The sequence below is a fragment of the Choloepus didactylus genome, chromosome 20 (genome assembly GCF_015220235.1).
Source record: "Choloepus didactylus isolate mChoDid1 chromosome 20, mChoDid1.pri, whole genome shotgun sequence".
Classification (NCBI taxonomy): Eukaryota; Metazoa; Chordata; class Mammalia; order Pilosa; family Megalonychidae; genus Choloepus; species Choloepus didactylus.
Window position 1 is genome coordinate 47,318,268 of NC_051326.1, and position 72,089 is coordinate 47,390,356.

Below are 72,089 nucleotides of genomic sequence, written 5' to 3' on the forward strand. Positions count from 1 at the left end.
TGCAGCAATAGAAAACCAATACATGTACTAAAACTTAAATTATTTACTGTAATTTCCTTAGCAAAATTCTAGAAAATTGTTGCAATCAAAATAGAAGCTATATATTAGATAGAGCTTTAACAACTTGCTTTGTTAATTTTTGATTATTTTTATGGCTCAATTGGCCATGTGGATAATAGCACTGGTTCAAGAATGACTCTATTGTTCCCTAGAAAAACTTCAAGACTCTAAACTTGATTTTACTTCTTCTACCCTACTGATAGACAAGTCCTTCTTGTTTTTCCTTCCTAATACTTCATGCTCAATTTTTTGATATGTGTATTTTCTAGCTAGGATTGAAAGAAAGTATATTACACAATTTTAAACATGTTTGCAATTTAGGTAAAAAGTACCTCAAAATAAGTACAGATTATAGACTTCATGCACTACAACATATGTGAGTGTATATGTAAGTGGGGAAATGGACAATAGTTACAGAATTAGGGAAATTGAGTTCACATAGGTAGAATATTTCAACAATGGCTTACTATATGGTATTCTATGAGGGTCTCTGAAAATGTGTAGATTTCAATTCCTTATATTTCCTGGTTTAAATAATTAATCATTAATCAATACAATTTATTGAAAATGAGTAAGGCAGATATAAGAGCACACTCTTGGCATCAGGTGGAGAGATGCATTCTTCCATTACTAGCTATGTGATTTTTGTCAACTTACCTCTCTATTAGTTGGGATTCTCTGAATGAGAAAAAAACAATTTAAAAGGTAATATAAGGATGATAATAATAGCTACCTTATTGATTTTTATATATTATATAAATGAGGTGTTCTATATAAATAAATTTAGTATTGAACTTGGCATATAATTAAATTTTTGCTACAATTAAGTGTTTTATATAAAGATCTATTTTTCCATCAATTTTTGTACAGGAATTATCAAGTTGTGAAAAGACTTAAATGACTGATTATTTTATAAAACAAAACACAAAAATACAAACCAGGAATCACATTTAAAAACAAATAAACAAAAACAAAAAGCACATGGACTAATAAAAGAACCACTGGATTGAAGTTTGAACTTACCAGTGGGGAGTAATTAAGCAATAAATAGCTACTTTATGTGTTCATTTAACAAACATTTATTAAGCACCTCAAATTTACTGGGCATCATGCAATTTGAAGTTACAAAGATGGAAAATTGCAACCCTACCCCTGACATGATCACAACCTTTGGGGAGAGGAAAACATGCTGAGTCTCATTCCCACTGAGGGTGAGTTCTATAGAAGCAGTGAGTAACAACACTGGGGGGGGGGGGGGTAGGGAGGATGAAGGGGAGAGGAGGCTCAAGATGTAGCAGCATTCCTGCAATATTAATAAAAAAATTTATTTTCCTAAATGCCAGTTTGCAGATTGTGATCCATGTTGCATTAAAAATAAATTTATCAGCAGCCAATTCTTTGCTATGCATGCTTTCCTGGTAAGGTATAAAGTTTCTTTGAGGCAACAAGTATGTCACATTCCTTCAATGATATCATACCAGGTATTTTTTCTTTTCCAGGCAGGAACAATTTATTAAATGAAACTGATTTCAAAGGAGAATATAACAAACACAGTAATTTTAGTTGAAGACTACTTTTGTTACATAAATTATATTAGGGGATGAGGGAAGGTTACTTTTTATGTTATTTAATGAGATTTTTATTGTTAGGTGACTATAGCCTCAAAAGAAACTAATTTCTTAAAAGAGGAAAAAGCACACGACTCTCTGAGGGACTATTGACATTTTGCCTAATTAATGAGACCAAAGATCAAGGAAAGGCACCAGTCAATAACAACATCTAGGTATTAAGCATCTACGAATGTGGGGAGCCATCCTAGGCAGCTTATAGACTACTAATATGTTTGACTATTGCCTATTCTTTGCTATTACATTGGTCTTCTGAGGTCTCTTATCATTTTCTCCACTTTATAGATGTACACGCCACAGCTCAGAAAGGTGATGGGATTGTCCTCGGGGAAACAGTGAGTGGGAAGCCTGAACCCTTGCTCGTTACAATACAACCCCTTGACAGATTATGTGCTATCTTAGAATTGCTCCTCCACTTAACAAACCATCCTGATACTCCATTGAAGTACTCAACCTTTCCTCAGTGGATAGGTGGTTACTCATTTTTATTTATGTGTATTTTTTCTTTGGATAAGATAGATCCATTTTTCAGGGTTAACAATCTAAATGCACTGTCTAATCCTTATTTAATTTGTGAATGTTTTTATTTACATCTCACTTTTCAAAAGAAGCTAATATTATAGTATCTTCAGTAGAGAGAGATGTCATTTTACCTTGTCTCAAAGTTTATGTTTTCAATATTATAATTTGTCCTTGGTTGAGGTAAGGGTCAAGTTACCCAAGAAATGGCTTCTGTGTGGTTGAAATAAGAAGGTGCCAACCAGCTAGCAATAGGGGAGGGACATCTGCATTGATGCAGCCGTGGTTGACGCCCTGGTCTAATGGCTGAGGTCCTGGACGCCTCAACCACAAACTAATTTCTCCACATATTTTAAAGTCAGTATTATAATTATGCTGGCTGTTATGTCTTTTCTGCCCTGGTTCATGAGGGATATTTATGAAGACTGAGAAAGAGAACCTACTGTTACTAGCTCAGAGTCCATTCCCTGTCTCAATCTCAATAGGTCTGTTACCTGCTTTGTAACTCCGTATCATCTAGTTTCAAAGATAGCACAGGATTCATCATCATAAGCATTACTATTATTTCCAAAAAAAAAAGTAAGTATAGATTATATTCACAAGATGTTAAGACTGCAGGGTGAAAGAAATGTACAATGATCCACTATCTCAAAGCATCTACAGTCAGGCTGGGGCAACGTTGAGTCCAAAGGAGTTTTTAAGAAAGATAAACCTGTCAGTGCTTCATAGGAGGGATTGAGGTCATGGAATGGAAACAGAATTAAAAAGAGCTGGAGTTGTCTGGGAAACTGGAAAGAGAGAAGAGATGGCAGAGCGCCTACCATGGGCTAAACACTGTGCTTAATGCTGTAGGGACACAAAAGCATGGGAAACATGGTCACTGACACACAGGAGTGCAGACTGCATGCTGTGCTTTCCAATCAGAAGAGGGAGCAGATGTGCACACAACAAAAACAGCACAAAGGGATGTCTTATAAAATTATCACATGAAATATAAAGGCAACATGGTCACAAGAGGACACGTGCGGTGAGAGCTGGGAAGTAGAGGACGCCTGGGTAGAGGTGTTGGGGCTTGAAGAAGACGATGAAGGTCATCAGGGACCCAGGGAGGGTAAGGAAATGATGAGAACCTGGGAAAAGCCACTGCAGGGTTGTGAGTTGAGACAGCTACGTACAAAGCCATTTTTAAGAAGATAAATCTGGCAGGAAGGATTGGGGTCAGGGGAATGAAAGCAGTGTAGAGAATTCGAATCACCCAGGGAGAAAAAAGGAAGAACATATGGCAGAGATGTTAAACAGAAAAGATGGGCCTTGGCTGATTGATAGCGCCCTGGGGAAACTGGAGGTAGTAGGAGGTGATGTAGGAGATATGCTTATTTAGGATAGAAACACTCCATTGAAAAAGAGAAACTAAAATTTGAAATATTTTTGGAAATGAGTAAAATAATAGCAAATGTTTTGTATGTCCTTGGCACTTAGACTTTTTACTTCTGCCTACGCAGTGTTGAAAGTTTTCCCAGTTGTGGATAACACCTGAACTACATCATTTCTCCTGACCAGAGAACTCGAGAATGTTGATCATTCTGTTACTTCAGTTTAAAGTTTTGGTAAATATTTTTCTATAACTTTATTTCTCAGCTGTGGAGAAAGCTACTTAGCCAGTTAACCAGCTGACTTGCTCACTTTTTCTATTTTCATTTTCCTTTTCAATTCATTCTTTGTTCTTTATTTTTAAATCTAGCAAGATTATTTATTGAATATAGAAAAAATTCATCAATGTACATCAATAAACACTATATATATTAGATGAATTTAGACTTTGTAATTTCTAAAAGTTATTTTTATCAATTTTACTATTTTTAAAATGATTTTTATATAAAAAGAAAAGCACATATATACATTAAAAAATAATAATAAATAAATACCCATGGACCTACCATCTAGTCTAGGAATTAGAACATTAGCAGTACTTTTGAAAAACCCCTGCCCTGTGGGACTCCCCATGAACACATCCTTGTCCCTTGTCCCCGGGAAATAAGTGATATTCTGAATCTTGTATTTATTTTTACTTGCTTTTCTTTATAATTTTACCACATATGCATGTATCTCTAGAGCATATAGTGCTTAATTTTTCTTGTTTTAACTTTATGTGAATGAAAGCTCAAGCATGGGTCCTTCTGTGTCCTTCATTTTTCTTAGTCACATTTGTTTTTGCCATCAACAATGCTGAAACACATAACTGAATAGTATTACACTTTATGGAATAGAATTCATCCATTTTATGCTGACGGACATTTGGTTTACTTCCATTCAGGGACATTATGAACAATGCTGCTATGAACATTTTTTATAGAGCTTCTGTAGGATATACACCTAGAAGTGGAATTTCTCCATCAAAGGATACGCATATGTTTAACACCACAAGGACACGTTAAGTTTTCCAAAGCACAGTATCAATGTACACTTACAATGGAATTAGATTAAATTTCCCATTGTCTATATCTCTACAGATTTCATGTTATGAGACTTGTTGACAGTCTGGTGGGCATGAGATAAACCTCAAAGGATTAACTTGCATTTCTCTAACAATTAGGTTCAATAACTTACCTTTTGTTTATTAACCATTTAGTTGTCCTCTTTCAAGAAATGCCTCTTGAGCGTTTTGCCTATTTTTGTATAGGGTTGTCATTTACTTATGGATTCATAAAAGTTATTTATATACTCAGACAAGGAATCATTTTGCTAGTTATATGCATTGCCAATCTTTTCTCAGTTTTTGCCATTTCAATATCTTTAAGACATTTTTCAAAAATAGAAATTCATAATTTTAATGTAGTCAACTTTATCAATTTTTCCATTATTGTTGATGGATTTTTCATATTGTTTAGAAAATTTCTCCTTTACACCAATGTCAAAAAGCTATTCTGTTGTTTTTTTCTCTAACAGGTTTGGATGTGTTAACTTTCACATGCAAGTCCCTTCTCCTTAGAGTTAATATTTAGGTATAGTATGAGGTAGAGCTCCCTACTCATTTTCCCCATATGAGTAGTTAATTGTCCCAATGCCTTATAAAAAAGCATTGTCCTTTCACCCCTGTAATGCTAGTCTGTTCATGCATTAGTTTTTCATACATGCCTGGATCAATTTCTGGGTGTGATATTCTGTTACTTTGGTTCTTTTGATTCTCTTCACCAATACTACACTGTGGTAATTGCTAAAGATTTATAATTAGTCTTGATATCTGTTAGCACACATACCCCAACTTTATTTTTCTTAAAGACCTTTTGCCAATGTCAGACATTTGTATTCACTTAATATTTAGTATCAATTCATGAACTTTCAGTAAGTCTCCCTTTTGTTTCATATTAGCATTGACTTGAATCTATAGCTCAATTTAGAAATGACTTAATTGTGCTATTAGGTCTTCCTATCCATTCATGAGGTATTTTATCTATTTACTTAAGTCATCTTTATGTCTTTTTACAACAGTTTTACAATTTTCTTCATAAAAATCTTGCACAATTTTTTTTCAGATTAATTTCTAGGCACTTGACATATTGGTTGATACTATTAAAGACAACTTTTTAAAAATTTACCTTTTCTGTGTACTTTCGGTGTATTGACATTGACCAATGTACATTGAATGTATAACAGCAGTCTTACTAAACTTATTAATATTAATCATTTCTCCATGTAGTATTTTTAAGATCTCTACGCAGATGACATTATTTCTAATTAGAGGAAGTGCTTTTTTTAAAAAAAAAAGCTTTTCTAATCCTTATAACTTTTTCTTTTTTACTTACCTTACTGTATAGTAGTATTTTTCTTTTAGTAAGAATCTGCTTGAAGTACAATCCTTCTCTTTTTTTTCATAAAATGTCCTTATTCAAACATCATTCTCAAAAGACACTTTCGCTGAAATAAATTTTTATTCGACAAAAATTTTCCTCAGGAACTTGAAGGTATCATTTCACTGTCTTCTAGCTTCTGTTGTTGCTATTGAGAAGTCAGCTGCTTACCTAACTGCTGTGCCCTTTTCAATTTTTGCTTTGTGTTCATGCTCAAGTCCACTGATGGCTCCATTCCTTTACTTTACTACTTGTATCCACCTTTACAATTTCTTATTACAATTTTAATGGAGACTTGGATGGAGGAAAAAACAAGTGTTCAGCATATCCATTTAGAACTGGAACCCTCCAAATAGCTATGCAACCATCCTGATATTTATAAAAATAAAAACCTAATGTACTCAAGCATCTTTCCACATGATGTTTTCCCCATGCATATGCATTCAACCACATTGATTATTAAACCGTCTACTTACTTCAACATATTCTCTAATCTGAGTCTACCAATTTTAGCTCTTCTCAGCTTTGTATCTCTTGCTCACTAACTCATTGTTTTGAGTTTGTTTTTATAAAGATGAACAATATCTTTTGAAAAGCTTAAAAATTATTAAACTTTATATAAAAGGATGCACGTAGTTTTTTTTGCAGACTGGTTTCAGGCCATAATAAAACTTCCATAAATTAGTGGTACTGCCAAATCTTCTAAATTATTAAGATCAGATGTTTTCCATGCATCTCATCAGCTACTAAATACACTTGTCTAATGTTATTTAGGAACTATGTTCACTTGAAACTTATCTATCAACTAGGAAACAGGGAGTTATATAATTGATAAATTTTTATTTCAGAAGATCAATAACCTGAAAACCCAGGTTCTACTCCTAGCTCTTCTATTTAGTGACTATATGACCTTGAGAAAATTTAAACTCTCCAGACTTCAGTTTCACCATGCAAAAAATGGAAATGATGTTACCTACTTGACAGGGTCATTGTAAGAATTAGATAGTGCCTTGCATGGAGATATATAAAATAAGTGTTTTTTCAAAGAATGGATAGTGGATTTTAAAGTATATTTTAAATTGTAAAGGTACTATATAATTGTAAGATAATATACTATATTTACAATTCATCATTATTTCTTTGTAATGTCAGTTTTCAAAATTAAACCACAAATTCATTTTTCTCTTTCTTTAGTTTATTTATCTAATGTAAGTACTATAGCCCCAAGTAAAATGGTGAAGTAGGTGAAGTATGCTTGCTCCTCATAGTTGTTGAGAGTTTAAAATAACATAGTTTTCTGAAATGCAAACTATAATGTATGATATGTAGTATGTTCATATCTTTTGTTTGCAAGGGAGTAAATCCCACTCAATCATGGGATGTTAGTGATATAGATATGGTTGTACTCATGGAATCTATTTCTAAGAAGTATAACTGGGTAACTCGGAAACTGGAAAGTCATCAGGGAGTGTCATGGATTGAATTATACCCCTAAAAAATACATGTTGAAGTACTAACTCCTGGTTCTGTGAATGGGAACTTATTTGTGTTAGGATCATTGAAGATGCTATTAATTAAGATGAGGCCAAATTGGATTAGGGTGGGATTTAACCCAAAATGAATTTCTAAAACACAGGAAATTTGGACTTTTGGTAGGAGGTTGCCATGTGACAGTGGCAGAGATTGAGTTATGAATTGCCAGCAAGCCATTACCAGATGATAGAGACTTCAGAGAAGCATGATCCTGCTGACACCTTGATTTTGGACTCCAACCTCCAAAACTGGGAGACAATAAGTTCCTGTTGTATAAGCTAACTACCTTGTGGCACTTTGTTACAGCAGTCCTGGCAAACTAAGACAATAAGTGATAGTCTTCTTTTTTTCTCTGGTATTGCAGATCTTTCATCTCCAGTTTGCGTATGGCAAATTCCTTTTCTGGTCCCAGAACATTTTCCTCTGTGAGACTTTTAGATTTTTCTCCCAAATGACTTTGGCTTACATGGAATTGTTATTCCACAGCTGCAATTCTGGTCCTGAGTTGGCATAACTTTTTACTTCCGTTACCTAATACTGTCTGACTGGGTCTCTGTCAAAATTCTGTACAGAAAACTATGACCCAGTTTTGTTTCTATACCTACTTCTTTTTAAGTCAGCTGTAGACAGAGAGGTGATATTGCATGGACTCCTAAACCAAACCCTTCTTTAAGAAATGTGGATAGAGTCAGAGTCTTTGAGAGGTCCTGCTAAGGAGGCAATAACAAGCACTTGCAGTTCTCATTTTGTTATCTTTAATCCTGACTATCTCCTCTTCCTCTTTGCTCCTAAGTGCAGGATAATGTTTATGTCTGTGCTACTCAAACCCTATTAATGTGAGAGAAGGCAGCATCAAGTGGTAAAACAGAAAGGGCATGGGATTTGGATTCAGATAGATTTGGGCAAATCCTAATATTTCCATGCATTCCTGGTGGGGATTTTAGAATTCATTTTATTTAGTGGAAGGATCTATTTCCTCATCTGAAATATGGAGATAAAATAATCTTATAGAGTTGTTTTTGTGATAAATTAAAACATTCATTCAAAAATATTTATTCAGAACCATTAGATGTAAGACACTATTTCACACACTGAGACACATTTGTGAGCAAGGCAATGAGAGTCTCTGCTCTCGTGAAGCTTACCTTCTTGTGGGACATTCAGAAAAAAAATGCAAGTGAACAAAACAGTAAATCAAAAGATTTATAGTTTATATGATTTCTATAAAATCATGTAAAATCGGCTTTCAGGATGGGAATGGGCATGGTGGGGATATTTTAGATGAGAGGCTTGAGAAGTTCTCTCAGTTAAGCAGAGACTGAAGTCAGTACAAAGCAGTGTATTGGGAACATACTTGTTCTGTCAATGCTGGTGTGGGTGAGGTAAACTGAGTAAATTAGAACTGTAAAAAGTGTGATGAGAGGCCAGAGGCCAGATCACAAAGGATGTTATAAACTATGGCACAGACTTTGGACTATCCTAAATATTATGGGAAACTATTAACAAATTTTGAGCAGGTAAAGGACGTTATGTGATTTATCTAAATGTAATATTTGATTCATATAGCAGAACATGTATATTATATATGGAAGTTAGAAACACAATAAGAATGAACATCCTTGACAACTGTCACAACTGGAACATTATCAATACAATTGAAATACCTGGATACTCCTCCCCTTCTTCATTCCCTGCTATCTTCTCACCAGAGGAATCCAGTATAATTAATCACACAGAAGAGATCAAGTGTGATAAACTGTATTTTCCAAACTCAAGTTGGCAACAAGAATCTCTCTCATCACAATGCTCTCTTTACAGTGAGATTTTGACATACCTGCCGTCAACTGGCAAGGCCATGTCCATTCTCCTTGTACCCAGGCAGTCTTTGTGAATGTCTCCGTGAATAAAATTGGCAGAATTAATGCTGCATGATTTGCAAGAATAGACTAGAAAAGGCCATGCAGCTTCTGCATTTACCTTGAGATATTTACTCTTATATGCCAGCCAACATGACGTGAGGCAACCCAAGAAACCATGGAAAGACCTGTGTGGAATGCAACCAAGGCCCCTGACCCACAGCTCTAGCAAAATTTCTCATTTGATCAGCTGCACAAACTTGACAGACACGTGAGCTCAATATATGTTGAAAGTGGATCCTTCTGCTGCCAGTGAGCTAACACCAAATGTGGAGCAAAGACAAGCTCTCTCCACTGAGCTTTGCCCAAACTGCAGATCTGTTGTTGTTTTAAGCTACTATGTTATGAAATTGTTTGTTCCATAGCACTAGTAAATGAAACAGGTTTAGGTGTCAGGAGTGTGGCACTGCCTTAACACAACTTAATATATGTGGCATGAGCCTTGAGACTGGGTTCATGGGGAATCTTGAGGGGCTTTGAGGAAAGTGTTAATGTTTCTGATTTTAAAGAATATGCTGCTTAATTTTTACCCCTAGGAATGATGCACTTTATTTTTATATTTCATCTTGTAGATATTCTTTATTACATTATGAAAGTTTCCTTCTATGACTGGTTCATTGATAGTTTCCAGTTTGGTTGGATGGTTTTATTCTTGAATTAATGGGTTTTGAATTTTATCAAATATTTTACTGAATCAGTTGAGATATTCACAATCCCAGGTTAAACCCAACTTGGTTATGTTGTATCATCTTTTCAATACACTGCTAGGTTCATTTTCTTTGTAATTAATGTAGGGATTTTCTATCTATATTCTAATAATTGTTGCTATGTAGTTTCTTACTAGTGCTACCCTTGTCTGGTTTCAGAATCAAATTTATAATGGTATAGAAGAATGAAATGTTTTTTTGTTTTTCTAAAATTACTTTTTCCTCCATTTCTGCCCTGCCTTTTTTTTTTTCTTGTTTCATTTCTTTCTCTCTGATGCTTGGTAGTTATATATTTCATTCATGTTCTTTCAGTGGCTACTCAATAAAGCTCAAAGTTAATTGATATCTTTAGACTCCTATCAAACAACATAAAGAATAAAGACATTAGAACTCTTTAGCTCTGTTCATACCCCTCCTGAATTACATGATATTGTAATATGTTAATATATCTTTCTTTATACTTCTTAAATGCTCATTATTGTTGTAATTAACATCATTATGATTTTATGCAATGTTTGTTTACATTTATCTATGAAGTAATCAACTACTTTTCTTCTAGAACCTTCTTACATATTTTACCTTATTCTTGGAAATTAAAGATATAAAGGACATCATTTAGTAGTTTATTATGGGAAGTCTATGTGTATTAAACTGTCTCAGTTTTTGTTCATCTGAAAATGACTTTAATTTGACCTTATTCCTCAAAGACACTTTCTCAGGACACACATCTAGGTTGACAATTATTTTCTATGGGCACTTTTAAGAAAATTTTTCTACTATCTCTTAACTTCTAGTGTTGCTTTTAGAGGTATATAGTCAGCCTGCCAGTCTTACTAGATGTTTTCTATGTTTCTTTCATTTTAAACATCTTACCTTTATCATGGTAATTCTGTAGTTTTACTGTGTTTTATCCTGAAATAACTGTTTTATATTTATTGTTTGGTTGCCATTTTGCTTTAGTAATCAGCTCTGAAAATCTTTTTACTCCTTTATATTCAAAAAATGCTTCTCTCTTATTCTTTATATTGTCTCCTATTGGAAATAAGTTAGATACATATTGGATCTTCTCATTTAATCAAATGAGTTCCTTAAACTCAATTACAGCTTTCATTGTTTTGTCTCTTTCTTTCTCTTTTTCCAGTTCACCAATTCTCCTTGAAGCTGTATCAAATATCTTATTTACATCATCCAATGATCTTATAATTTCAAAATTTTATTTATTTTTATTTGGTTCTATTTCAAATCTTCCTGGTCATTTTCATATTCTTTTTTTTTATTTTTTAGAATTTCAGCTTTTTTAAACATTTCATATTTACTACTTTCTATGTTTTATATGATAATTTCAAAATCTGAGTCATTAAGTCCTTAAATAAGTTGTTTTTTTTTCTGCTGACTCTTATTTGCTGTGGTTCATTCCCTTGTAAGTATGTTTTATTTTGTTTTGTTTACTATAAAGTCACATGTTTCTGAACTAAAATATATGGAAATTATAATGTTCTAAATTGAGGAAGCTTTCCTTTATTGACACTGTAACTTTTCTTTTTTAAGAAATCCAAACCATGACAAAGTTTGGTTTTCCTTAGTCTCTTTTGAAGGTCTAAGCTCAATGTGAAATATCTGACCCACCTACCAACTATGCTACTGGTAGAAGGTTGAGTTCCTGTCATGGCACCAAAAACCTTACCTACCCACATTGCAGCCCTGCTTTGGGCATCTGGATGTTACTTCTGCTCACAGCTCCTTATTTTGGTTTCAGCTTGTGATTTGTGAGCTTGTTAATTTTGTTTGTTTGTTTGTTTGATTGTTTTTGGCTGTGGAGTTTCCTTTATTTACTACTAAGCCAAATCAAAATAGGATCTAGAGGCGGGGCAAGATGGCAGACTGGTGAGCTGTATGTTTTAGTTACTCCTCCAGGAAAGTAGGTAAAAAGCCAGGAACTGCATGGACTGGACACCACAGAGCAATCTGTCTTTGGGCATACTTCATACAACACTCATGAAAACGTGGAACTGCTGAGATCAGCGAAATCTGTAAGTTTTTGCGGCCAGGGGACCCGCGCCCCTCCCTGCCAGGCTCAGTCCCGGGGGAGGAGGGGCTGTCAGCTCCAGGAAGGAGAAGGGAGAATTGCAGTGGCTGCTCTTACCGGAAACTCATTCTACTGATTCAAACTCCAACCATAGATAGACTGAGGCCAGACACCAGAGACTCTGAGAGCAGCCAGCCCAGCAGAGAGGAGACAGGCGTAGAAAAAAAACAACACGAAAAACTCCAAAATAAAAGCAGAGGATTTTTGGAGTTCTGGTGAACACAGAAAGGAGAAGGGCGGAGATCAGGCCTTGAGGCGCATATGCAAATCCCGAAGCAAGGCTGATCTCTCTGCCCTGGGCACTTTTCCTTAATGGCCCTGGTTGCTTTGTCTATTAGCATTTCAATAACCCATTAGATCTCTGAGGAGGGCCGTTTTTTTTTTTTTTAAATCCTTTTTGCTTTTTCTAAAACAATTACTCTAAGAAGCTCAATACAGAAAGCTTCAAAGAATTGAAATTTGGGCACGTCAAGTCAAGAGCAGAACTAAGAGAGCTCTGAGACAAAAGGCAATAATCCAGTGGCAGAGAAAATTCACTAAACAACACAACTTCCCAAGAAAAGGGGGGTGTCCGCTCACAGCCACCACCCTGGTGGACAGGAAACACTCCTGCCCATCGCCAGCCCCATAGCCCAGAGCTGCCCCAGACAACCCAGTGTGACGGAAGTGCTTCAAATAACAGGCACACACCACAAAACTGGGCGTGGACATTAGCCTTCCCTGCAACCTCAGCTGAATGTCCCAGAGCTGGGAAGGGGGAGCAGTGTGAATTAACAGAGCCCCATTCAGCCATCATTTGAGCAGACTGGGAGCCTCCCAACACAGCCCAGCAGCCCAGAACTGCCCTGGGGGGACGGCACTCACCTGCGACATAGCACAGTCATCCCTCAACAGAGGACCCGGGGTGCACAGCCTGGAAGAGGGGCCCACTTGCAAGTCTCAGGAGCCATACGCCAATACCAAAGACTTGTGGGTCAGTGGCAGAGACAAACTGTGGCAGGACTGAACTGAAGGATTAGACTATTGCAGTAGCTTTAAAACTCTAGGATCATCAGGGAGATTTGATTGTTAGGGCCACCCCCCCCTCCCCGACTGCCCAGAAACACGCCCCACATACAGGGCAGGCAACACCAACTACACACGCAAGCTTGGGACACCAATTGGGCCCCACAAGACTCACTCCCCCACTCACCAAAAAGGCTAAGCAGGGGAGATCTGGCTTGTGGAGAACAGGTGGCTCGTGGACGCCACCTGCTGGTTAGTTAGGGAAAGTGTACTCCACGAAGCTGTAGATCTGATAAATTAGAGATAAGGACTTCAACTGGTCTACAAACCCTAAAAGAACCCTATCAAGGTCAGCAAATGCCACGAGGCCAAAAACAACAGAAAATTATAAAGCATATGAAAAAACCAGACGATATGGATAACCCAAGCCCAAGCACCCAAATCAAAAGACCAGAAGAGACACACCTAGAGCAGCTACTCAAAGAACTAAAGATGAACAATGAGACCCTAGTACGGGATATGAAGGAAATCAAGAAGACCCTAGAAGAGCATAAAGAAGACATTGCAAGACTAAATAAAAAAATGGATGATCTTATGGAAATTAAAGAAACTGTTGACCAAATTAAAAAGATTCTGGACACTCATAGTACAAGACTAGAGGAAGTTGAACAACGAATCAGTGACCTGGAAGATGACAGAATGGAAAATGAAAGCATAAAAGAAAGAATGGGGAAAAAAATTGAAAAACTCGAAATGGACCTCAGGGATATGATAGATAATATGAAACGTCCGAATATAAGACTCATTGGTGTCCCAGAAGGGGAAGAAAAGGGTAAAGGTCTAGGAAGAGTATTCAAAGAAATTGTTGGGGAAAACTTCCCAAATCTTCTAAACAACATAAATACACAAATCATAAATGCTCAGCGAACTCCAAATAGAATAAATCCAAAAAAACCCACTCCGAGACATATACTGATCACACTGTCAAACATAGAAGAGAAGGAGCAAGTTCTGAAAGCAGCAAGAGAAAAGCAATTCACCACATACAAAGGAAACAGCATAAGACTAAGTAGTGACTACTCAGCAGCCACCATGGAGGCGAGAAGGCAGTGGCACGATATATTTAAAATTCTGAGTGAGAGGAATTTCCAGCCAAGAATACTTTATCCAGCAAAGCTCTCCTTCAAATTTGAGGGAGAGCTTAAATTTTTCACAGACAAAGAAATGCTGAGAGAATTTGCTAACAAGAGACCTGCCCTACTGGAGATACTAAAGGGAGCCCTACAGACAGAGAAACAAAGACAGGACAGAGAGACTTGGAGAAAGGTTCAGTACTAAAGAGATTCGGTATGGGTACAATAAAGGATATTAATAGAGAGAGGGAAAAATATGGCAAACATAATCCAAAGGATAAGATCGCCGATTCAAGAAATGCCTTCACGGTTTTAACGTTGAATGTAAATGGATTAAACTCCCCAATTAAAAGATATAGATTCGCAGAATGGATCAAAAAAAATGAACCATCAATATGTTGCATACAAAAGACTCATCTTAGACACAGGGACACAAAGAAACTGAAAGTGAAAGGATGGAAAAAAATATTTCATGCAAGCTACAGCCAAAAGAAAGCAGGTGTAGAAATATTAATCTCAGATAAAATAGACTTCAAATGCAGGGATGTTTTGAGAGACAAAGAAGGCCACTACATACTAATAAAAGGGGCAATTCAGCAAGAAGAAATAACAATCGTAAATGTCTATGCACCCAATCAAGGTGCCACAAAATACATGAGAGAAACATTGGCAAAACTAAAGGAAGCAATTGATGTTTCCACAATAATTGTGGGAGACTTCAACACATCACTCTCTCCTATAGATAGATCAACCAGACAGAAGACCAATAAGGAAATTGAAAACCTAAACAATCTGATAAATGAATTAGATTTAACAGACATCTACAGGACATTACATCCCAAATCAACAGGATACACATACTTTTCTAGTGCTCACGGAACTTTCTCCAGAATAGATCATATGCTGGGACATAAAACAAGCCTCAATAAATTTAAAAAGATTGAAATTATTCAAAGCACATTCTCTGACCACAATGGAATACAATTAGAAGTCAATAACCATCAGAGACTTAGAAAATTCACAAATACCTGGAGGTTAAACAACACACTCCTAAACAATCAGTGGGTTAAAGAAGAAATAGCAAGAGAAATTGCTAAATATATAGAGACGAATGAAAATGAGAACACAACATACCAAAACCTATGGGATGCAGCAAAAGCAGTGCTAAGGGGGAAATTTATAGCACTAAACGCATATATTAAAAAGGAAGAAAGAGCCAAAATCAAAGAACTAATGGATCAACTGAAGAAGCTAGAAAATGAACAGCAAACCAATCCTAAACCAAGTACAAGAAAAGAAATAACAAGGATTAAAGCAGAAATAAATGACATAGAGAACAAAAAAACAATAGAAAGGATAAATATCACCAAAAGTTGGTTCTTTGAGAAGATCAACAAGATTGACAAGCCCCTAGCTAGACTGACAAAATCAAAAAGAGAGAAGACCCATATAAACAAAATAATGAATGAAAAAGGTGACATAACTGCAGATCCTGAAGAAATTAAAAAAATTATAAGAGGATATTATGAACAACTGTATGGCAACAAACTGGATAATGTAGAAGAAATGGACAATTTCCTGGAAACATATGAACAACCTAGACTGACCAGAGAAGAAATAGAAGACCTCAACCAACCCATCACAAGCAAAGAGATCCAATCAGTCATCAAAAATCTTCCCACAAATAAATGCCCAGGGCCAGATGGCTTCACAGGGGAATTCTACCAAACTTTCCAGAAAGAACTGACACCAATCTTACTCAAACTCTTTCAAAACATTGAAAAAAATGGAACATTACCTAATTCATTTTATGAAGCTAACATCAATCTAATACCAAAACCAGGCAAAGATGCTACAAAAAAGGAAAACTACCGGCCAATCTCCCTAATGAATATAGATGCAAAAATCCTCAACAAAATACTTGCAAATCGAATCCAAAGACACATTAAAAAAATCATACACCATGACCAAGTGGGGTTCATTCCAGGCATGCAAGGATGGTTCAACATAAGAAAAACAATCAATGTATTACAACACATTAAAAACTCGAAAGGGAAAAATCAATTGATCATCTCAATAGATGCTGAAAAAGCATTTGACAAAATCCAACATCCCTTTTTGATAAAAACACTTCAAAAGGTAGGAATTGAAGGAAACTTCCTCAACATGATAAAGAGCATATATGAAAAACCCACAGCCAGCATAGTACTCAATGGTGAGAGACTGAAAGCCTTCCCTCTAAGATCAGGAACAAGACAAGGATGCCCGCTGTCACCACTGTTATTCAACATTGTGCTGGAAGTGCTAGCCAGGGCAATCCGGCAAGACAAAGAAATAAAAGGCATCCAAATTGGAAAAGAAGAAGTAAAACTGTCATTGTTTGCAGATGATATGATCTTATATCTAGAAAACCCTGAGAAATCAACGATACACCTACTAGAGCTAATAAACAAATTTAGCAAAGTAGCGGGATACAAGATTAATGCACATAAGTCAGTAATGTTTCTATATGCTAGAAATGAACAAACTGAAGAGACACTCAAGAAAAAGATACCATTTTCAATAGCAACTAAAAAATCAAGTACCTAGGAATAAACTTAACCAAAGATGTAAAAGACCTATACAAAGAAAACTACATAACTCTACTAAAAGAAATAGAAGGGGACCTTAAAAGATGGAAAAATATTCCATGTTCATGGATAGGAAGGCTAAATGTCATTAAGATGTCAATTCTACCCAAACTCATCTACAGATTCAATGCAATCCCAATCAAAATTCCAACAACCTACTTTGCAGACTTGGAAAAGCTAGTTATCAAATTTATTTGGAAAGGGAAGATGCCTCGAATTGCTAAAGACACTTTAAAAAAGAAAAACGAAGTGGGAGGACTTACACTCCCTGACTTTGAAGCTTATTATAAAGCCACAGTTGCCAAAACAGCATGGTACTGGCACAAAGATAGACATATAGATCAATGGAATCGAATTGAGAATTCAGAGATAGACCCTCAGATCTATGGCCGACTGATCTTTGATAAGGCCCCCAAAGTCACCGAACTGAGCCATAATGGTCTTTTCAACAAATGGGGCTGGGAGAGTTGGATATCCATATCCAAAAGAATGAAAGAGGACCCCTACCTCACCCCCTACACAAAAATTAACTCAAAATGGACCAAAGATCTCAATATAAAAGAAAGTACCATTAAACTCCTAGAAGATAATGTAGGAAAACATCTTCAAGACCTTGTATTAGGAGGCCACTTCCTAGACTTTACACCCAAAGCACAAGCAACAAAAGAGAAAATAGATAAATGGGAACTCCTCAAGCTTAGAAGTTTCTGCACCTCAAAGGAATTTCTCAAAAAGGTAAAGAGGCAGCCAACTCAATGGGAAAAAATTTTTGGAAACCATGTATCTGACAAAAGACTGATATCTTGCATATACAAAGAAATCCTACAACTCAATGACAATAGTACAGACAGCCCAATTATAAAATGGGCAAAAGATATGAAAAGACAGTTCTCTGAAGAGGAAATACAAATGGCCAAGAAACACATGAAAAAATGTTCAGCTTCACTAGCTATTAGAGAGATGCAAATTAAGACCACAATGAGATACCATCTAACACCGGTTAGAATGGCTGCCATTAAACAAACAGGAAACTACAAATGCTGGAGGGGATGTGGAGAAATTGGGACTCTTATTCATTGTTGGTGGGACTGTATAATGGTTCAGCCACTCTGGAAGTCAGTCTGGCAGTTCCTTAGAAAACTAGAGATAGAGCTACCATTCGATCCAGCGATTGCACTTCTCGGGATATACCCGGAAGATCGGAAAGCAGTGACACGAACAGATATCTGCACGCCAATGTTCATAGCAGCATTATTCACAATTGCCAAGAGATGGAAACAACCCAAATGTCCATCAACAGATGAGTGGATAAATAAAATGTGGTATATACACACGATGGAATACTACGCGGCAGTAAGAAGGAATGATCTGGTGAAACATATGACAACATGGATGAACCTTGAAGACATAATGCTGAGCGAAATAAGCCAGGCACAAAAAGAGAAATATTATATGCTACCACTAATGTGAACTTTGAAAAATGTAAAACAAATGGTTTATAATGTAGAATGTAGGGGAACTAGCAGTAGAGAGCAATTAAGGAAGGGGGAACAATAATCCAAGAAGAACAGATAAGCTGTTTGACGTTCTGGGGATGCCCAGAGGTGACTATGGTCTGTTAATTTCTGATGGATGTAGTAGGAACAAGTTCACTGAAATGTTGCTATAGTATGTAACTTTCTTGGGGTAAAGTAGGAACATGTTGGAAGTTAAGCAGTTATCTTAGGTTAGTTGTCTTTTTCTTACTCCCTTGCTATGGTCTCTTTGAAATGTTCTTTTATTGTATGTTTGTTTTCTTTTTAACTTTTTTTTTCATACAGTTGATTTGAAAAAAGAAGGGAAAGTTAAAAAAAAAAAAAAAAGAAAAAAGACAAACAAGGAAAAAAAAAAAAAAAAAAAAAAAAAAAGAGGTAGTGCCCCCTTGAGGAGCCTGTGGAGAATGCAGGGGTATTCGCCTACCCCACCTCCATGGTTGCTAACATGACCACAGACATAGGGGACTGGTGGTTTGATGGGTTGAGCCCTCTACCATAAGTTTTACCCTTGGGAAGACGGTTGCTGCAAAGGAGAGGCTAGGCCTCCCTGTATTTGTGCCTAAGAGTCTCCTCCTGAATGCCTCTTTGTTGCTCAGATGTGGCCCTCTCTCTCTGGCTAAGCCAACTTGAAAGGTGAAATCACTGCCCTCCCCCCTACGTGGGATCAGACACCCAGGGAAGTGAATCTCCCTGGCAACGTGGAATATGACTCCCGGGGAGGAATGTAGACCCGGCATCGTGGGATGGAGAACATCTTCTTGACCAAAAGGGGGATGTGAAAGGAAATGAAATAAGCTTCAGTGGCAGAGAGATTCCAAAACGAGCCGAGAGATCACTCTGGTGGGCACTCTTACGCACACTTTAGACAACCTTTTTTAGGTTCTAAAGAATTGGGGTAGCTGGTGGTGGATACCTGAAACTATTAAACTACAACCCAGAACCCATGAATCTCGAAGACAGTTGTATAAAAATGTAGCTTATGAGGGGTGACAGTGGGATTGGGAATGCCATAAGGACCAAACTCCACTTTGTCTAGTTTATGGATCGATGTGTAGAAAAGTAGGGGAAGCAAACAAACAGACAAAGGTACCTAGTGTTCTTTTTTACTTCAATTGCTCTTTTTCACTCTAATTATTATTCTTGTTATTTTTGTGTGTGTGCTAATGAAGGTGTCAGGGATTGATTTAGGTGATGAATGTACAACTATGTAATGGTACTGTAAACAATCGAAAGTACAATTTGTTTTGTATGACTGCGTGGTATGTGAATATATCTCAATAAAATGATGATTAAAAAAAAAAAAAAAAAAAAAAAAATAGGATCTAGTTATATTTGACCAGAAAGGCCATTCAGATTATTCTAGTCCAAAATTGTCAAGCCAGAAGCAAAAGCTTGATTTACTGTATGGAAAATAACTATGTTGTACAAGAGAGGAGACTTTTCCAGAAGTTCAGGCTTGATATGATCAAGTTTGACAAGGAGCTTGACTAGGGTAATGACAGAAGACAAGGAGAAAATTGTTCAGACTCACATCATTTGAAGTACAATCAAAATAACATCCTGAATGTGAAAGAGAATAATCAAAGATAACAATAGAAGTTTGGCATGAATACTTGGATGAATAGCAGTGCCACTTCCTGAAATGGAAATGATGAAGAGGAGATCTGAGACTGACCATGTATTTTGCAAGACAAATATCTAGATAAAGTTGAAATGAAAGGTTTCATTAGAGTGGTAAGAATGAAAACTTCATTGGGACAATTTAAAAGAGTGTTGGAGGGGTGAGTGCCTAGAAAAAACATACAGAACTCTTTACAGGGATTTTGCTGTTAAGAGAAGCAGAAAAATGGGGTGATAACTAGAAGGAATATGGTGACAAAGATTTTTTTTAAGGCTTAGAAATATACACATTTATGAATGTGGAAGATAATTGTCTAGTAGAAAAGAAAGAAAAATCAGCAATAATTCTGGAGGAGAAAATTGCAGAAAGAATGTTCTCAAATAGGCAGAAGTAGAGATGTTGGCTTTAAGTAGAATTGTGAGTTCACGCACTGTAATAAGAATGGCATCAAATATAGGAACAAGACAAAGTAGGTTAGTAGATCTGGGGATGCACAGAGAAGAAGGTTCATTTTATTTTAAGAAGCAAGGTTATTGTCCAGAAATGAGGAGAAAGAAAAATCGTTGGCAGGTCAGGTAATCAAAGTAAGGAATAGTCATTTAGGAAAGTAGGAGAGAGGTTTATTTATGTATATGATTGCCAGTCAGTGTTCACTTGAACCCTGTGATCATTAATTTGAAGTGAAAGCAGTAAGCTCTACTGAGAGTTTTAATCAGTTGCATTTAGTTGCTTGTCTACCATAATCAAATGGTAGGAAATTTTGGTTTAAACAACTTTGGTATTGCAGTTACTATTACAGTGTTAACACTCAATCCTAAAATTTCATGCCATAAAACAGTTTTATTATACTCATAAATTCCATAGATCATGATTTCAGACTGGGCCCAATGGAAATGGGTCTTCTCTGCTTAATGCAGTGGAACATAGCTGGGAAGACTTGAGAACTGGGAGATGGATTCATCTGGTGGCTTCCTCCGTCACATACCAGTTAGTTGATTCTAGCTGATGGCTAGCAGTGGCTTTAGACTGGAGCACCTACTCATGGTCTCTCCCATGTGGCCTGGTATTCCTCACAGCATACTGACTTCAAGGTTGTCAGAATTCTTATATGGCAGCTTAGGCCAAAAGTTAGTATTCAAAAGCTACATTTGCACTAATGAGGATGCAACTGCATTGTCTTATTTGGCCTAAGCTCAGAAATCACACAGCATCACTTCTGCCTCATTTTATTCGCTAGGAATCCTTTCAGATTTAAGGGGAAACGAATTACCTTCAACTTATAGATGAGAGATTAAAAGTTCTAGAAGAGCATGTGGGATAGGAGACATGGTTGTGGCCATTTTGGGAAAATCAATCTGCTAGAGATGGATGGGATTTTGCTAAGTGAGTATTGTGAAGAAAGGGGGCAGGCAAGGGAACTCATTCAGGTGAGTGAGTGATTATAGTAACAGTCATGACACTTAAACAACTGGATAATGAGGAACATGAGAATTTGAAGAGGTTGACTGAGAATGAAAATTGATTATGGTCAATGAATTGAAGGTACTAGGATACTTGTAGGATAGGATACATGAAGGATAGGATGCTTGAACAGATTTTGGAGGTGAAATGGTTATTGATAATAAAAGGTCTAGGGTTTGAGGTGGGAAGGAGAAAACTGTTGGAAAAGTAGAGGACAAGGATCTGAAACATGAAAACAGTGGTAGAATCTATGTGGAAGTTCCCAAGAATGAGACAAAAGAGAAAGAGAAAAATTTTAAATCTTCAAAAAATATTTGATGAAGATGCCAAGATATTGGTTTGTAACTTCAATGAGGAGGGGCAATAATTAGTATAATTTGATAGCATGTTGTTGTAAGTGGCTGGATTTTTGAGGGAGGTGAATATCTATCCATGTCCTGGAAAATGGTACACAAGTTAAGGGAGAAAAGAATGCAACCATCACTGGAAAAGGCTATAGGGAAGTAGTAACCTGTGGCAAGAGCCATCTTTAGTCAGAACAGAAAAGTGAAGAAAATGTCAAAGAGACTGAAAATGTAGAGGATTTTGCTGATGACAAGCCATGAATTTCAGAGAGCACAGTGGAAGGGTTTTGAAGATCAAAGAGGGTTGGGATATTGGGGTTGGTTATGAATGCACAAAAACACCATGGCTTATGATGGGTGACCTGAAAGCGTCCAATATCTGTGGGTGACTGAGATAAACAGGGAGAAAGGCATGGTAAGATTAGTCCCGAAGTGGGATTAACTTTGATGATGATGGAGAGAAGAGGAGGGAAGTGGCAAATTTTCCACTTTCTGTGGGTCTCCCTCTGTGCAGAGTTGAGACCCTGAAGAGAATCAGCCTTGCTGAAGGCAGGCAGTACCGTGGCCACAACAGCCAGTGCAGCAGGCCCAGGGATGAGTCATCTGATCAGAATATGAGATCTCTGCAGGCCTTGCTTAAAATCTCCTTGGTTAAAGCACCCACCTGGCATGCATAATAAATGTTTAATACATATTTGTTGCTAACGCTATCTCTTATGGCTTCATGCCCTTCCCCCAGCCACAGAACTTGCATTAACTTTGGCTTTTCCTAATCATCCCAAAGGGGAGATTACAATAGTGGGACAATGTTTTCAGTTCACATTGCACTAAAGCCACCAGGAGAAACCTAGGGGAGATATGTCCAAATTTCACAGCTTGGGGACCAAGTAAACCTAAATAGACCAACTGCAGGTGTCTTCTTAAAAACTGTGAGAGTTTCATTGAAGAATCTGGAATAAGTAAAAACATGATTTATTAAGTTACAGGACTCAATAAACTTTAAATAGGTTATAATTAATTTTTCTTGCTAAACTTTCAGTATCATAATGTAAAAGCACTCCCATCTTTTGAAATTGTCATTTGGGTTCTCACCTATATTTCAATGTACTACTAACTCTGAATTTGTAGTCATTATTATTTCTTAGTGTATTTATTGTGACAAAAACAATGAAGCCAATCTTTACCTGTTTTTCCCCCTGTGTAGCTGAAACTTGGGAAAAATCCAAATCATACTTGTTTTTTCTTTTTCTTTAGCTTTGGTCATTAATCAATTTGCTTGTCACTGTCCTGAAAACTTGAATTTCTTTGGCATATGAGATGACTCCAAGATCGGTGACTCTGCTGCCCCAGAGAGCATGATTCATACAATAACCTTCTGTTTCTTTCATTTGCTGGAACACTGAGATAAAGACTTGGTTTGCTGAGATTTTTTCTTCTTTAATTCCTTTTCAGTTTATACTAAATCATGATTTAGGTCAAAATACCCCATACTTCTTCTAGACCATTACAAATAATACACTGTTTCTTCACCAGCTATTTCCTAAACCCTCACTGCTACCAATAGTATTCAGCTTAAAATCCACATAGACTAAACCAAATAAATTAGCCTTCCTTCTAAATTTATTTTACAACAGAAAAACTTCTGAAGAACTAGAAAAAAAATTGGCATCCCTAGAATGTGAAATCTACTTTTAAATGGATATTTATAAATTAACCTTGGAAAATAAAAGCATTCATTTGTGCTGTAACATATTTAAGTGAAAGTGTGGAATCTAATACTTAAGTTTAGATTATCCTTGAACTTGCCAATATGTGGATAGATAACTTCTGATTTTCTTTTCTTTCCTTTTTTTTCTTAGCATTATTTAACTGGCCAAACTGTGGCATCTTCTAAAGTTAAGTTTATGTTTTCAGATAATATATTCCTGTTATTTCATCACATATTCCCTCTGAAACCCAAGCTTTCATCAAAGATTAAGGAGGCAGGGTGAATATATAGTAGCAAATGAATCATACCAGTACTTGATAACAGTTTTGAAAAAAGAGAACTAGAGCCTCCAACCTTTCTCAGAAGACTTTCTTTCAGCTTATTCCCCCTTACTCCTTTTTCCACTTACACAGCCTAATACTTTCCTATAATTCTCATAGCACTACCATATTCCAATTCCTCAAATTTGAATGCACCCCCCCCAAAATATTTACTCTTCCATTCTTTCAATCTAACTAACTTTGCTCACAACAAATATGGTCTATATATAGGGATTAGTTATCATAATAAGGTGGCTCTTGTATCTTTTTGAGGCATGATAAAGTGTTCCTGATTTTGATAGTTTCTACTTCGTCAAGACAAGTTAAAGGGAGGCAGGAAGGAAGAGAGGGAGGGAAGGAAGGAGGAAAAAGCAAACGAAAGAAAGAGAAAAGAAAGAGGAAAGAAGAAAGAACGAGAAAGAGAGACTGGAAACAGAGAATAGGCATATCTCAAATTCTTAGAGGGACTCTTATGCCCCATCCTTACTACATCTTCTTGGCCTTTTTCAATGCTGGGTAGTAAGAACTAAAATCATTATTCTGGGTTAAAAAAAAAATCTTCCATTGTGCATTCTAGGGGAGGACCAGTATTTATTTTAAAAATTGAATTTCTTTTTCAGTTCAGGAAAAAAACTTAATGAATTTTTTCTAATTAAAAAATGTGAGGTTCCACTCATTTTTTGTTGGTGGGACTGTAAAATGGTGCAGACGCTATGGAAGACAGTTTGTCAGTTCCTCAGAAAGTTAAATATATAATTACCATACGACTTGGTGTCTCACAACTAGGTGTATGCCCAAAAGAATTGAAAGCAGGGATCCCAAAAGATATTTGCACACCAATGTTCATAGCAGTATTATTCCCAATTGCCAAAAGCTGGAAGCACCCCAAGTGAACATCAACTGAGGAATGGATGAATAAAATGTGGTGTATACATACAATGCAATATTAGTCAGTTATAAAAAGGAATGAAGTTCTGATACATCTGACAGCATGGATGAACTTTGAAATATCATGTTGAGTGAAATAAGCCAGATGCAAAAGGACAAATATTTCCTTTGTCCTTTCATATCAGTGAAATCAGTATGATTTCACTGATATGAAATAATTAGAATAGGCAAATTCATAGAATCAGAAACTAGACAATAGGTTACCAAGGTCTCGGTTAGGGGGTAGAGAATGGGGAGTTATTGCTTAAATTGCACAGCGTTTCTATTTAAGTTGATGGAAAAGTTTTGATAACGGATGTTGGTGATGTTAGCACAACATTGTGAATGTAATTCACAGCACTGAATTGTATATCTAAATATTGTTAAAAGGGGAAATTTTAGGTTGTAAATGTAGAATAAAATAATCTAAAAAGGACTTACAACACAAATCATGAAAACTAAGTTAAACCAAGGATTATGGTTAATAGTACAATTATAAAAATATTCTTTCATCAGTTGTCACAAATGGACAACATTAAAGCAAGGTCTTATTAATCGGGTGGTATATGGGAACTCCATGATTTATGCATGATTTTTCTGTAAACCGACAACTTCTCTAATTAAAAAAAAAGCAAGGTTCCTTTTGAAGACAAAGGTGAGACAAACAAACAAACAAACAAAAATCCTCTATATAATAAAAATAGAATATATTTGGAGATCTCTGAATACAATCAAGGACAGGAAGAATAGTTAACAGAGTTAAAAAGAAAGTGTGGAAAGGTGAAGTGGGTCAAGAGGGAAAAAAGCCCTAAGAACTTGGTGGGAGGCCATGGCTTACCGTGGGATACAATCAAGGAAAAAATTCTGTGATGGGGAATAGCTAATAAATTCCCAGAAAATACGTTATCTGATACTGAATTTAAGTTGTTCTTTCTACTACCCTTAGATGCTTTAAGATTATGAAGGAAAAGTAGAAGTGTCCACCACACTGTGGAACGAGTGCAAGACAAAAGAGATAAGGTACTTTAATATATTAGTTAAGATACAGGGTAAGTTGCTGTAAAAAATACAGTAGCTTAAATAAAATAGAATTTCATTCCTCTCTGACATGAGAATCTCAAGGTAAGCCAGCTAATGTGGCAAGGCAAACAAATATGCTTCGTGTGGTCATTTGCGGTCCAAGGATTCTTCCATTTTACTGTTTTACTGTCCCCTCCTTTGATGTCCACATTGGCATGATGGAAGCTGGAGCACTGCCGTGTTCTCATCTCAGCCTTGCTAAAGCTGAGGAGATATACCCCGGAACCATAATTCTCACTTGTAAGGCAGATAGTTTTAGGGTACAACTCATAATTTTGTGGACCGAATTAAGGAAACTGCAACAATATAAACTGCAACAATATAAACAAGAGCCAGTCATGTCTATCAGGCTGGTAGCTTGATAAAGAAAGTTGGGGGTAAAAATGTAGACAGTTACTAAGGTTGGAACAGATGGTAAATTGGGATATAAGTAAAAGGAATTCAAGGAGCAGAAAGCTGCAGGTGATCGATAGCTCAAGAATACAGGAAAGACAGTCTGCATTTGCCCTCCTAAGACTTTGGGCCTAATTGGAAGCATTATTCATTTATTGAACTAATGTTTATCAGTTGCCTACTAAGTGCCAGGCTATAATATATCTACAGAGGTGAACAAGACAGATCGAATCATAAAGCAACATTCTTCATTCAGAGGCTTCTCATGTATTTCTTACAATAACAAGAATATTTCCAACTCCTTGAGCAGTCATAGATGAAGGCAGGTAAGTAACTATTTGTTCTCTTAAGCATTCAATTTATATTAATTACTTGAGAATTCCTTAGACTGAGAGCTTTATCAGGGCCAGTGTCATATCTATAATCTGCTATCCCCAGTACCTCTCAGTGCCTGGCACACAGTAGGTACTGAATGTATTTATACTTGCAATATTTATTTAATAAGTATGTAGTTCAGTATTATATGTATTTTAGTACATATACTGATGAATTTTACTATTAAATTAAGCATCTGGGAGCATGTGCCATAGTGCTTTAGTGCCCTCTGCAGGTTTTACAGAAAAATATTCTTTTCCCCAGATTTGAGTATGGGAAATGAGTTAATAATAGCAAAGTAGAACAAAAGGAGAAATTGGGACTTAACCTTTTGACTTTTTAGTTTACAGCTTAGGAAAGGTGAAATGAAGTTAGGATTTCTCTTGCCATACTGTAAATATTTGAGTTATTTGTACACATTTGAGTTATTTGTACACATTTATTTCTCTCCCTCGGGATACTATATGAGATAACACGATTAATACATGGTAGGTATGCAATACAATATTGATGATTAGATACTGTATTATCACCAGCCTTATAAAAGTAGTTAATATATACGTATATATTTAGGGTAGGGAAATCTAATGTATATCATATCTATTGATCCTTAGCATGATCTTATTAAGTTAATAGGGGAAATATTATTATAATACACATTTTTCCCAAGAGGAAGCTGATAAAAAGCTGAAATTCAGAGACATTAATTTGAAATGACTTGGCTAATGTTTCACTGCTAGTAAATTCAGAGAGCTAGAAGTCAAAACCTGTTCTCTCTACCTCCAAAGACATCCATTCTACCAGGATTTTGTTTCAGATGGAAAGTCTCTGGAAACATTAGAAATCAGAATTTTAAAACTTTTCTTTTTTTTTTTTTTTAAGAAAGAAATGTTTCTTTATGCAGTAGACGAGATGATCACCCATATTATGTTAGAGCTTAAACTATTTCAAAATTGAATTGTGCTTTGTAGACAGTGCAGAAAGTCTATTAGCTGAGAATAATTTTTTAATTATGTGAATCCTCAAAATTTTAGCTTTTAATGAATACATTCTTACAATTACCATGTTATCGATGTATAGAGTTCCAAAACAATAGTTTTATAACTCTTACTCTGGAAAATTAGTTAATTGCATATGTATTTTAATTCGCTCTGAACATAAAGTTCCCTCACCTATAGAATGGGGATATTAAAACACAGGAAAATGGGGAAGATATCCTATATCCTATGAAAGAGTGATTGTGAAAGTGTTTACTACCCTTTGAAGCATTATGAAAATGTAAATCCATTCACTCTACATCGGTACTTCTAACCCCTGTCTGTTTTAAGTTTCTTAGTTACTCTGCTTAAAATTCAAGTTCCGAGAAGAAAACATCTAATAGACCTACTTGGGTCACATATGCAACCCTTGGGTAGAAGACATGTCCTTAGTTAATAGCCCAACTAGATACTAGATAACCAGTTTAAAAAGAATGCTGAAGTGTTGACTGAGGTGGAATGTCAGGCTGGAAAAACAAAGACAAAATCCCACAAATGTCCACTTAAGTATATTAATATATGCTAAAAACCTTAAATTTTTAGAGTATTATATAGAAAGTATGTTTTGAGATACTCATGACTAAAATTTTATACTGTCAAAATAAATGTCTAAAATTTACTATTCTGATTTAATAATTATTCTATCACTTATAGAGAAGAAATTAAGAGCAAAAAGACTAAATAGAGTAACTTTCATGGGTAAATGCCTTTTTAAAATATTTTCCTTGATTCGTACCACAGTTCTTAACAAGTAAATCAATTAGGAGGAAAACCATGTGTGCCAGTTTGGATATATTATGTCCCACACAACAGTCATGCTCTTTTAACCCAATCTTGTTGGGTGGAAACTCTTGATTGTTTCCAAGGAGATGTGACCCACCCAACTGTGGGTGATACCTTTGATTAAACTATTATAATAATAATATTATTATACCTTTGATTAATTATTCCATGGAGGTGTGGACCCCATCCACTCAGGGTGGGTCTTGATTTGTTCACTGGATTATTTAAGAGAACTCAAGAGCCTACACAAATGCTCTCTGACACTTGGAGACACTGGAGATGCAGACAGAAGGACATTTGGAGATGCTAAGCTAAGAGATGAAGGCTAGAGTTTGCCCTAGAGAAGCTAAGAGAGGACCCTCAGACTTAGAAATAAACTCCCTGGAAGAAAGAAGCAAGAATGCACAGGAGCTGAGAGAGAGAAGTGAAGACAGAAGCCTAGAGATATTTTGGAGAAAGCCACTGTAAAACACAACCCAGAAGCAAAGGAACAGCAGACCCCAGCCACGTGCCTTCCCAGCTGACAGAGGAGTTCCAGACGCCATCAGCTGCTCTTCAGTGAAGGCATCCTCTTGTTGATGCCTTAGTATGGCCACTTTTACAGCCTTAGAACTGTAAATTTGTAACCTAATAAATCTCCTTCATAAAAGCTAATCCATTTCTGGTATTTTGCATAATGGCAGCTCTAGCAAACCAGAACACCATGGCTTCTGACATTCAAATTCACAATTTCTTAAGGTGCTTCTTTTTTGCCCCATGCTTGATCAAAAGGCTGTCTGGATTTAGAAGCTAGGAAAGGATGCTACCTGATGTTTTTAAATTTGATGTAAGTTTGTGTAAATAAATGAAGTAAACTACAAACATATATAAACAACAGCCAAAATCTATGTAAAATAAATAAATCAGTACAATTGCAAAGATAACATAATGTGTGTGTTGTTATGCATGCTTTGTTCTAACTTCATTATTACGGTAGTGGAGAGAGAGTGTTGTATTAGCATCATTGGACTTGGATCTGAATTACAGCACTGCCTCTCTATCTGCTCGGAGGCCTTAAAGATTACATATAAGTATTCTGAATATTTATGTATCTTGGCATTGGGAAACAATCTGAAGAATGATACTGAAGAGAAAAAATGTAATATAAAAGATTGATAAATATGACTAATGGGAGGCAATTTTCCATGGGTGTCTCATGTTTTCTGCAGCTCTTACAAGCAAAAGACTGACTTCCCTTTTTTCTAGACCATTTTATCAAGGATGCTTGTATAGTGAATAGCCTTAAAAGAAAGAGATAGTGGAGCAAAGGCAGACAGGCTTACTGCCTAATATAAATGATCTGAGGTCCCTAGCTCAGGATTCTTTCTTGTAATGCAAGTGTTATCTAGCCTTTGCCTTGTCCTCTGGAACTGGGGCTTAGAGAATAGCACAAAAATTCTGATACTCCAGTTTCTGCTCTTGTTTTGCTATAAGCAATAAACTCATTCTTCTCTGATGCAAGAGACTCAAGTCTTCTGCCACCATCCATGAAACTGTAGCAGTCTTACTTGTTAGCTTGCACATAGGGTAAAATCTCAGATACATCCCAGTTCTTGACAAGGACTACATAAATCAGAAGCATTTTTAAATATTCTCGAACTTGCTCCACAAAGGTCAAAATGAAACTGCAGATTGGATAAACATATTTGTACCATATATTTTAACTTAATATGTAAAATAAGAAACACATATTTTTAAAAGGCAATATTGTGATTAAAAAAGAGCAAAGGCTATGAAAAAGTTATTCAGGAAAAAATGCAAAATGCCAATAATCACTTGAAAAATGTTAAACCTTACCGGTAATCAAGGAAACGCAAGTTACTTAGCGTAGACAAGGAATTAAAGAAATAGGTACCACTCACATATTAAAACTTGGTTTATGTTTTATTAAAGTTGATTTAGCAGCATTTGATCAACTGCCATGAAATGTTTATATATTTTGACTCAATTTCACTAGAAATTTATTCCAAGTCAATAATGGAAATGCAAAGATATGCCTCGAAAGTGGTTAATTTATTGTTTATGCTAGTTAAAAAAAATTGGGAAAACTGCATGTCCAATATCAGTAATTGGGTAAAGAAATTAAAGTTATACCCTGTTCTGGTTTGCTAATGCTGCCAGAATGCAAAATACCAGAAATGGATTGGCTTTTATAAAGGGGGTTTATTTGCTTACACAGTAACAGTCTTAAGGCCATAAAGTGTCCAGGGTAAGGCATCTACAATAGGATACCTTCACTGGAGAAAGGCCATTGGCATCCGGAAAACCTCTGTTAGCTGGGAAGGCACATGGCTGATGTCTGCTTGCTCCTAGGTTGTGTTTCAAAATGGCGTTCTCCAGAACGTCTCTGTGTCAGCTTCTCGAGGAAATCTCTGGACTAGTACCTCCAAAGCATCAGCAAAACTCTGCTTTCAATGGCCACCTTCAAAATGTCTCTGTAAGTTGCAGCAGCAAGCTCCTTCTGTCGGAGCTCTTATATAGGGCTCTAGTAAACCAATCAAGGCCCACACCGAATTGGCAGGGCCATGCCTCCTTGGAAATTATCTAATCAGAGTTATCACCTGCAGTTGGGTGGGTCACATCTCCATGGAAACAACCCAAGCCAAAGGTTCCAACTTAATAAACACTAATATATCTTGCCCCCACAAAACTTTATCAAAGAACATGGGCATAATATATACAAACCAGTACATACCCTTACAATGCAGTTATTTTACAGTCATTGAAAATGATGTCATATACTGAAATATGGTCATGAGAAATGGGACTTTAAAGCACTCTATGAAGTACTGTTTGGCAATTCCCTCTATTTCAGAGACACCAGAGATTATATGTAAGTAAAACTAACACAAGACATAGTCAAAGTTAAAGAAAAGATCAGACTATCCAAAGGTCAGAAAAATGAGCAGAAATATCAAGGCAGAAATATCAAGGCAAGGATCAGGGCTGAGTAGGTAAGCTGCTGAGCTCAAGGTCCAGAAGTGGGCATTAAAATGCTCCACTTGAGATGGGAACAGAATTAGAGTCACTCTTTGATACTGGGACCAAGATGAGGTTCTCTAGTTGAGAAATAAAAAATAAAACAAAACAAAACAAAACATAATGGTCTACTTTCTACCTGGAGCTATGGATTTATAGAATGCTGTGAACACCTGTGTTTGGATATTATGTGGAAGTTCTTTGGGTGATGAGGTGCAAACTCTGATAGCCAACTGGCCAAGAATTCATGAAAGGGCAGCTTTGTTAGATCAAAGTCCCTGAAGGAGAATGAGGGTGGTGGAGGGGCCCTGACTTATCTAACTTAGGCTCTTGCAAGGGAGGGTCTGTGGAGAAAGGGAAGATAAGAAGCACATGTGAGTTCCGGGTTCTTGCCTTTATTGCGGCCCAGAAGGGAGGGTTAGGGCTTTCTGTCAGATTTGGGGGATTGGAAGTTTCTAGCTCTTTGGAGCAAAAAGCAGAAGCAGCAAGAGTCATTTGGAGAAGCTAAGGGCAGCTTCTTATCATCCGAGTCATATGGAGACACAGGCTTTGCTATTAAATAATGCTGTGCAAGTGACCATTTGGAGAAGCCTAAGGCGGCTCTTGTCCAAACTGTGTGGAGGTGCATGCATTGTACCTTCCAGTTGCAGCCCCGGCAGGGCTATTTGGGGTGTTCACTAAAAAGGGAAACTTATGACTAGGCAAAAATGATGAGGCACCCAATATAATTTGTCCTATGCCACAAAAATCCTTGTGAGAAGTAAAACATCCTCAACTTTTAGGAGTCTTAGAACCCTCTTCATCCTCACTTCCTATTATATCACTGGCCTTTTTGTCCTGGGTACCATATAGTGGAACCCTGGTGGTTTTGGATAAATTGAGCAGGGAGGCCCGGAGGGTCCCAGAGTTAATTATGTAATTTGGATTCCTTGGTAATGCCTGCTAATTGTTCTATCTGCAGGGGTGAGGGAATAGAGGATGGGGGAAGGGAAATTTACTAATAATTTAGACCCCTTGTTGAATACTCTCAGCAACCAGTCAAAGCCACTGTTTGTCCCTCCTGCTGAATAAAATCCTTAAGAATGGCTTGAATTTCTAGTCTGGTAAAATTTCTGGTTTTGGTTTCAGTATTCTCCCCGTCTGGTGTTAGTTTAACCTTGTAGGTTGTTGCTGGAAAAATGTGGGGGAGGGGTTGGGGGGATCCCTCCTGCCTATCTCTTATTCTGCCACCTCTCTCTCCAGGGGGTCCCAATCCACCTCAGAGGGGTTAGGATCCGCAGTCAAGGATTGGACCATCTGTAATTCATGGTGTCATGGGATGAAAAGCAACAGTAGCGAAGACAGCAGTGACATAAGGGTTTAGGAAATATTCCCTAAACCCAGGGACAGTGTAATACACTGGAACCAGGTTTGGCAGACACAGCTCAGACTGGACTGAGCAATGGAGACTCCTATCTAGATATAAAACTGTTTTTGGGCCTCCGGGTGATTTTGCAGACAGCCTGCGAATCCTGACCCCCTAAGACATATAGACCTAGAAAAGGCCACTCCTGTGTTTTACCTGGGCAACTACATCTTCGCAGAACATGTGGGGAGGGGGAGGCAGAGAGACTGGGGTGGAAGGTTCCATCAAGTCACGTTCTGTCTCTGGGAGTGGATTCACATTCTGTGACCCAGCTGGACAACCAGATAGGAGTCCCCAGATTTCATCATAAGCACCATTTCTAACTAGAGAATGGAGGCCAGATAGAGGCAAGAGCCAGACTGCTAGATAAGAAAGTGGAGGGGGAAATAAAAGCAATCAAACAAATCTATCTCCTCCACTCAAAATGAAGTAATCTGATGCTAAAGAGTGCCAGCAGAAACAACAATTGGGAGGTGACTTCTTTTCAGATATTTTCAGATGGAATTTTTTAATGGATTTATCCTGTAAATGTTTAAATTATGTTTGGACAGCCAATGAAAAAAATTAAAGAATGAAGTCAATTAAAAATGAAATCTGAAAGTTTTTATACTTTATGTGTGAAAAAATACATATTTTATATATATATATATATATATATATATATATATATATATATATATAAAACGTGTAAACAAAACGTGTGAGCAAAAAGATGGAACTGGTAAAGTAGGAACATGAAGCATATAGAGAAAAAATAAAATTAATACAGAAGAATTAGAATAAATGGAAGACAGAATGACATGCTCTAACATAAATCAAATAGGAATTCCTGAAGCATAGAATGCCCAAGTAGTAAGTACGGAGGCAGAGTTTATGTGGTGATAAAGAGCACTGATTCTGGAGCCAGACTGCCTGAATTTGAATCTTAGCTTTGCCAATGTGAGGTTTTTAGTAAGCTGTTTTATTTTTGTAACTCAGTTTCTTTCTGTGCAAAATGAAGATAATAAGTGATCATTCCCTCCTCATTCAACTTGGCCCAGGCCTTGGTCATCTCTTACCTTAATTATTAAAGTAGCTTCCTAATGTCTCCTCATTCCCATCTTTGTTCTCAATGTACCTATCTTTTTTCAATATCTTGGCCTGAGTCTTACTATTATTTTTTAATATAAGTCAGATCATGTCTTTCCCCTGATCAAAACCCTGTAATGACTGCTTAATTTACTAAGGAAAAGTCAAAGCCTTTACAGTGGTCTACCAGCTTCCATGTTATCTGTCCTTGTTACTTCTCTGAACTAATCCCCTCCTCTCCTGCCCTCACTCAATTTACTGGGGCTCCTTTCTGTCCCTTGAACATGCCAGACATGCTCCTATCATGAGGGTCTATAATGGCTGTTCCCTGCCTGGAATACTTGCCCCCAGATCAATGTCTCTTTCTTCCTCTTCTCTTTTAAATATTTGCTTAAAATATGACCACCCTATTAAAATTTGAAATTACCTCCCCTAGAACCCCTTGCTTTATTTTTCTCATTAATATTACACTATTTTAACAACTATTCAATTTATTTACTTATTTCAAATATTATGTGTCTCCCTCCACTAAATTATGAGTTCCATTCGAACAGTCCCTGGATCTCAAGAGATGTCCATCAAATGTCTTATTTGCTCCATGAATAAATGCATAAGTAAATAAACTTCAGGACATCCAGAAAAAAAATCAATAAAAAGCCTTTATAACATCCTGCCACTGCAGTTACACAATCGATACAGAAACCAGAATTTGCACACTTTCTTATTACCAAGAATTCTTTTACCACTTAGACTATTTCATTCTTCAATGATTTGATCTGAAACTTTTCAAGTCAAATAATGTTCATCCAAGCCTTTCGTTCTAATCCCTGACATGCATCAGTCTTCTTATTTAAAAGCTGTTTGGATTAGTATTATCTATCATTTGACATGTTATTAAAAAATATTTATCAAATGTAGCAACTCTTTAATTTCCCTTGCCTCATGGGTTGCATGCTTTTTAAAACTTCCATGCTAGTTGGCAAAATGATTCTGACATTCTATGAAGCATTCTGTTTCTAGATCTTAATTGTATGACATTTTAACAAGTTTTCTGAGGTGGATCTAGTACCACTGCAACCAATCTCAAGAATAATTTTATTTGCAGATGCTTAATAATTTTTAATAATTGGATAATATCCATGTTTTGTGATAAGTCTCCGATATTATTTATTTTACACTATTGCTCCATTTCATGCTTTTTCAGGAAAGCAGGAATTTTAGGCCGAGAAAAAAGGACTTACTGGAGCATATGTACATACATTATATTGCCTAAATAGTGACAAAACTTTTTTTAATTATGCTTATCCTGTGAATCTGATGACTTCCCAGCTTTAATAAAAATTTGTGCAGTATGTACGATAGAGTACAAATATCTGTGAAAATCAAGACAATTTAAATCTGAAGTAATTAAAGAAATTATAGAACTCTGTAGCTTTAAACTACTGTTTGTTTTGTTTTTTTAATATAGGTCATTTGAATTTGTAAGACGGTTTAAAACAAACTGGATCAACAAACAGAACACTAAGTATGAGAAGTCTTGAAATATTAATTTCCATTTAGTTCAATAATTAAAATTGTTAAAACTTCAACTCATGCAATAAAACGTATTTTGAAGTATCATTTTCTGAACTTATTAAAACTCCACTTCCCCTGAATTAATCTTAATACATTCTGTTCAATTTTAAGAGAAATAAAGATTGCTTTTAATCATAGAAATAAAAAATTAAAAGTCAATAATAAAGTAACTTAAGAAAATCAACATAAATTTTATTTAGGGATACCTGACACAACATAACACTATTAATAATAATACAGATAACAACCATCTGAGTGTGTTTTTATTCTATGTTAACAGGAAACACTGTAAAAAATACAAGCAAATCCTATCAAAATTAAAATATTTCATATTTTAATATCATGGATGATTACTCAGGAAGGTCAGATGGAGGTACTATACCTATATCGCGTGGCCCCTAATGAAGACCTGATGACCTGACAGTGGGCAAGTGTACTCTTAGGTACCAAAATAATTGAATTCAGAAAGTTTACAAAGGGAAGTCTACAGATAGTGCTTAAATTTAATTTCAACTGGTGCAAAATTTTGAACTGCATTTAAAAAAAATGTTTAAAATTGTATCATATTCATAGCCATCAAAATATGAGAGGACACCCATAACCTATTGAGGCACACCAGTGTACCATAGCACATGTGCTGGGAAGCTGAACCCTAGATGACACATTCTTCCTGGATAATTCTATCTCCTGTGGGTTAACTACCAGCTCTGGAATGATTAAAATCTCTAATCTATTCCAGACTTCTTCCAAAAGCTTTATCCTGTGAAAATGTGTTCCTCCTCCTGGGTTTTCTAAGATACAAATTTGCCTAAAAACTAATGGACTGTAATTCATAATTTTTGTTAGACAACATTCTACTGTCAGTAATCTCTAAATTAAAAGGCTGATCATGTCATAGTCCCCTTGAAAACTTGGCACTTTGGGGGACATAATACAACCAAACCAACACAAATACACTTCTATTGTACTGGTTATATCTAACTCTTTATCATTAAAATTATTTAATAGCACATATACATTCCTCTCCTACTCCTAATGAAATCCTGTTCATCCTCCAAGTATTTACTTAAATCCTTCTAAGGCCTTCTCTGACCTTCCCCAAGACAGAGTTAAACACTCCTCTGTGCATAAACTACTCCAGAAGCTTAAACATCTCTTAATACTTAATATTATAATTTCTTATCTCTTCTAATCTGGGAGCTCCTTGAATATTAGGAACAATTACTAGCAGATTACTCGTAATTACAAAAAACATTTGTTGAATTAATGGATAAATGAAAGAACGAGAGAATGAACATGATTATAAAGAGAAAAGAGAAAAAACTAAAACAAAAACATAGACTGTGACTGTGAGTAAATTTAAATATTTTTATAAAAGTTGAAAGTCATCATGTGTACTTTCTCTTAGTTTCCTAAAAACAATGAAAACTCTTCAAAAGGTAAAGAACAATTTGTTTATTCTGATGGAGCCATGAACTCCCAAAGAAAAGTGAGAACTTTAAGGAATGCAATTCAAATATAAAATACCTTCAGGAACTTAATTTGGAATCTGATAGGCCATAAGAAATTCTCTCTTCAATACTATAATTTTTCTCAGGAAAATCTAGAAAAGTCAAGTGACTTTTTGACAAATGTAGCATATATGCTATTAGTACAAAGTGAACACTATTTACAATCATCAAATCAGGTCCAATGAACTGACAAAGAATTTGGTCCCTCGTGCTCAAAACTCCAACATCTGGATAATGTGCTAAAAGTTAAAATTTACAAAATCTTTCAATGGCTAATAGGGCAGAATGTCTAAAAATAGTATTGTTCTGGAAAATCCAATACAGGACCCCTGAGCAATCAGGTTCCCGCAACTCATCTTTCAAATCATCATATTCTTGTCCTTTACACAATATCTACAGTCTGTAATTCAGTAGTTATGCTTGTATACTTGTTTATGATCAGTCTACCCCACATGACTCAATACTCTACACTTAAAGCCTTACAGAGTGCCTGGCAAACTGAACACCCTCAAGATTTGCTAAATGAATGAAAAAAAGAACAGATCTACAAATATAAATCTACAAATATGTATAAACTACACCTGACATAAAATGTATAAGATAAAGCATAACATAATAAAAAGTTTTCTAATTTTATAAACTGAATTTGGGATAAAGAGCTATAATTGGTGTCTGAGGATAACAGCAAATTCCCAAAAGATGTAGATAAAATTAAACCATGATTTCAGGCATCAACACAATCCGTCTCTCTAAATCTTTTTAGGATCATAAAATTTGTAATATGCCCTTGTTTGAACAAAAATAAACTGGAATTTTTGCCATATTTCCTTACTCTAGGAAATATCGTGCAGAGAAGCATTAACTCAGCCAGCCTGGGTTATTCAAACTCTGTACACTCCCAAGAAAGACCCGTCTTGAGGACTGGCGTTTGGTCAGCACCTGGGAGATGAATTCGGAGCCCTTGGAATATTCTGCCAGACAGTGCTTTTGTATGCCTGAGGCTTTGGTCCATACAGTTTAATCTGATAGTTTATGCTAACAAATGATTTATGGTGAAAACTGTTTTTGATTTGGGGGTTGGAGTCCGAGTAGCTGAGGTCACACAGTTGCTACAGGCTTAGGTGACTGCTTCCAAACAAAAACTTTGGACACCAAGACTCAGGTGTTTTCCTGGTTGACAAAACTTTCAAGGTATTGGCACACGTCGCTGGAAGCGTTGTATCCATGCAACCTCACTGAGAGAGGACTCCTAAAGATTTGTACCTATTTTCTCCTGGAATTCACCCTATGATTTCACTTTGCTGATTTTAATCTGTATCCTTTCATTGTAATAAACCATAACCATGACTATAACATCTTTTCTGAGTCCTTCTAGTGAATCACTGAGCCTGAGAGTGGTCTTGGGGACCAAAGACACATACTTTGTTCAGATTCCTGAAATCAGTACACATTTTACAGTATCTTCAAAAAATTCAAGATTTTTTTTATCTAACATCTATTAAACAGTTTATCCTTACTGTTTTGATGAGAAAATATAACACTAGTCACTGGTTCTCATTTCTCATATTTTAGTTGAAAAAGCTAAAATATTCATTCAATAGTTATGCATTTCTAATTTTGCATACTGAAAAATAAAATATGCAACCTGCATGGTTTTGTTTTGTTTTTAATATGCAGGTTGCATTTTAAATGTTCTTTGTGGTGGTAAAAGAAAAACAATAGTCCACCAGAAATAGAAAAGGAAGCTTGAAAAGACTTTTCCAAAGACAAGACATGTTTAAGAATTCCAGAATACATAATCTTTGGTAAACAAAGCTTGTTTTCTGCTTCTAAGCATTTGACTCATGGTGATAGTTAAATTCATGTGTCAGCTTGGCCAGGTTATGAGGTCCAGTTGCTTGGTCAAGCAAACACTGGCCTGATTGTGAGGATATTTCATGGACTTAAATCAGTAAGTTGACTGCATCTGTGGCTGAGTACGTCTACAATCAACTGAGGAGATGGCCTTTACAATGGGAGAAGTCTCTTCCAATCAGTTCAAGGCTTTAAAAGTGGTGATTTCAGTAGTCAAAAGAAAGAATTTCCATCTCTACTTCAGCCAGCCAGCTTCTCCTGGTGAATTTACTGAAAACCTCCATTGGATTTCACAGCTTGTGGCCTGCCCTTCAGAATTTGGACTTGCCAATCCCCATAACAGCGTGAGACGATTCTGGTAAAAATTTCATAATATTTACATTTGTCTCCTGTTGGTCATTTCCCTACAGAACCCTGACTAATACACTCACTAACACTGAAGTTCCTTATTCTGAAGCCCTACTCGCTAAATCTTATAACTTTGTTGACTTCCCACATACATTTTTTTCTAAAGGTAAAGAAGGTGTTAATATTTCCTTGACACTTTCTCACAATAAATTAATTATTCAGGTTTACGTACTGCATTTTTATTTGATACGTGTAAATCTGTGAGTTGATTTTCTTCTTTTGATGCTGACAAAATTGAATTTCTCAGTTTGTAAAGCTTAGTACTAGATCCTGGACTAAAGTGACCCATCATCCAAAGTTGGAGATGATGTCATGAGGAGCTTCTGCTTCCATTTACAGCAAAATTCAAAAAATATAGAATTTTGGGAGAAAAAAGCATACCATATATTAAGGATACTGCATTAAATTTTTACAGGTTTGGAATGTACAAAATATATTTTTTAATCACAAATCTCTTTTCCTCTATTTTGTTTCTAAATACATAATTAAAACATTTGCTTCATTTCAATAGACCAAAGAATCTCTAATGTATATTTTTACTTTTATACAGCTTGAATAAAGCAAGTTACATATGCCCTCAAACTTCTAAAGTGGGATTAACAATCTGCACAATTTATGTAAGTTACTGAACTGTTTGTTGACAATTCTGACTTGTAGGATATTCCCCAGCAGTGCGAACAAAATATTAATAAACATCTGTTAATACTGCAATTTAAGCCACTGAATATGAATTTATTAAACAGTTAAAAAATAAGGAAAGCCTGTTTTTGTGAAACAGACCTGACAATAAGTGCCCTCCATCCCCCACCCCAACTCCAAAATACAAAAAAGAAACAAAACAAAAAGACCCATGCTGTGTTTATACATTGATATAAGCCATTAACATGGTAAACATAAGACAAAGTTAACAATACTGTTATACTATTTTTCACAGTAAAACAGATTTAGTCAGATGGTCCCACATTTAGACAATCGAAATACTTTATGGATGGTGAAAATGTACAATTTCTACAAGTTTCTCTTATATTAGCTGAGTCAACCATATCACAGCTGACTTTGACAATACCAAGACTAGAATCCATTATCAGTCTGTCACAAAGGCCTGAGAGGTATGAAACAAAACTACAATGGCAGAACTCAGCATTATCTTCTACCATTCTTGTTCTTTCATATTACAATTTTAATTTAACGCCCAATTTGATTTTACATTCTGTGAAATCAACTCGTGATATAGCGAACTCTTCTGAATACATAATACCATAAAACACGCTGAATCGGTAATCTTCAGAAATGCAAAATTAGGCAAGGTATCAGGACACCAGGTACACAGTACTGGATAAATTGGGGAATTTTAAGTTTAAAATTTGACTTAAAAATGAAACGCTATTTTTTAAGTCACTTTTTAATGTTCAATACAAAAGTTGAACAAATCAAGAATGGACTAGCAAAAATTTCAGGATAAAATTTCCAGTGGACTTATTGAGAAAACTTATCAACTCACTTCTAAAACTAAAATCAAAGTTGAAGAAACAGTTTCTTTACTAAAAACACTTAAATTGTCTATAAAACATATATATCTAAATTTTGAAACTTAAATTTTATAATCTAAGAAAGTGTCAACTTTTAAACTGCTAAATATAAATCCTTTCATTCAGACATTTTTTTTTTTTCCTTTTGAAATCTGAATGTATTTCATTTTGGGGAAAAAAAGATCCTGTTACAATTAAAACAACTATTCCCAAACCATTTTTTTTTTAACCAAAATCAAGAGTCAATACCATTCCCTATATTGAACAATATATTTTTTAAAATTTGGATCTCTATTCACCTCCTGTCATTTCCTAGTTATGGTTCCAGACTTGAAAGAAACCAGGAACTTTCTGTATATGAACTATTTGATAAAGTAAAGTCATATTATACCTTTTTAAATAAAATTAACAGCATTGTGTTCTTTAGCACCCAAAGTACAGAAAAATAAAATGTGAAACTTAAGAAGGACTATAATCAATCTTTCTATTTTTCATATAGTTCTATTAGTTGAAAAAGCTAAAATACTCATTCAGTATTTCTGCATTGCTAATTTTGCATCCTGAAAAATGAAAACAAAGGGCTCATTCAACATATTCTTTTCAATGGAATCTTGACTTAATGGCTTCCATTATATCTTAATTTTTTTAACTATTATGAAAAAGTGAAGTAGGCTCTAATATTACTTTGTTTTGACAGGGCTTGGCCTGTGTGGAAGTTTACAGTGACTAATATCATAAGAATCGGTTCATTAAATTGAAATGTAATATTTTTTCAATACCTTGCCTCAAAAGTCTTTTTTTAAAAGGTTTCTCTAGTCCAGGGTTTCTCAACCTTGGCACTGATGACATGTTGGGCTAGATAATCCTTTGTTGTGGGGGACTACCCTGTGCATTCTAGTACGTTCTGCAGCATTCCTTGGCTCAACCCACTAAATGCCAATAGCACCCACCAGTCATGAAAATCAAATGTTCTCTGAGGGACAAAATCACCCTTGGTTAAGAACTATGGCTGTGGACTAGAAAACACAACATGATAAATAGGTAATAGTGCCCAAGAATAGAATATCATTAAATATTTCTTATTTAACATTTTTATATTGATTTAACATTTTATAATTAATACTAATTACATAAATGGTGTGAACTAATTAGCAAATTATGAAAGGCTCTGATTAGAGACTATTTATATAGTTTAGAAACACTCCAAACATTCTAAATAAAGATGTGTGTTTAGCGAATCTCCTGACTGATATTATTGTTTGTTTTAAAAATCAACGTTAGCATGTGTTCTGTCACTGTGGATTTCACAATAAAAGAATCTATCACCTTTTCAAACCATGAGTCAGTTGCTAAAGAAGGATGCTTATAACGTGTACTTCAACACTGGAAACAATGGTGGAGGAAAAAAATTTAACATAAAAAATCAAAAGTAAATTGTTATACCATTATTCTTCTTTTCTTCGCCTCTTCTTTCTTTTTCTTTTCTCTTGTAAATTCCTCAGGTCAATCATTCCATTCAAAGTCTTACATACCCACATAATCTAAAAACAAACATTTTCAGTCATGTTTAGGATTGAAAAACATACACATGAAGATAATTAAAACTTAGAAGTCTATAAAAGCCTCAAATAACAGTACCCCTGAAAACCCTAAAGAATACCGGGGGCTCTAAGACTATAAATGTTTTACTTAGTGAGTTTATTTTTTTCAGAGAATAAGGCCTCCAGATTGTTCCTATGCCAGGTATGCCCTGAAACCCAGAGATACCAGTCTCTCCAAGAACATAAACTAGTTTCTTTCCTCTAACCCATAAGGTTGACACCCCTTTCCAGAAAGCATAAAGAAGCTAAAATGGTCATTGCTCAGATATCCCTGAAGATTGAGAGAATGATAAAATGAGAGGGAGGAGGTGTAACTGAGAAATTAGGATTTAATAAGTGATTATGGCTACTGACTCATTATACAGATATTTCTTTTTCGTTTCTAGTTTATCAGAATAGCTAGAAGGAAATACCTGAAACTGTTGTCCTGTAATCCAGTATCCTTGATCTTTGATAATACTTGTATAACTATATAGCTTTTATCATGTGACCATGCGATTGTAAAAACCGTTGTGAATGACACTCCTTTTATCCAGCGTATGGGTAGATGAGTAATAAAATAAAGACATGCATGGAAAAAAAAGAAGTCTATACTATACATACCACAATAATCATGGCATTCAAGAGCAGTGGAGCTGAAAATACTATAGAAATGAACATCCCTCTTGAATCAAAATACTGGTGTTTTGAAAATATCCTGTTTTAAGAAAAAAGAAAAAAATTACTTGGAATAGGACAAAAATGTTTTTGGTGATTTTTCTCTATTTAACATAAGACTGTGGACATACCTTACATCAATTAAGACAGAACTTCCCTGCGCCCATCACTGATCCTACCCCTTAGATCTTTTATAACCTCTACTTCATTATCCAAAATCTTAAGTTCATTATGAAGAAAATACATTAATCACATGATTAAAAAGGGCCCTTTAGTACAGTACAGGGAAGATGGTAGTGAGTAATAGTAATTAATATAATGATTTTTTAAGGCAAAATAAATATCTGTACACTAGAAACCACTCTGATTAATAGAAAATTTGACATTAATTGTAAAATGCTATCGATTTGAAATTCTTAAAGTTGTATAGTACCAATTTAAATACATTTTATAAACGTTAAAATAATAATAGCTGCATTTTACTCTATAGCTTCTTTAAGATAGGTACTATGCTAGATACTTTCATCTTATTTAATGCTCACAACCTTACTGAAGTAGATATTACTCTTTTTTATAGGTGAGGAGACTGAAACTCAGAGAGGTTAAATAATTGCAATTTGCCCAAAGTTATAAAGTAACTGGCAGAAACAGGATTTCTATTCAGGTTTTACTCTCTCAGTAGCAAACACAGGAAACATGTTAACAACATAAGTGACAACTCATTAACTTTGTGACTAGTAATTATTGAATACCTACTATGCACTAGTCACAATCACTGGTGATACAGCAGTGAAAAGAAAAGACAAGATCCCCACTTGGAGTTTATATTCTTGTAGAGGTGGAAAGGAAGAGTCAGATAAGACAATCAATCACAATATGTAGGTCGTGATTAGTATTACAGAGGAAAAAAAACAGGGGATATAGTACATGAGTGTAGAGTGCTTTTCAAAAGGGTGGTCAGGGAAGGCTTCATGACATTTGAACAATGACTTATAGGAGGTGAGATAGTGGGCCATGTGGATATCAGGGCACTGCAGCAGGACCACTGTGGCTAGGACAGAGGGAGCAAGAGAGCTAGAAGTCAGAGATGAGATAAGAGGGAGTAAAAAGAGGCCAGATCTGGAGGACTTTGTGGGCACTGTAAGACACATTGCTTTTATTCTGAATGACATGGGAACTTGCTGGAGGGTCTCGAAATAGAAGCACTCTGATGTGATACTCTCTGCCTACTACACAATGACTAAGGGAGGTTGGGACAACGTTGAATGGGGATACTATTTAGGAGGCATCATAAGAAAAATGTAGGCTAGGGTGGTAGTGATAAAGGTGATGGAAAATGGATGAGTTCATGGTTTATTTTAAAGGAAATGCAATGGGATTTTCTGAAGAATTTTTGTGTGACATGTAAGGTCCTTGGCCTAAGAAACTGGAAGGGGAAGTTGCCATTAACAAAGATAGACCAGAATGCTTTGGGGGAACATTTTTGGAAAGGGATTATACCAGGCTGTGTAAAAACATTAGTTTTCAATACGTTTACTAGAAAACCAAGTGAGTATCTCTCACTTTATCCATCCATCTATCCATCTACCTATGCATTCATCCATCTACCTATGCATTCATCCATCCACCCACCCACCCATCTTCCTACCTACCTACCTACCTATTTATCTATATAAATACAGGATTTAAATGCAAAAGACTGGATGAAATCATTCAGGTAGTTAGTGTTAATCAGAGGTAGATAAAGAGAACCCTGGCACATTCCAACATTTGGGAAATTTGGAAAAAACAAACAGATGAAGAAAGAGTGGCCAGTGAAACAGAAGAAACCAAAATAGTATGGTATCCTGGAAACCAGGTGAATTAAGTGTTTTAAGAAGGAAGGGATTAACTGTGTCAATTCTGCTATACAATCAAGTAAAATGTGGACTGAGAATCACTGTATTTAATAATATGGAGATCATCATTGTCATTTAGAAGAACATTTTTTGAGGAGAGGTAGGAATGAAGGCCCAATTGGAATGGGTTCAAAAGAAAATGGAAGAAAAACTAGAAGCATGAATATAGACAACCTTTCAAGACTTACTGTAAAAGGGACCTGAAATATGGGGGAAATAGCTAGAGAGGGATGTAGGATCAAGAAGATATTTTTAAGATGAGAAATTATAGTAGGCCTTTATGTTGATGGGAATGGTTTAGTAGAGGGAAACATTGAGGAACAACAGAAAGAGGTGATAAGTGCTACAGCCATGTCTTTGTATATGAAAAAGCAGTCAAGACCCAGTGCACAAGCAGACAGGTTGCTCTTGGGTGGAAACAGAGTAAGGCCAACCCAAGAGGAGGGAAGGTAGAATACATGAACATAAATACAAGTAACAATGAAGTATACATTCTTCTCTGATTCCTTTTATATTCTCATTGATAAAGGAGGTATGTTCATTAGCTGACAATAAGGAGAAATTACGAGATTTGGTAGAGAGGAGACTGTGCTTTAAATAGTCACAAACAATAGTCTCTAAACAAATGATCTAGAGAAGCAGTCAGCATACTACTTCTGTAAGGAGGCAGATAGTAAATATTTAGGTTTAATGGGTCAAAACACAAAGTCCTCAATTTGTTCTTCCTGAAAGGCTAATAGTTCTTTTCTTTTAACATTTGACATTTAAAGCCACACAAAAACAGTGGGCCAGATTTGGCCTGTGGGCCATTATATGCAAATACTTATCTAAAGAAATGTAGTAGTTTTCTGTCTGCAAAAAAGGTCTCCCCTGACATTAAAGAGCAAGAATTACCAATATCTCATTAGGATGAGATATTAGCATGAATGTGTTTTCTTTCCACTAATGTTCACATATATGGATACAGGTTCTGAATAGGCAGAATTAGATTTAACCAGGGGTAGGGTTTTAACAAGCAAGTATGATGAAGTGAGAGATGGGAAAAAGGGAGTTGAGGGAATATGCAAAAGAATGATTATAATGACAGACAGTGGAATCTAAACTAGGTAATGAATGAAAAGAGATTATCAAGAGAGTAAGGCATGGAAAATATGATACGGTAGTGGGGTAGAAAATTAGTGGAAGTCATCAGGTTGTAAGAGGGAATGAGCTGTTAAGATAGGAAGTGGTGGTTAAAGTGTTAAACCTACAATTGAGATAACAAAGGAAGTGATGGGAAGGTCTAGGTCAGGATATGAACATAGGAGTAAGGGTAGAAGCGATTTTTAGAGAAAGAAAAAGTCAAGGAACTAAAAGTCTACAGACTTTTAGATCAAGTACATGGAAAGATCAAGTATAAGAATATTGAAATTACCAAGAATTATGATAAAAATAGAGATGCAAGGAAAATAGTATGCCAGCACTAAAATCTTCAAGGAGGGAGTTACCCACGGATTTACAGATCATGTGAATAAGAAATAGGTTTAGCATAGTGACATTCCTGAGAATACGCAGGTTTTTAGGGAGAGGGGATAAGGCAGAGTGCTTTGAAAATGGTACCATTTCTGTTTGAACCATAATATTGAGTTCTTTCTAAAATGTCAATTTTTAATTTTGCAATACTTTAAAATGGCCCATTAAATTCTCTTGCATTTCTGTCATTAACCATACCAATGAAAAATAGTGAAGCTGGAACTGTTCAGTCATAAAAGACGACATCTTTCTTAAAATATTTCAGAAGTTATTTTTCAAAGCTAAAACCTATCAATGCAAAAATGCTTCAATTTTTACTTGGTTTCAATTATTTAATTTCTTTTGTTTCCTCTCTGAGTCTTATGCTCTGTATACAATAGTCCTTTGTGACACCACTATTGTCAAATGTACTTCCTAAAATACAATAAAAATGAAAATGAAATTGGTTTTACCTCCAGTTCATTGCAGCTACTTCATTGATATATTCAGCACAATAGACTAAAATTACTAAAAAGACAGAAACTAGGTGTTACAATTTAAATTACTAGTTATTAATCATTACGAAATTAAGTTATATATTCTTTACAACAAAATATTTAATGTGAATGTAACAGTACAGGAAGGCTTTTATGAGAAAGGTAAATTCCAGTTGAGATATAATGAGATGTAAAATATTATAAAATTATAAAATTTTAGGACATACTTATTTAACAGAAAAGAAAACCAAGGTCAATACAATTAAGGGTCTTGAGCAAAACCATGCAAATCTACTTAGCAACAGCAGAGCCATGATTTGAATCAAAGCCTTTGGACTCAAAATCAAGTGTTCACCATGTTCACCATGCAATACTAATTTGCCTTAAGTGGCATTTTCTATGTAACACAAGTCATAGTTTAGCCATATAAAACACCATGTAGCAGAATTAGAAGATCTGTGATAATGTGCTTGATACTCCCTGTTTTAACCCCAAATATCTGTACAATAGGGGTTACCCTTACAAGATCGTTATTGATATTTTTCCAAGAAAATGGATGGAATAGCAGCTAGTAGTGTAGAAGCAAAGAAATGGAGAGGGATGTGCTTTCTCTGGACTTTATTTCAATGATCTCATTTAATCCTCACATTTCTATTTAAAGAGGAATTGCAGTTATCCCTGGAGCACAGAAAAGTTAAGTGACTTGTTCAAAGTCTAACAGCCAATTCAACAGTAATGCTGACATTCAAATCTAAGAAATAAAGTCCTCAAAGTATGCATGGCTTAACCATCACACACTGCCAATATACTTACTTGGATAAAAATTAAAGAAAATATAACATGGCAAACTAAAAAAACTGATGATTTAATTTCTATTATTAATTTTTTAGCTAAATTAAAATGTGCAAATCCTCTCACTCTTCTCAACCCAAATCAAAGGGCAGATTAAACCAGAGGTTAGCAATCTCTTGAATACCTCCACCCATGAATGGTCCTGATGAGGTACAAGTAAAGAAGCAAAAGAAAAAGAAAAAAGATGGAGAAAAGGGAAAAAAGAAAGGATAACAGAAAGAGAAAGGAGTGGAGAGTAGAAGAAAGGAAGTAACTTTTTTAAATGTTACCAAATTAATAACCTAATAAAGAGTGAGAACTCTAGAGCAGGACCACCCTAGTGTGAATGCTGACTATGCCACTTAGAAGCTCTGTGTTCTTGAGGAAGTTAGTTAACTTCTCTGTATGTTTCATTCATAAAAATGGAGAAAATAATACCCAACTCTTAAGCTGGTTTGAGAATTAAATGTTACAATATATGTAAAAGCACTCAGAACAATATCTATTATTACCCAAGTTTGAAAGTAGTCATCCCTCTCTTCATCCTAGAAAATAACAAACCCATATATGCTACGTAAGTTAACAAACTTGTTTCAAATATATTAGCTCATTTGATCAGTCTATAATCTTTTTTCAAAGTTTCCCATCTCAGGGTCTTGTACATGTTATTCCCTCTTTTTGGGGTATTCATCCTAGCCCTTGTGACACAAACTTGTGGCCTGACTACTTTCTATATTTTCTTTTTAGACTTCAGTTTAAACGCTACTACGGCAATATAAATCAGGCCCCCTTTCATAGTCTTTCATTGTGCTCTTAAAGCTTCCTGCGTAACACTTAACATCACAGTTTATAACTATGCATTTAGTTGTATGATTATTTACTGGCTGAGCTCTGGGAGGTTAAAGAGCCAAGGCTATTTTGTTTACCATGCACTGCTTAGCACACACTTGATAAACAGCTCTCGTATAAAGAAATGAAAATACTAACTCTATCCCTTATTTGTTTGGGACTGTTTCTGTAATAGCAACTCTCTGGTACTTGTCGAGAGTTTCCACCTTACACACAGTCACCAGACTAACCTCATTTAAGATTAGTTGTTGCGTTTTGTTAAATTAGCATGTAAAAATCTTCTGGGCCTTCCCAATATCCATAAAATCAAGAAAAGCTTCAGCCTACTCTTTGAGGTCTTACCTCACCCTCTCTATCTAAGCACATTTTTAATTCAACATCAGAAATATTTAGCTGTTGCAGAGCTAGTGGTTTTCCTGACATCTGATCAATGCTTTAAATTCATTTCCACCCATGTATGCCAGGTGTTGCTACTCTCCTGCCTTCATTCTACGTGCCTGCTCCCCATATCTCATTCCTGGGCCAGATATCTGTTCCTCTATCTATTTGTCTTAAAATTTTAGTCAAATTTTATCCCCTGTACCTATACTATACTTCATCCATGTACTCATTCTCAATCACTCCATGCAACTACTTTCCTTCTCTAAATTCCTGTAATACTCATCTTTAAAACTGATTTAGTTGACGTCTTAAATTATTTTATACATAGAACTTTCCTTCCTAGTTTGCATTTTTTTCTCCCAGAGCAAGTAGCTCATTAAACACAAAGAGGAAAATATCTTGAAAAAAATATAGTATTTCATTAAACTCAACTGTTCTTCTTTGAATAACTGGACTTTAGCACCCTTCCCTAGTATAAAGCAGGTAATCAATAGGTTCCTTCCAATTCAAAACCCAAGAATTTACTTAATATTTATAGTTCTCAAGATTAAATCTGGGAGTGGTCTAAAAATCAAAGTAGAATATGATAGAAGGGTTGGCAGGTTTTATAAAAAATAATTATTTGGAAAATACTGACAGATCATAAACAAAGTATTACAACACACAGCAATCTAAGTCACAGAATTTTTTTAAATTCTACTTACCTAGGCACAGAAAATGCCCAATCTGTAGTTTATAATTTTGGAATGAGAAACAAGTGAGCAGCAGGCAGAGGACATGAAAGAGAGCAAGTCCCATCAGCCATGGTTCAGTCCAGTCTGTCTGCTGTAAGTACGAAACATCAGAAATTCATTATTGTCAATTAATAAAAGGAGACCACAGTTTTAAGGTCTTCTGCAGAGCACTCTCAAGGATCAAAGTTTGTGCCCCTTGTTCTACTGAGCAATGCCCCCAGAGCGGTAGTGTCAGACCTCGCAAAGAAACACAGAGAAAATTAAAAAGAGAAGGAAAAGAGGAGGACAGAAAGAGGAATCCACTCTGCATTGCAGCCATAATCAATTACTATTTAAAAAGATGTACCACTGATTTAATCTTCAAGCACAATACAGAACTGATTATGTCACTACTTGCCTCTTTTTATTCAACAGACTTTTCGCACTGAATAGATGCTTAAGTGACCACTCATCCAATTACGTGACGAGGAAGGGGAGTTGAGGCTCAGAAAGATTAAGTGACTTGTTCTGGTGATGCACTTGGTTAATTCCAAAGTTAAAACAAGAACTCATATTTTAAGCTCCTTTAGGCTGGTACTTAAGGTCTTGGAAAATCTGACCCAATGGTAAGTTGCCTAATTCGTTTTTCTCCATGCCTTTCTGCTATACACCCAACACTCCAAATACGCTGAACTTCCCAGCCGCCTTGGGTTTTACAAACCGTGTTCGCTCCACCTGAATGTTCAGTTCCCCAATCTCCAGAAACTAACCTTCCAGGCTTCCTCACGCTCCGTCGCTCCATCCCTCTCCGCGCCCCCAAAGCTAGATGTGCTCTCAATTCTGACCTCCCGCAGAATCTTTTAAGCACCTCTTAGTGTTTATCATTCTCTACTGTGTATTATTGCTATTTTATTTAACGCCTGGGTCCACCAGCAGAATCAACCATAAAGTAAGCATTCAAGAGACTGGCAAATAGTAAGAATTCAACAAGTTTGTCCTTAACCGGCCAATGAATGAACAACAACAAAAAAGGCCAAGGAAAGCATAAACGTGGGGCGTCTCAGGCAACTCTGCCGCCCCTGAGGGGCACTGTGCGGCCCCACATGGACGCGCAAGTGTCGCAGGCAGCCAGAGGGCTGTCCTGGGGCGCCAGCCCTTCTCCGGCCCTGGACTGCAGTCCAGCCGCACCCCCTCCCCGGGGTCCGGTCGGTCCCGGGCGCCTTCCATCGCGTGGGCAGCAACAGCCCCGGCCCCGGCGGCTCCACCGCCCGAGCTACGCGAACAGCGGGCGGCGTGGGAACTGGCCCCAAAACGCCGCCTTTCGCGCCGGTACAGGAGGAAAAGGAGACTGCGAGTTACCGTAATCACGGACGGAATGCTGACCGGGAAAGCGCTGACTGAGAACGGGGACGACATTTTCCCAGCAGAGTCCCGCCCACTCACAAACCGCTGCGGAGGCCCGCCTCCCGGCCTCTCAGGGAATCTCAGCCCGCCAAGCCTCGGTGCTCTCTTCCTCGCGAGATCTCCACGGCCTGCCTACAAGTCCAGATCTCGCGGCATTACGTGGCTTCAAAAACCAAACTGAAACCGTAGTTAAGGCTCCTGCCTTTTTGACTTGTATGTGGAAGGGAGGTTAAGGGCTTTTTCCTTTTTACCCCTTCTACTTCCTCGGTGTTGGGCGGAGACGGGAAGTTGGTGTGGAGGCTCTTTCTGCCATAGTAGGGAATGTTTGCAGCGCTGTTTCCAGCCTCTTTTTCTGAGGCGGCACTCTCCTAAAGTAACAGGACGAGGACGTCACAAAGTCTGTGAGGGAAGGTGGTCTTGCTGCTAGCGGGGGGCCCTGGGGAAGGTGTCTCCGCGCTCCTGTAACTCAAGGCGCCCTGCCCTCGTTGGGAAGTCCTGGTTAGAGATGCTAGAAAGTGCCATCCTGTGTTACCTATTTGTTGAATAAGGAATGGAGAAATTGAAAATGAAAATCTACTGGAGGTCATTTCAAACTTTTAAAAAATAATGCAAGGGTAATTTATGAAAGCGTATTTAAATTTTATGATATGAAGTTCAAGAAGTACTTATTGCATATGTAAACAGGACTGCAAGAATGTGCTGACAGTTTCTTTTTATATACACACATAATTCTTTTTTCTTTTCATATGAGTGCTTTGGACTGGCTGTTTTCCCTTTACCATATGTGATGGAAGCTTTGCCATTTTATCCTTGAGTCTCCTTTACACTCTGTGTGGTACTTGCTTACCCAAACTGCATTACCTTCCTACCGTCATCCTAACAATACACAGATTTTTATTCTTATAAATACCTCTTTCCCCACTCAGCCTATGTGTTTTAGGGCTGTGCTTCTCAAATGTGCATACACATCCCCTGAGATTATTAAAAACGAAGATTCTGACTGAATCTTAGGACTGTTGTGGAGCTTAAATTTCTGCCTCTCTAGCAAGTTCCCAATACTGCTGGTCCAGAACCAGGCTTAGAGAAGCTGGGCATTTGGGGAAGCTCACCCTACTCTCAGTTTTACGGGCAGACTGATTGCTTCTAGTTATTTACGGTATTGGAATTCACTTGCCAGGGTGAGGATTCAAGAAACCAAGCTTTAATTCAATCAACACAAGGCATTCTTCTGCCAGGAATTCTGTCAGACATGGGTATGTGAACCTCTTTAGACTAATGAAACTTGTGGGTTTTTGGAGAGAATTTCCTTGCAGTTCTTGAAAGCTACTTAAACATATAGTCTTCTTTCGGATGGGCTTGAATGAGAATGTGAAGTAAAGAACAACCTCAGCCATTTGTTTTTTACCAACTTGAGAGAGGACAGGCTGAGTGTAAAACTGGCACTGAGGAAAGCAAAGGAGAAAGGATGAAAGAAAATGGGTTCTTGTGGCATTCCTGAACTGCTGAATCAAATTAAAATGGAAGCCAGGTTTTGCCAGAGAAAGTTCTGGACTTTATAGTTAAATAACCAAAGCATCCACGTTATTGTTTAAACCAGTATGCATTGGGTTTTCTTTTACTTGCTGACGAAAGATCTTTTTTGAAACCACCTCCATATCCAATGAATTAGCAAGTCCTGTCAGTTCTATTTACAACATTTGTTAAGTCTCTCCAGGTTTTTCTATCCCCATTATAATTCTTATCCATCCCTTGGTTAGACTTCTACAATAGCCCATTAAGAGGTCCCTTGAAATAAAGGTATTTCGTGTTCTTAAAATAAAATCCAGACTCTTTACTGTGGACCCTAAGGTCCTTGGTGGGGTGGCTTCTGTTTGCATCTCCAACTATATCTGGATCATTTTCCCCCTCTTGCCACATTTATCTCTTTTCTCATTTACGGCAAGCTCTACCATGCCTCCAAGGTTTGTGTCTATGGTCCTCTGCATTTGAAATGTTCTCTATCTCTTCATAAAGCTGGCTTTTTTCACCCTTAAGTTTCACTACAAATTTCATCTCTTCAGAAGGACCTTCTCTGACCAACCTATTTAAAATGTCCTTCCTTAGTTAATCAGTATCTCATCACCCCATCAATTTGCTAATGACCACTTACCAATATATGTAACTCTCTTGTTTATTTGTTTTCTTGGTTTTTCCCATGTATTTTTCCATGTACTTGTTTTTTACCCTGACATGTAAGCCCCTTGAGGAAAAAAACCTTGTTTTTCTTTCTATTGCACCCTTAGTTTCTAGCACATTGCCTGACACATACAGTAATAAGAACTCGATAAATTATTGAATAAATTGGCGAGTGAATTTATGAATGAATGATCATGTTTGCAAAACTTTGGGGTGAAAATGCCCATGGAATCTTCCCTAGTCCTTAGTTTTGAGATGAGATCTATAAAATATCTTTTAAATTTTTCCCTTGGTTACTGATATATTCTTTTTTTTTTTTTTTCTTTGTGAGTTAACTTTGGTAACATATATATCTAGAAAACATACATTTGTTCTATAATTGCCAATTTCTTGGCAAAAAATTTACATTATTTTATGTTCATCTCTATAATTATCATTTCTAACAGTGTTTGTTTATCCTCTCTATTTCTTCATTGCAATTGTAAAAGAATCAGTGAATATTAGCTGTCTCCTCTTTTAAAAATTTATTTTCTGCTTTTCTTTTGTCCAATTCTTTTCTTTCCCTTTGTTTAGTTAATTATGTGTTCCTTTGCTAACTTACTGAGTCTGTATGCTTAGTTCATTTATTTATCTTACTCATTTTCTAATGAGTACATTTAAAACTATAAAGTTCCTTCCAAATAGGGCTTTATCTGTATTCCACAGGATTTACCATGCAGTCTTCTTATTTATTTTTAAGTAATATCTTTATGTATATTTTTATTTCTTTAAAAATTTTCCACTAGATATTTTATAGAAACTATAATTTCATCATTAATTTCTAACTGTATTTAATTCATATATGTAAGTGAGTGTGTTCTTGTGTTTTCTGCTTTTGGTTGAGCTTTCTTTGTGGTTTAATATATAATTAACTTTTGAGAAGATACATGCTTTTTGCAAAATTAAAATAAGTTCTGTTGTTGGATGCAAAATTCTATAGATACCTATGAGATCAAGCTGGAAAGTTACATTTTTTAAGATTGCAATACCTTTATTTTTAATCTAGTCAAATTATTAATTTATTAGAGAAGTACATTGAATTCTTCTTCCATGCAAATGGATTTGCAAATCACTGTTTGTATTAGTATCAGTTTTTATTTTATATTTTGAAGCTTCTGTTAATAATTTTATAAATATCATATTTTCTTTGGGTACTGTAAATTTTGTCAATATGAAATACAACTTTGTGTCTTATTACACACTTTTCAATTTGAATTAAACTTTGAATTAAACTTTGAGAAATAATATTGTTGCACTTGCCTTTTTTTCCTAAGTAATGCATCTTTTTCCTATGTATTGGATGTGGTCCATACCTTTATTTTCAAAATCTAGGTCATTTGTTTAGATGTATCTCTTCTATGTAGATTATACTTTTATTTTAATGTTTTGGTAGGGATCTGTGTGTTTTAATGTTTTGGTAGCGGTGATTGTTTAAGTGTGTGTGTGTGTGTGTTTGTGTGTGTGTGTGTGTGTGTAACTAACCCAGGAATCTCTTTATTTAATTGGGAAATTTAATGTATCTCATTTATTGTCATTTGACTATATCCTCATCATTTTAATGTTTTCAATTTGGTACTTAAAATTCCTCTTTACTCTTATTCTGTTAATTTAGTTTTTCCATTTCTTAAACATCTCTACTCACTGGAGACTTTCAAGTTAAACAGTCTGTATTAATATGATGAATTATTAAATTCATTTAATTTTATCACATTTATTTGATTTTAAAATATTTTAACAATTCTCTAAAAAGTCCTAGTGGGGATATATTTTTTTTATTGATCTTTGTGTTCCAGAATTTTCCTCACTGTTGGTCTTTTTTTGTTCCTACTGCTCAATATCCATTACTTCATTTCAACATGAAGCATCATTTTAACTTCATTGATAATTTTCTCTTCTCCATTCTCTCTGTTCTCACTTCGTGAATGCATTAGATAATCCTCTCCCCTGTTTCTTAACTACCCTCTTAAAATATCCTTGGTTTGCTGCATTTGGGAAAATCACTTGGCTTGATCTACTTGCTTGTTATCATGCTCTTCATTTATATACATTCTATTTCTCATCTCTATAATGTATATATTTTAAAATTTCAGCGGTCTTATGTTGAAATTATCATGTATTCTATTTTGTTCCTCTTTCTATCAAATTATTGATATGTATCTGTACTTCCTTCTTATTTCCCTGAGGATATTTACTTATATTTATGTTTTAAGTCTTCTAGTTGTTCTACTTACTTAATTTTATTGAGTACTAATTTTTCTATGATTTTTTTGATGTTTAAATTCTTTATTTTTGAAGGTTCTTGTTTTCCACTTTGCTGATTCTCTTTCTATTCACCATAGCCTGTTTCTGTAACTGAGTTTGTAGATCTCTTTCATCTTTTCCCTCATATCACTCCACTCCCAGATGTCCCAGGTTTTTCCAACTGATCACCTTTCCTCCATGTTCTTTCTGATCTAACAGGTTGTATACAATGACACCCATTTGTCCCCCGAATTGTTAACATTTTCTCCTTCAGGAAGCCTTCACTAGCTACCACAGTCTCCAGTGCTACTCTATCTTATGAATTCCTAGAGCACTTATATAGTATATATAGTATAAAACAGTATCATGCAATACAGCAGCCACTACCCACACGTGACTGTTGAACCCTTGAAATATGGCTACTCTAAACTAAAATGTGCCTTAAATGCAAAATTAGCAGATTTCAAAAACAGTTAAAAATAAAATATATCATTAATAATTTTATTATATTAATTACATGCTCAAATGATAATATTTTGGACATACTGGGTTAAAATATAGTGTTAGAAATAATTTCACCTCTTTCCTTTTACTATTTTAGTGTGGCAATTAAAAAATTTAAAATTACATATATAGCTTATATTCAATTTCTGTTAGATAGTCCTGGTGTAGAATCCATTCCATTTACTTGGAACTTTTATACTGCCAGATAGGATCAGATGAAGACACGAGGTGAATGAAGGATCATAAATTTTGATTATTTCTAAAATAACTTCCCAAATTTTGATTCTCTGTATAAATAATTCATATGCAGTAGATTTTCATGAGCTATATCAATGGGTAAAAATGTTTGTAAATTGTAAATCTTATACAAATTGAAAGTACTAATTAATGGTTTTCTTGCTCCACAATCAACTTCAATTGTTGTATTACTCAGGTTCCAGAAGGAAGCAGAATTTATGCCAGATGGTTTAAATGACAAGACAATAGTGAGAAGACTAATTATAGATGTGTAGGCAGAAATGAAGGAACAGGAAAGGGAAGGTGAGACGCAGAGAGACTAGCAAGCATTGGAAGACATCATGACTCTTAAGACTGAAAGGAGGAGGGAAGCTAGTATGTTACCAGAGCCCAGTGAACACTTAAAGCCATGGTGGCAGGGCCACCTAGCAGAAGCCTTAGACTTGGAAGAAGGATTTACTGGAGAAGAGTTGGCATGAAAATAGGTAGTGTGTGTGGGAGAAATAGCATAGCTCCATTCTTCTCCTGCCCTCTGATACCCTTCCTGGGTCCCTCCATTATCCAAACCTACCCACAAGCCACACAGCAGGGGAACTGGAAAATGCCACCCACAGGATTAAGTAAGACTGCTGCAGCACTGAACAAGGCAGAGAAAGGTGGAGAATGGCTCTAGGGGTGGATAAAGCAAATGGAGACTAAGAAGCACAATCCATCCCTTCTGCCATTTGTTGTTCATTTTTACTTTTGTTCACTAAAGAAACTCCTATTATTACCCAAATAGCCTAAATACCAAAACTCATTAGGCAGTAATGTTTCAAGGTGATTTCAATTCTATTATATGACCATCTGGGAGCCAATTGCATCATCATGTATCATAAGGATATAATACTGGAGGCAGTATATCCTTAGACCACTCTGTAAACCCAGTCATTGATTTTACGTCTTCTGTTAGCCAACCACAGGAATTTCCCATAAGACCGTTGTGATTTGAAGGAAAGTCGGTTGGAAGCAAGAGATATCATGTAGTCTAACACCTAAGCATGCAGTTCATTTATGCCTTCTGAATTGTCTTGAGCCCAGTCTTGTACATAATATTTCCTTTTAATAAGGAATGCTGTTCTGTGTCCTTATTTTGTGATTTGATGTATCAGAAAGCATCAAATTCAAATTATGTCAGTCCTATGGTCAGGTTTTCAGTCTCTACGAGAAACAAGTCAGAACTTGGTTTTCAAAGGAAGATGAATTGGTAGCACAAGAGGGCATGAGTTTGCTCCAAACTTGAAGGGTCTGCCTTCTGATTCTCTAATTTGTGCTTGTCACATCTTCTAGAGGCCCTTCTGGTATCTTCGGTTCCTTCAAGCACTGCTTGTTCTTGTCCTTACGGAGAGTGTTTACTAGATCAATACCTGTGTATCAGATACCAAAGGCTATTGTGGTTTGCTTCTTAAAGATATCACATCTGGAACAGTATCTGAGATTGATGTCACCCCTATGATTCACATTTTCCACATTTCAACATTTCTATCGGCCAAAAGTGGTATTAAAAGGAAGATGTGATAGAAATCAGCACCTTTGCATCCTCCAAACCTTTGATGCTGCGACACAATTTGACGTTGCTTTTGGTTTGCTATATTGGAGTAGTGATGGTGGGGTTATAGTTCCAAGGGCCTCCATTTGGCCTTTTATATTAAAATACCACTGACTTCAGAAGTCAGGGATCCAACTGGGGGCTGGGAATTCTGCAAGTTGCAAGTATATTTATTTCGTACAGGATGGGTCTCTATACTCATTAGACCAACCAGACCTACAGTGAGAAAGACTTGACCATGATTACCTGACCTCCACAAGCCTTCCACTCTAATTAGTGTACCAGGATAGAGTTCTGTATCCCCAAGGGTCAGCAACCACTCAGACCAGTAACCAAGAACCCTGGGGAGTGTCTGGATACCCTGACAAATGGACATAGGGCCATCTTGAGAAACATTTAAAATCAGGTTCTTGAAACCCCCACCTCCACCTCTCCACACCCCATTAAATGGCTCATGGCTCTGAGTCTATACATGGTTAGATGTAGAACTGAGAACTGAGTGAAAGACTGTGAGTCCCCACCATTGTTACTAAAGTTAGTTTCCTGCTCATCAGTGCAGGAATTTCTTTGGTTATGTAGTCCAAGAAATACCTTGGTATACTGCCTAGATGTTTTATCCTTAAAGACATTATGGTCAATTGTGCACTGCCAGATCCCTGAGGACCAGAACTCTGGTTGCCACTCAGTTTTTATGGCTTCCCCTGATAATTGGGCCCACCGAAAGTTTGTTGTTGCCCCTGACCTTCACCTCTCTTTAATTCCATTAAAATTATGAAATTCAGTAACATAGCTTGTGAAATGCCAGGGTTCTTTCCTTGGGTTCCTGAGGATTCTTGCCTGCTTCTCATGCCCTTTCCTAACCCCTGAATTCCTGTTCAATGCATTCTGCCTCTGTTGTGCACCATTTTGACCTTGATGTGAAATCCAGTTTCTCTTTTAGTTTTCACAATGGAGTTTGCAATACAGCATCCTGGAGCATTACGTATTTTTTTTAACTTTTCATGGGAGACAATAAGGAGGGGTTTACATTTCAAACAAAAACATAAATACACTATGAAACATGCATGCTCTCAAAATACTTAGTCTTTTCAGTTTAGAATTTCATTCCATTCTCAACATGTCCAAACACTTCTTTCCTATTCTTGCTTCTCACTCATCTTGCTTCTCACCTAGTCTTCTCCCTTTTCTATTTTCCTCTTCCTTTTTATAAACAACACAATCCTCCCTTGGTCTGACATGGAGTTCTAAGCTTTCTTCTATTAAGACTTTAATAAAATAAAAATAGGAAGGAGAGCTTACTTTTTATTCATAGCACTCCTCAAATGTCTTAAGAGAATTTCCAATGAATAGGATGTTTTCCCTCTTCTCTAGAGATGCGGATAACTAAGTATGAAAGTAACTGGATTTCCCTATCTCTCTATCTTCAGTATATGTATCTTCAATAATTATTTATTTATGACTGTGTAGTCTTTATCACAGTAATTCCTCCATTGTAGCTTTGTCTTCTCTCTCTTTGATACTCTTACCAATGTTTCCCTTTGTATTTCCTTCTGCATCTAATTTTTAGTAATAACCTTTATGTAGATTCAAGCATACACAATGTACTATAAACCAAAGGCAAAATATCCAACAATATAAAATATAAACCTGTTTATGGAATCCATAATAGTGTATTTTAAACAAAGTTCATATTCTTATTTTCTTACTACATTTATCCCTATGAAGTAAAAATGTATGTTTTCTCTATGGATTTTCTTTAGTTTGACCCTTATGATCTCAACCTTTGTACTTTCCCATAATCCCAAGAGATACCATGCTCTGAAGAAGTAGGAAATCAAGATGAAAGCAGTGTTATTTCAACTCATGGCTGAATTGTGTTTTAATTTGAGGAACCAATAGATGGCAGCATAATGCCTCACTTAACAGGTACCTCCCAATTTTTACTGTGCTCTAGAGACACATTTTATCTATGATGTTGTTTGCAATACGATAATTTTCATATATTCATAGTTATCAAAGATTGTAGTCTACACTATCTTAATTTTATGTGGAGACATAATTTTTTTCTGAGGATTTTGGAATAGCAAAATGTCTTAGTCTTGAATCTTGCTTTCATAGTTTGCCTTTAGAATTTGGTAGTTATTTGTAAAAATGTTTGTGGCAAATCCATAATTATGGATAATAAAAGCTTTATAGAAAAAAATCCAGTAAATCACATTCACTTTATATTTTCTATATTTTATTAATGTGTGCCTAACTTGGTGCTCAGAAAGGAGTTCGTATAAACATCCATTACAAGCTTATCACATTGTATTAGTTTGGTTTATTTGTTTCTGTCTCTGTCATTAGTCTGAACCTCTCAAAAGCATTAACCATATTTTGCCTATTTTTATGCTATCAGCACATCTAATATGTAATGTGTACATGAAAATGTTGGTGACATAAATGAATGGATGGATTTGTAAGGACAGCTCATTTAATAATTTGTCAAAGTTCTGGAAGTTTACTTTTATATAAATACCTACAAGATTACACATAATCAAATGTAGTTAATGTAAAACTGTCTTACAAAGGAAAAGGCATTTCATACAAAAGAAAAAGGAACAGAGTAAAAGACACAAAGTTAGTTACTATTTTTTCTTGTGAAAATTGAGTCAATAATGATCTATAATTATAGAAAAGATTCCCTTATTTTGCTTTAATCATAGCTCAATAGATGCTAAAAATGGCAGTTATCCAGAACATGTCTCTGTGTTAGGTGTAGAAGCATTATGTTCCTCAGGCCGCTTGGAATTTCTATAAGATCCTTTAAATTTTATCTTTGCCACTAGTAAACAGGAGGGTTCAAAATTTGCTTTGTATTTAGAGATATTTTTCTTCTTCTATGGGTTATATTAATTCAAATAGATAAAACACCTGAAGCAAGGTTGGAAATTAGGCCAGGTTAAGGTAATGTTTTTGGTATTGCCCTGTTTTTAGATAGGGTGTGATAGATTAAATCATGTATTCCAACAAAAGACATGTTCTTAATTTTAACCCATGTTAAAACCCATGTTGCTGTGCGTGAACTCATTTGTAAATTGGACTCCTTGAAGATGAATTATCAGTTAAGATGTGGACTCGTTTGTGAATAAGGTCTCCTAAGATCCTGTTTAGGATGGCCTTGATCTTTCTTACTGGATGCCTTATGGAGAGAAGACAGAAGTTGGAGAAAGCCACAGGAAGAGATTGAGGACATTGCCATGAGGCATGAGGAAAAAATCTAAGCCAAGAAACCTCAAGGATTGCAGCTAGCCATCAACAGAACGCTACAGACTTCAGTAAAGCATGGCCTATGGAGACTTTGATATTGGACTTCTGGCCTCTAAAACCATGAGCCAATAAATTCTTGGTGTTTAAGCCAACCCACTGTGTAGAACCGGCAAACTAAAACACAAGAGACCAGGAAACACCAAAAGCCAACACCTTGTTTCATAACCATGCAAGTCAGCTGGCTTGTCATGTTCAGGCTATGTCCATTCTCCCAAGCCCTGGGAATAGGACCCAAAGTTGTGCTCACTGACATCAGCTTAATCTCCTTCTGTGGCTTTTTCTTAGAGCTCCCCTGATTTATCTGCCTGATTCCTCTTAGATTGTGAATTATTCCACATACCATCGATGACCAAAGCTCAGTTGTTACAAATGCCAAGGTATGGCCCAGAACAGTGACAGGCATATAGTAGACACTCAGTAAATGTCCAAATCACTCATACCCTGGCTACTTGCTTATGTAGCAGTCCCATGATAAGTACTAGACCACTGTGACTCCATATAGACTGTGCCTTGGAGAAACTATGCCTGTGTAAAATATTGCTATAACAGTGCTAAAGGAAACATACAAATGGTAATAGAGAATGGGGTTTCTAACTGTGCCTGCGTAAGACGCTATATTAGTCAGGTTTCTTTAGGGAAGGACAGGATATATATGTGTATATGTGTGTGTGTGTGTGTGTGTGTATAGAGAGAGAGAGAGACAGAGAGAGAAAGAGGAGGGAGGGAGAGAGAGAGAGAAAGAGAGATGTAGATATGAGATTTTTTCTAGGAATTGGCTCTTGCAACTTAGGAGATGGGCAAGTCCAAACTCCATAAGGCAGGCCTCAAACTGGGAACTCCAAGGAAGATTTTCAGTGAGTTCCACGGGAGAAGCTGGCTGACTGAACTAAAGATGGAAATTCTCCTTTCCCTTCCGGGTTCCATTGAATTTCAGCTTCTGGCTGCTCCCTGTGGCTTTCTCTCTGTTTGAGTTTTGTTCTGCTTATAAAAGACTCCAGTAATAGAATTAAGATCCATCCTAATTGAGGTGGGCCACACCTTAACTGAAGTACCCCCATCACAAGGTCCTGCTTACAATGGATTCACACCCACAGGAATGGATTAGATTTATGAACATGGGTACATACAGCTTCAAATCACCACAGAAGACTTCACAGAGAGGATACATTTTGACCTAATTCTTGAAGAATGAGTAGAAATTGTTCAGGTAAATTGGGGAAAAGGAGAAGAGCATTTTTGGCAGACAAAACTACATTTTCAAAGGTGGGTAAAGATGAAAAATGGTTAACAAATTTTAAGAACAACAAGTTCTCACTCTGGGATGAAATAACATATATAACTTGGAAAGTATTAGAAAATGAGAATATAAACTAAGTAATGGGTATAACACAAGGAGCCTTGTATGCTATGAAGAGTGTTCTCCATTCTATGGGCTGTTCTTGCTCATTTGAAACCTACTGATCCTCCTCTGTCCTTGATACATTCTTGAGTTACTTATTTCCTTCTAAGGTTTTTTAAATGCCATACTTTCACTCAGATGATAATCTTTACTATATCTGTCTGTATCTATCTATTTATTATCTATTTAAATATCTATTTATCTACCCATCCACATATATATAATTTGTATTCCCTGTATGGTCACTTTGTAACTGAATACTGCAATTTATGTTTATAGTCCATGTTTATGTTTGTGTTTATAACTATGTTAAATGTTTCCCTAAATTGAATTTTCACTTTTTATTTTTGTAGGCCACTATAAAGTAAAGACATATCTTTGGAGGCTGCCTTAGAAGTGAAGATTGTGGAGAAGGTGAGAGACATTTCAGTAGTGGATGTAACTATTTTTTCTTAGTTTCCTTTTGTTTTCTTGTTTGTTTTATCCCATTGAACTAGCTCCTTGCGTACTCCTTGCCTAACAAAATAACATCATCTCTCCTACCCATGTATACTCCTGGAAAAATTAAGAGTTCAAGAAAGAATCTCAGTCCTTACAGAACTAAGCTGTAGAAATCAGGAAATGAAAGCAGCGATACAACCACAGCAGGGTAAGATGGAGAATTAAAAAAACTATAGGTGGTCACCTCAGTCATTGGAAAATAGGCAAAATCTTAATTATTAGGATTCAGGCCAATATGGGACCAGGCTTTAGGGTAATTCTTTTCTGAATTAAGAATTTGCTGACAGACAAGATTGGTGTCAGAATCTGGGTCAGGATTCAGTACACAGGCAGTGTTTAAATGGCTGTAGCTTAAATATTGGAGAAATATTTGGACACTGTGGTAGGCAGAATAATGACCCCACAAAGACACCCATGTCCTAATCCTGGAAACTGTGCATATGTTAAATTACATTGCCAAGGAAAATTAAAATAACAGATGGAATTAAGATCACTTATCAGCTGACCTTGAAATGGGATGATTATACTGGATTACCAGAATGAACCCAATGTAATCTCAAGAGTCTTTCAATATGGAAGAGAGAGGCAGAAGGGTCAGTGTCAGAATGATGTGATGTGAGAAAGACTTGACTGACCATTGCTGACTTGACCCAAACCAAGGAATGCAGGCAGCCGGGCAAGCTGGATAAGGCGAGATAACAGATTTCCCTCTCCAGAAGGAATGCAACCCTGTCAACACCTTGATTTTTAACCCGGTGTAATCCATTTCAGACTTCTGACTTCCAGAACTGTAAGTTGTTTTAAGTCACTAACTTTGTAGTAATTTAATACAGCAGCAATAGGAAACCAATGCAGGCAAGTCATCAAACAGTTTGCTACACTTTATGGTAGTTTTACATTTTTAGTACTGTTCTAGTTTGCTAAGCTGCTGAAAGCACATACCATAAAATGGGTTGGCTTTTAAACTAACAAGGTTACAGTTTTGGGGTCATGAAAATGTCCAAATCAAGGCACCATCAAGATGATGCTTTCTTCCTGGAGACTGGCAGTTAGAGATCCTGGATTCCTCTGTCACATGGCAAAGCACGTGGCAGTGTCTGCTGGTCTCTCCCTTCTCTTCTGAGTTCCATTGCTTTCAGCTTCTTGTTTCCATGGTTTTTCTCTCTTTGTCTGAATTTCATTCTCTTACAAAAGACTCTAGTAAGAGCACTATGGACCATCCTGAATGAGGTGGGTCACACCTTACCTGCAGTAGCCTTATCAAAAGATCCTACTTAAAAGCTGAAAGAGGTGGTATAGGAGAATGTACGACACCAGAGGTAAAGATAGATGATAAAGACTGGGACTGTATAACGTGGCAAAAACTGGAGTGGCCAATGACTGTTACTAAATATACAAATATAAAAATGTTTTTGTATGTGGGAAAGCAAATGAATGTCAACCATGCAGAAATTTGAAAAAGGGATGGTATTCAGGAAAAAACATAATCAAAGCAAACTGGAGTCTATGGTCAACAGTAACATTGTAATATACCTCCATTAAATGTAACAAAGGCAATACGCCAATGCTAAATGTATATGAGAAGGGGATATAGGGGAGTAATATGGGATTCTCGGTAGTGGTGTTATTTGCTATCCTTAGTAGCATATTGTATTGTATGACACGTTATTTTTCTTCTTATCATTTTTTCTTATTGCTAAAAAAGAAAAAAACAATTTTTCTTGTAGTAATCAGTATGTTCAAATGCTGATTGTGGTGATAAATGTACAACTTTATGATGATACCATGAACAACTGATTGTACACTGTGGATAAATGTATGGTATGTGAATATAACTCTATAAAATTGTAGGAAAATATATATATAGGAGTAAAAGTGTTGGAGAAAACATGGTGAGAGGGATGATGCCTCACCAATATGGACTAACTACAATGTGTAAACTCAGAATTGAATCTTAGAACATAGCCTAATGTGGACACACTAATTGTAATAGTCCCTAGATTGTAAGCTCTTACAGCAGTTAACTCTATCCCTGAATTGTAAGGCCTATCTCTAAACTTTGAGATGCTGATCCCCTAGCGTATGTTGTCACAAACATTGGGACTGGCGGTTTGATGTGCTGAGCCCTTGAGCATGGGACTTGCCCTTATAAAGCTCATTACCACAAAGGAGAGTCTAAAGTTGTATGTAATGGTGCCTAAGAGTCTCCCCCTGAGTACCTCTTTGTTGCTCAGATGTGGTCCTCTCTCTCTCTAACTGAGCCATCTCGACAGGTGAACTCGCTGCCCTCCCCACTACGTGGGACCCAACTCCCAGGGGTGTAAATCTCCCTGGCAACACAGAGTATGACTCCCGGGGATGAATGTGGACCTGGCATCGTGGGACTGAGAGTATCTTCTTGACCAAAAGGGGGATGCAAAATGAGACGAAATAGTTTCAGTGGCTGAGAGATTCCAAATGGAGTCGAGAGGTCACTCTGGTGGACATTCTTATGCACTATATAGATAACACCTCTTAGGCTTTAGTGTATTGGAATAGCTGGAAGTAAATACCTGAAACTACCAAACTCCAACCCAGCAGTCTGGACTCCTGAAGACAATTATATAATAATGTAGATTACAAGGTGTGACAGTGTGATTGTGAAGACCTCGTGGATCACACCCTCTTTATCTAGTGTATGGATGAGTGGAGGAATGGGGATAAAAACTAAAGGACAAATGGGGTGGGATGGGGGAATGATTTGGGTTTTTATTTTATTTTTTATTCTTGTTCTGGTTCTTTCTGATGTAAGGAAAATGTTCAAAGATAGATTGTGGTGATGAACACATAACTATGTTATCATACTGTGGACAGTGGATTGTATACCATGGATGATTGTATGGTGTGTGAATGTATTTCAATAAAACTGAATTTAATTAAAAAAAAAAAAAAAAAGATCCCACTTAAAATGTGTCCAAATCCACAGGAATGGGTTAACTTTAAAAGTATAGTTTCAAACCACCACAAGTATTATGGTAGATAACCACCAATGTTTTCAGAAATCTTTGTACATGTGTGGTACCACACAAACAAAATCTCCTCTATGCTCTGTGCTTGGTGATGCTGAGAATACTCCTCTATCCTCCCCAATGTCCATTGTCTACCTTTTATTCTATTATTTCTTGTGTACTTTATAATACAGTGAAAGTAGAAATGTGTAGTTTTCTTATTCTTTTTTTTTTGTATAAATCCTTATCATCTGCTGTATTCAACCTCAGTGAATCTCTATTAGTTCAGGACTTTTTTGGTTGTAAGTTACAGAAATCCAAAGAATTTATTTTTCCACAGACAAGAATGTTGCTGGGATTCAGGAACATATGGATTCCAGAACTTGACCACTATCAGGATTTTCTGTTTTTCATCTCTGTTTCTTATTGGGTATCATTTTATCCTTCTACATCTCTATGCAGAACATCATGTTTTCTCTGATTTTCTAGACTACATAGTAGGAATCATGGCCCCTAAAAGTTTATTTCTTGAAAAGGTTCTGATTGGTTCAGCTTGAGTCAGGTCTCTACTGCTGGAGCAGGGAGGGTCACATTGTATTAATTTGGTGGCTTCATCAGTAACCATGTTGTTGGAGTGAAAGCAAGCAACATTTTTAAGGAGATGTTGTTTCTAAGTATTTGTCTATAGAAGAGGGTGATGTTCTATTGGACAAAATGATATGTTTTCACTAGAAATCACTCCATCTAGGAATAACTTCTTTTTCTCCACTAAATTCCTTTGTTAATTGTTTTAAATCACTCAACTGACATTTGTCACTGATTGCTTCACAGATTCACCGATTCTTTAATCTCTCCTACTAGACTATAATCTCATTGTGGCTAAGAACTCTGTGATTTACATATTTCTATCATCCTAAAGTATTTATAATAGAATTTTGAAAATGGAAATAAATAATACCGTAATGAATGAATGAACAAGTTAATTACCTAAATGTTGTTGAAAACTATTGCACACTTAAAAACACCCGCCATATGATTAACTCATTTGATCTTCATAAAAACTCCAAGTGAAACTGTATTAAAATTCTTGAGACACTGAGAATTTAAATGACTTGCCAAAATTCTAAGGCTGATAAATAGAGAAACCAGGCTTTTGCTTTCTGGCCTTCTGACACAAAAGCAGTTTCTTTTTCTTTCTTTCTTTTTCCCCTACTCCTTTCATTCCTTCTCAGCAGTTCTTACATGTCCCTGATAGTAGCTGTAAATTGGTATTTGTTAAATTAAAAACTAAATGAAAGATCTATTCCAAATTATCTGCAGGTATCATGAGTTTTCTGAATAATTGTGACTGGGTGAGTATGATGACAGAGTTTCTCATAAAATTTCTGTCTGAAAGAGTATAGAAACCAGACATTTCCACACTTGGAGCCTCCATACTTACCTGGATTTCTGCAATACTGTAAGTGCCAGCCCTGCCTGCCCTGGATTAGGCCCTATGGCTGCAGAGTAAAGAGTCTCACGAGAAAACTCAGGGATAAACATAGGGGAAGGGATGCTTCATCCTGAAATTACTAGAAATGTCCAGGATGTAAAGGAGGAAGAAGACAATCAGGAACCAGAGAAGCCCTCAGGTCAGCTAAATGGAGTGATGGGGAAATCAGGAGTTTCATTCAGGAATGGGAATCCCTTGAACATGTGATGTATCCCAGACAGAAGAAAAAGAATCACGTGCTATCGAAATCAATTGCCCAGGGGCTCAGGAAGAGGGGCATAAAAAAGAGCTGGCAACAATGTTTCCACATGTTGATAAACTTGACAGACTTATATTGGACTATACATGAGGCCAACCAGAAGCCAAGGACTGAACCCCTGCCTTGTCCTTATGGAGAGGCCCTACACAGGATAATGGAGTATAACTGGGAGGACAGTGTCTCCTCAGGTTGTCCCCATGCAGACATGGCCAACCTTCTACATCCTGAGTTCCAGCTCCAGGTGTGCACCATCCTTGTGCCCCTTGAAGAGCTGATATGGATGTCCCCACATGTGATCTACATGGAGAACCCTGAGGTGCCAGGATGGGCCCCCTGGACCCCAAGCCCTCCATGGTCACCTCCATACCTGTATCCTGCTCTTCTCCCAGAAGACCCCACACCCCAGCAGCAGTGGTCAACCACCCTGACTCTGATGCAGAGCCTGGTCTTTATGACAACTTGAACCTGGATCCCAGTTCTGTTTGAGAGATAACAGAATATCACAGATGCATGTACTCATTCCATCTTAATGATGTTTTTCTTCCAATCTATTAATATTTCTTCTAAAATTCTATCATTTATTTAGGTCTTCATGAATTCTTTTAGCAATGTTTTCTTATTTTCTGTGTACAAGCCCTTTACATCTTGGTTAGATTTATTCCTAGATATTTGATTATTTTAGTTGCTATTGTGAATAGAATTTTTTCCTTGATTACTTCTTCTGATTATTCAGTGGTTTTGTATAGAAGCAGTGAAGATTTTTAGCTGTTTGTCTTATACCCTATCACTTTGCTGAATTCATTTATTAGGTCGAGTAGCATTTTTGTATTTTCTTTGTGCCTTTCTATATATATATAGGGTCATGTCATCTGCAAGTAGTGATTGTTTTACTTCATCCTTTACAATTTGCAGGCCTTTTATTTCTTTTGCTTGCCTAGCTGCTCTGACTAGAGCTTCTAGAACAATGGTGAACAACAGTGGTGACAGTGGACATCCTTGTCTTGTTCCAGATTTTAGAGGGAAAGCGTCATTCTTCAACTACTAACTATGATGATGTTCAGTTGGATTTGTCATTTATGCCCTTTATCAGGTTGAGGGAGTTTCCTTCCATTCTTACTAAGTATTTTTATCAAGAAAAAATGCTGCATTTTGTCAGAGGCATTTTCTGCATCCATCAAGAGGATCGCGTTGTCTTTTCCATTCTGTTTGATAATGTTGTATATTATATTCTTTGATTTTCTAATGTTAAACCATATTGCATGCCTAGGATAAAATCCACTTGATCCTTTTTCTTTCATGCCCTGTTGGATTCAATTTGTGAGTATCTTGTTTAGGATTTTTGTACCTATATTCATATGAGAAATTTGTGTTTAATTTTGTTTTCTTGTAGTATCTTGATGTGGCTTTGGCACTAGGGTAATGTTATCCTTATACAATTAATTAGGTAGTGTTTCCTTCTCTTCAGTTTTTTGGAAGGGTTTGAACATGATTGGTATTAATTCTTGGAATGAATGGTAGAATTCACCTGTGAAGATATCTGATCCTGAGCCATTCTTAGTTGGGAGATTTTTGACCACTGATTCAATCTCTTTGCCTGAAACTAGTCTGTTGAGCTCTTCTATTTGTTGTATAGTCAGTGTAGGTTGTTTGTGTGCTATTAGTAATTTGTCCATTTCATCTAGTTTGTTCAATTTATTGGTATATCGATTTTCATAGAATCTCTCATACTCCTTTTTATTTCTGTGGGGTCAGTAATATGCATAGAGGTATGACATGTTCAAGGATTATGATGTATGCAACTTACTATGAAATTTTTTAAGATAGGTATATATATATATATATATATATATATAATTAGATATATAGATAGGTAAAGGATGGATAGATAGACACAGATATAGATAGAGTTATACAAAAATGTAGCAAAATATTAAAGGTAGATAAATAGGGTATGTGGGTATAGGATATATTGGAGTTCTTTGCATTATGATATATTTTTTGTAACTGTCTGTAACCTTAAAATTATTTTCAAAATAAAAGACATAAAAATGAAAAAAAAGTATAGGAACCAATATTTCCACACTCTTAATAGACACAGTTGTATTAATGGAAGAATAATGTCTAGAAACCCCTCAGAGAGGTGGCTTGATCTTATAAGACCGAGTGTTAAGAAAATGTATGACCTTATTGACAAATTATAGTAATCCTACTCAAATTAACAATAAAAACCATTCAGTTCAGTTGTATAATACTCTATTAATTACCTACTATGATTCCTGTGTTAAGCATCAGGAAGAAAGATATGAAAAATATACAGTCCCTTCTAAATAAAACCAAAATGTACTGTTTCAGTATAAATTCTGCTCTGTCCACACAATAGAATACCAAAGAGTACTGAAAATAAATTAACTAGAACTACACTTACAAACATGGCTGATTCATACAATTATAATATTAAGTAGGAAAAACTAGAATTTTAGAAAAAATACATACAATAGGTCATTTACATAAAGTTTAAAAATGCAAATCATTATTATGTATCAATACTTATGAATGAATATGTATACAGTAAAAAATAAGAAGAAATGTATGAGAATGCTATATACCAAGTTCAAGACAGTAGTTGTCTGTGGCAGGGAAGAATGAGTGTGAAATTGTAGTAGTAGAAATATGGGTTTTCCAATATACTGTATTGGTAATATTTCTTTCTAAATTGAATAATGGTAGTATTACCATTAATCGTATTTTCTCTTTTTGTGAGTCTAAAATATCTTCAAAATGGACTTGGTAGAACAATGACAATTTTATGTTACAATTTTTTACTTAATGAAGAATTCTAAAGTCTCTAATTTTATATGTATGTTATCATGCCCTCTTGCCTGTGGCACTGAACAAGTATGTTTAAATATAAATGTAGAATATATGTGTAGATACTTGAGAAGGGGCATTCAAATAACAGTAATCTGTTATCTCAGAATATTTAATAATTTCTACAAAACACTTTTAATAAAACAGCCATAAAAATTGGACATGGTATATCTTATCAGACATTTTGGAAGCCATGGGAGATTTCAGGAAATAATTTCCCTGAAGAATAATGAGCATGCAGCATGTTACAATCCAATTCCTTTTAAAGCTCCTTTTTCAGTAGCAGCATATGGCTCTCGTTAAACTCCTTGAGGCATTCCCTACTGCCAACTTTTCAACTTTCTTTAAGTTTTTAAAGGAGTTTGAGTGCTAACAAGAATCCTTACTTTATGAATCCTTCTTATCCCTAAAGCATTTTGAGCACTGAAGAATCTACGTGTCTTCAATTAATGAGCTGATTTGTATTTGATGCTTGAAATTGTCTAAATTAATTTTTTTAATTAAAATAAGGAATGTCTGCTTTAAGTTATTAGTTTTTGGTGCAAAAATGGTGGCTAAATCTATTATTTATTTTCTGTGCATGTGTGTGTAGGACTGGAGCTAATTTTCAATTGAGCCTTTGGGAGAAGTTTGTTTTTGACCTATAGTGTTAGAAGCATTACTTTTGATTAGTAGGTATGACTACTTTGCATACTGTCTATTTCAGTGTTAGCATCATTACAGCTACTTAAATTAACGTCTACATACAGTACGAACAGCTACGCATCATGTTTCTAAGAGTGAATTTAATGTACTTTTAAGCCAATTAGACAGATTTGGAGAGAAAGTCTTAGTTTACTGTCCTGGCTTGATATTTCAATACTTGAGGGCATCAACTCCAGGGATGGTCGTACTTGCACTCATAAATTTAAGTCTCTTCTTTCTCTTGCCAGCAACGTGGCAGCTATCACTACTCACTTACATAACATACTTTCCAAGTGATACTGAAATTGATTTTAGAATCTTGACAGAAATAATGTTTTCAAACAGCCACTACCAATTTCTTGCAGTTTGCATGAGAAATGAAATCAGGATGGCTGTATAATTTATCGTCAAACACTGGGGCACTTTAAAGCATAAAAATGGTTTTTATCAATCATCATCCCAGG

The 72,089-nt window shown here is 36.1% G+C and overlaps 1 protein-coding gene across 2 annotated transcripts; it reads right to left on the bottom strand.

Moving 5' to 3' along the window:
- Positions 1–21,077: 21,077 nt before the first annotated feature.
- Positions 21,078–51,399, bottom strand: TMEM18 (transmembrane protein 18). 2 transcript variants are annotated; one of them, XM_037813243.1, is made up of 6 exons: positions 51,295–51,399; positions 49,927–50,047; positions 47,138–47,192; positions 43,222–43,315; positions 42,461–42,558; positions 21,078–22,976 (listed from the first exon to the last, which is right to left on the bottom strand). In XM_037813243.1, the coding sequence occupies exons 1-5, from the start codon at positions 51,349–51,351 to the stop codon at positions 42,463–42,465; spliced, it is 423 nt and encodes a 140-aa protein (XP_037669171.1). In that variant the 5' UTR covers positions 51,352–51,399; the 3' UTR covers positions 21,078–22,976; positions 42,461–42,462. The 2 variants fall into 2 exon arrangements, with proteins under 2 accessions (XP_037669171.1, XP_037669172.1); XM_037813244.1 differs by lacking the exon at positions 21,078–22,976 and adding an exon at positions 35,895–39,435.
- Between the last annotated feature and the right edge of the window lie 20,690 nt (positions 51,400–72,089).

Coding starts and splice junctions, on each gene's coding strand:
- TMEM18 (XM_037813243.1), bottom strand. CDS start 51,351: ATGTCGTCCCCGTTCTCAGTCAGCGCTTTCCCGGTCAGCATTCCGTCC. Junction 43,316..47,137: donor GTAGCTGCAATGAACTGGAG/GTAAAACCAATT, acceptor TTCTTAAAACAG/GATATTTTCAAAACACCAGT. Junction 42,559..43,221: donor TGAATGCCATGATTATTGTG/GTATGTATAGTA, acceptor GTTTGTTTTTAG/ATTATGTGGGTATGTAAGAC.